Source organism: Hypanus sabinus, unplaced genomic scaffold, assembly GCF_030144855.1.
Source record: "Hypanus sabinus isolate sHypSab1 unplaced genomic scaffold, sHypSab1.hap1 scaffold_1628, whole genome shotgun sequence".
Classification (NCBI taxonomy): Eukaryota; Metazoa; Chordata; class Chondrichthyes; order Myliobatiformes; family Dasyatidae; genus Hypanus; species Hypanus sabinus.
Genome location: NW_026779709.1, coordinates 1 through 70938, shown reverse-complemented (window position 1 = coordinate 70938; position 70938 = coordinate 1). Strand labels below are relative to the sequence as shown.

The window sequence follows — 70938 nt, the reverse complement described above, 5'->3', positions numbered from 1 at the left end:
GCGTAGGGAGTTTCACTCTGTGTCTGACCCCGGGAGTGTGTGATGGGACAGTGTGGAGGGAGATTCACTCTGTGTCTGACCCTGGGAGTGTGTGATGGGACGGTGTGGAGGGAGATTCACTCTGTGTCTGACCCTGGGAGTGTGTGATGGGACAGTGTGGAGAGAGATTCACTCTGTGTCTGACCCCGGGAGTGTGTGATGGGACGGTGTGGAGGGAGATTCACTCTGTGTCTGACCCCGGGAGTGTGTGATGGGACGGTGCGGAGGGAGATTCACTCTGTGTCTGACCCTGGGAGTGGGTGGAGGGACGGTGCGTAGGCAGATTCACTCTGTGTCTGACCCCGGGAGTGTGTGATGGGACGGTGTGGAGGGAGATTCACTCTGTGTCTGACCCCGGGACTGTGTGATGGGAGGGTGAGGAGGGAGATTCACTCTGTGTCTGCCCCGGGAGAGTGTGAAGGGATGGTGTGGAGGGAGATTCGCTCTGTGTCTGACCCCGGGAGTGGGTGGAGGGACGGTGCGTAGGGAGATTCACTCTGTGTCTGACCCCGCGAGTGTGTGATGGGACGGTGAGGAGGGAGATTCACTCTGTATTTGACCCCCGGGAGTGTGTGATGGGACGGAGTGGAGAGAGATTCACTCTGTGTCTGACCCCGGGCGTGTGTGATGGGACGGTGTGGAGGGAGATTCGCTCTGTGTCTGACCCCGGGGGTAGGTGGAGGGACGGTGCGTAGGGAGTTTCACTCTGTGTCTGACCCCGGGAGTGTGTGATGGGACAGTGTGGAGAGAGATTCACTCTGTGTCTGACCCCGGGAGTGTGTGATGGGACGGTGTGGAGGGAGATTCACTCTGTGTCTGACCCCGGGAGTGTGTGATGGGACGGTGCGGAGGGAGATTCACTCTGTGTCTGACCCTGGGAGTGGGTGGAGGTACGGTGCGTAAGGAGATTCACTCTGTGTCTGACCCCGGGAGTGTGTGATGGGACGGTGTGGAGAGAGATTCACTCTGTGTCTGACCCCGGGAGTGTGTGATGGGACGGTGTGGAGGGAGATTCACTCTGTGTCTGCCCCGGGAGAGTGTGAAGGGACGGTGTGGAGGGAGATTCGCTCTGTGTCTGACCTCGGGAGTGGGTGGAGGGACGGTGCGTAGGGAGATTCACTCTGTGTCTGACCCCGGGAGTGTGTGATGGGACGGTGTGGAGAGAGATTCACTCTGTGTCTGACCCCGGGAGTGTGTGATGGGACGGTGTGGAGAGAGATTCACTCTGTGTCTGACCCCGGGAGTGTGTGATGGGAGGGTGTGGAGAGAGATTCACTCTGTGTCTGACCCCGGGAGTGTGTGATGGGACGGTGTGGAGAGAGAGTCACTCTGTGTCTGACCCCGGGAGTGTGTGATGGGACGGTGCGGAGGGAGATTCACTCTGTGTCTGACCCCGGGAATGGGTGGAGGGACGGTGCGTAGGGAGATTCACTCTGTGTCTGACCCCGGGAGTGTGTGATGGGACGGTGTGGAGAGAGATTCACTCTGTCTGACCCCGGGAGTGTGTGATGGGACGGTGTGGAGGGAGATTCACTCTGTGTCTGACACCGGGAGTGTGTGATGGGACAGTGAGGAGGGAGATTCACTCTGTGTCTGACCCCGGGAGTGTGTGATGGGACGGTGTGGAGGGAGATTCACTCTGTGTCTGACCCCGGGAGTGTGTGATGGGACGGTGTGCAGGGGGATTCACTGTTTCTGACCCGGGGAGTGTGTGATGGGACGGTGTGCAGGGAGATTCACTCTGTGTCTGACCCCGTGAGTGTGTGATGGGACGGTGAGGAGGGAGATTCACTCTGTATTTGACCCCCGGGAGTGTGTGATGGGACGGAGTGGAGAGAGATTCACTCTGTGTCTGACCCAGGGAGTGGGTGGAGGGACGGTGCGTAGGGAGATTCACTCTGTGTCTGACCCCGGGAGTGTGTGATGGGACGGTGTGGAGGAAGATTCACTCTGTGTCTGACCCCGCGAGTGTGTGATGGGATGGTGTGGAGGGAGATTCACTCTGTGTCTGACCCCGGGAGTGTGTGATGGGACGGTGTGGAGGAAGATTCACTCCGTGTCTGACCCCGGGAGTGTGTGATGGGACGGTGTGGAGGGAGATTCACTCTGTGTCTGACCCCGGGAGTGTGTGATGGGACGGTGAGGAGGGAGATTCACTCTGTGTCTGACCCCGGGAGTGACTGATGGGACGGTGCGGAGGGAGCTTCACTCTGTGTCTGACCCCGGGAATGTGTGATGGGACGGTGTGGAGGGAGATTCACTCTGTGTCTGACCCCGCGAGTGTGTGATGGGATGGTGAGGAGGGAGATTCACTCTGTATTTGACCCCCGGGAGTGTGTGATGGGACGGAGTGGAGAGAGATTCACTCTGTGTCTGACCCCGGGCGTGTGTGATGGGACGGTGTGGAGGGAGATTCGCTCTGTGTCTGACCCCGGGAGTGGGTGGAGGGACGGTGCGTAGGGAGTTTCACTCTGTGTCTGACCCCGGGAGTGTGTGATGGGACAGTGTGGAGGGAGATTCACTCTGTGTCTGACCCTGGGAGTGTGTGATGGGACGGTGTGGAGGGAGATTCACTCTGTGTCTGACCCTGGGAGTGTGTGATGGGACAGTGTGGAGAGAGATTCACTCTGTGTCTGACCCCGGGAGTGTGTGATGGGACGGTGTGGAGGGAGATTCACTCTGTGTCTGACCCCGGGAGTGTGTGATGGGACGGTGCGGAGGGAGATTCACTCTGTGTCTGACCCTGGGAGTGGGTGGAGGGACGGTGCGTAGGCAGATTCACTCTGTGTCTGACCCCGGGAGTGTGTGATGGGACGGTGTGGAGGGAGATTCACTCTGTGTCTGACCCCGGGACTGTGTGATGGGAGGGTGAGGAGGGAGATTCACTCTGTGTCTGCCCCGGGAGAGTGTGAAGGGATGGTGTGGAGGGAGATTCGCTCTGTGTCTGACCCCGGGAGTGGGTGGAGGGACGGTGCGTAGGGAGATTCACTCTGTGTCTGACCCCGGGAGTGTGTGATGGGACGGTGTGGAGGAAGATTCACTCTGTGTCTGACCCCGCGAGTGTGTGATGGGACGGTGAGGAGGGAGATTCACTCTGTATTTGACCCCCAGGAGTGTGTGATGGGACGGAGTGGAGAGAGATTCACTCTGTGTCTGACCCTGGGAGTGTGTGATGGGACGGTGTGGAGGAAGATTCACTCTGTGTCTGACCCCGGGAGTGTGTGATGGGACGGTGTGGAGGGAGATTCACTCTGTGTCTGACCCCGTGAGTGTGTGATGGGACGGTGAGGAGGGAGATTCACTCTGTGTCTGACCCCGGGAGTGTCTGATGGGACGGTGCGGAGGGAGCTTCACTCTGTGCCTGACCCCGGGAATGTGTGATGGGACGGTGTGGAGGGAGATTCACTCTGTGTCTGACCCCGCGAGTGTGTGATGGGACGGTGAGGAGGGAGATTCACTCTGTATTTGACCCCCGGGAGTGTGTGATGGGACGGAGTGGAGAGAGATTCACTCTGTGTCTGACCCCGGGCGTGTGTGATGGGACGGTGTGGAGGGAGATTCGCTCTGTGTCTGACCCCGGGGGTAGGTGGAGGGACGGTGCATAGGGAGTTTCACTCTGTGTCTGACCCCGGGAGTGTGTGATGGGACAGTGTGGAGAGAGATTCACTCTGTGTCTGACCTCGGGAGTGTGTGATGGGACGGTGTGGAGGGAGATTCACTCTGTGTCTGACCCTGGGAGTGGGTGGAGGGACGGTGCGTAAGGAGATTCACTCTGTGTCTGACCCCGGGAGTGTGTGATGGGACGGTGTGGAGAGAGATTCACTCAGTGTCTGACCCCGGGAGTGTGTGATGGGACGGTGTGGAGGGAGATTCACTCTGTGTCTGCCCCGGGAGAGTGTGAAGGGACGGTGTGGAGGGAGATACGCTCTGTGTCTGACCTCGGGAGTGGGTGGAGGGACGGTGCGTAGGGAGATTCACTCTGTGTCTGACCCCGGGAGTGTGTGATGGGACGGTGTGGAGAGAGATTCACTCTGTGTCTGACCCCGGGAGTGTGTGATGGGACGGTGTGGAGAGAGAGTCACTCTGTGTCTGACCCCGGGAGTGTGTGATGGGACGGTGCGGAGGGAGATTCACTCTGTGTCTGACCCCGGGAATGGGTGGAGGGACGGTGCGTAGGGAGATTCACTCTGTGTCTGACCCCGGGAGTGTGTGATGGGACGGTGTGGAGAGAGATTCACTCTGTCTGACCCCGGGAGTGTGTGATGGGACAGTGTGGAGGGAGATTCACTCTGTGTCTGACACCGGGAGTGTGTGATGGGACAGTGAGGAGGGAGATTCACTCTGTGTCTGACCCCGGGAGTGTGTGATGGGACGGTGTGGAGGGAGATTCACTCTGTGTCTGACCCCGGGAGTGTGTGATGGGACGGTGTGCAGGGGGATTCACTGTTTCTGACCCGGGGAGTGTGTGATGGGACGGAGTGGAGAGAGATTCACTCTGTGTCTGACCCCTGGAGTGGGTGGAGGGACGGTGCGTAGGGAGTTTCACTCTGTGTCTGACCCCGGGAGTGTGTGATGGGACAGTGTGGAGGGAGATTCACTCTGTGTCTGACCCTGGGAGTGTGTGATGGGACGGTGTGGAGGGAGATTCACTCTGTGTCTGACCCTGGGAGTGTGTGATGGGACAGTGTGGAGAGAGATTCACTCTGTGTCTGACCCCGGGAGTGTGTGATGGGACGGTGTGGAGGGAGATTCACTCTGTGTCTGACCCCGGGAGTGTGTGATGGGACGGTGCGGAGGGAGATTCACTCTGTGTCTGACCCTGGGAGTGGGTGGAGGGACGGTGCGTAGGCAGATTCACTCTGTGTCTGACCCCGGGAGTGTGTGATGGGACGGTGTGGAGGGAGATTCACTCTGTGTCTGACCCCGGGACTGTGTGATGGGAGGGTGAGGAGGGAGATTCACTCTGTGTCTGCCCCGGGAGAGTGTGAAGGGATGGTGTGGAGGGAGATTCGCTCTGTGTCTGACCCCGGGAGTGGGTGGAGGGACGGTGCGTAGGGAGATTCACTCTGTGTCTGACCCCGGGAGTGTGTGATGGGACGGTGTGGAGGAAGATTCACTCTGTGTCTGACCCCGCGAGTGTGTGATGGGACGGTGAGGAGGGAGATTCACTCTGTATTTGACCCCCAGGAGTGTGTGATGGGACGGAGTGGAGAGAGATTCACTCTGTGTCTGACCCTGGGAGTGTGTGATGGGACGGTGTGGAGGAAGATTCACTCTGTGTCTGACCCCGGGAGTGTGTGATGGGACGGTGTGGAGGGAGATTCACTCTGTGTCTGACCCCGTGAGTGTGTGATGGGACGGTGAGGAGGGAGATTCACTCTGTGTCTGACCCCGGGAGTGTCTGATGGGACGGTGCGGAGGGAGCTTCACTCTGTGCCTGACCCCGGGAATGTGTGATGGGACGGTGTGGAGGGAGATTCACTCTGTGTCTGACCCCGCGAGTGTGTGATGGGACGGTGAGGAGGGAGATTCACTCTGTATTTGACCCCCGGGAGTGTGTGATGGGACGGAGTGGAGAGAGATTCACTCTGTGTCTGACCCCGGGCGTGTGTGATGGGACGGTGTGGAGGGAGATTCGCTCTGTGTCTGACCCCGGGGGTAGGTGGAGGGACGGTGCATAGGGAGTTTCACTCTGTGTCTGACCCCGGGAGTGTCTGATGGGACAGTGTGGAGAGAGATTCACTCTGTGTCTGACCTCGGGAGTGTGTGATGGGACGGTGTGGAGGGAGATTCACTCTGTGTCTGACCCTGGGAGTGGGTGGAGGGACGGTGCGTAAGGAGATTCACTCTGTGTCTGACCCCGGGAGTGTGTGATGGGACGGTGTGGAGAGAGATTCACTCTGTGTCTGACCCCGGGCGTGTGTGATGGGACGGTGTGGAGGGAGATTCGCTCTGTGTCTGACCCCGGGAGTGGGTGGAGGGACGGTGCGTAGGGAGTTTCACTCTGTGTCTGACCCCGGGAGTGTGTGATGGGACAGTGTGGAGGGAGATTCACTCTGTGTCTGACCCTGGGAGTGTGTGATGGGACGGTGTGGAGGGAGATTCACTCTGTGTCTGACCCTGGGAGTGTGTGATGGGACAGTGTGGAGAGAGATTCACTCTGTGTCTGACCCCGGGAGTGTGTGATGGGACGGTGTGGAGGGAGATTCACTCTGTGTCTGACCCCGGGAGTGTGTGATGGGACGGTGCGGAGGGAGATTCACTCTGTGTCTGACCCTGGGAGTGGGTGGAGGGACGGTGCGTAGGCAGATTCACTCTGTGTCTGACCCCGGGAGTGTGTGATGGGACGGTGTGGAGGGAGATTCACTCTGTGTCTGACCCCGGGACTGTGTGATGGGAGGGTGAGGAGGGAGATTCACTCTGTGTCTGCCCCGGGAGAGTGTGAAGGGATGGTGTGGAGGGAGATTCGCTCTGTGTCTGACCCCGGGAGTGGGTGGAGGGACGGTGAGTAGGGAGATTCACTCTGTGTCTGACCCCGGGAGTGTGTGATGGGACGGTGTGGAGGAAGATTCACTCTGTGTCTGACCCCGCGAGTGTGTGATGGGACGGTGAGGAGGGAGATTCACTCTGTATTTGACCCCCAGGAGTGTGTGATGGGACGGAGTGGAGAGAGATTCACTCTGTGTCTGACCCTGGGAGTGTGTGATGGGACGGTGTGGAGGAAGATTCACTCTGTGTCTGACCCCGGGAGTGTGTGATGGGACGGTGTGGAGGGAGATTCACTCTGTGTCTGACCCCGTGAGTGTGTGATGGGACGGTGAGGAGGGAGATTCACTCTGTGTCTGACCCCGGGAGTGTCTGATGGGACGGTGCGGAGGGAGCTTCACTCTGTGCCTGACCCCGGGAATGTGTGATGGGACGGTGTGGAGGGAGATTCACTCTGTGTCTGACCCCGCGAGTGTGTGATGGGACGGTGAGGAGGGAGATTCACTCTGTATTTGACCCCCGGGAGTGTGTGATGGGACGGAGTGGAGAGAGATTCACTCTGTGTCTGACCCCGGGCGTGTGTGATGGGACGGTGTGGAGGGAGATTCGCTCTGTGTCTGACCCCGGGGGTAGGTGGAGGGACGGTGCATAGGGAGTTTCACTCTGTGTCTGACCCCGGGAGTGTGTGATGGGACGGTTTGGAGAGAGATTCACTCAGTGTCTGACCCCGGGAGTGTGTGATGGGACGGTGTGGAGGGAGATTCACTCTGTGTCTGCCCCGTGAGAGTGTGAAGGGACGGTGTGGAGGGAGATACGCTCTGTGTCTGACCTCGGGAGTGGGTGGAGGGACGGTGCGTAGGGAGATTCACTCTGTGTCTGACCCCGGGAGTGTGTGATGGGACGGTGTGGAGAGAGATTCACTCTGTGTCTGACCCCGGGAGTGTGTGATGGGACGGTGTGGAGAGAGAGTCACTCTGTGTCTGACCCCGGGAGTGTGTGATGGGACGGTGCGGAGGGAGATTCACTCTGTGTCTGACCCCGGGAATGGGTGGAGGGACGGTGCGTAGGGAGATTCACTCTGTGTCTGACCCCGGGAGTGTGTGATGGGACGGTGTGGAGAGAGATTCACTCTGTCTGACCCCGGGAGTGTGTGATGGGACAGTGTGGAGGGAGATTCACTCTGTGTCTGACACCGGGAGTGTGTGATGGGACGGTGTGGAGGGAGATTCACTCTGTGTCTGACCCCGGGAGTGTGTGATGGGACGGTGAGGAGGGAGATTCACTCTGTGTCTGACCCCGGGAGTGACTGATGGGACGGTGCGGAGGGAGCTTCACTCTGTGTCTGACCCCGGGAATGTGTGATGGGACGGTGTGGAGGGAGATTCACTCTGTGTCTGACCCCGCGAGTGTGTGATGGGACGGTGAGGAGGGAGATTCACTCTGTATTTGACCCCCGGGAGTGTGTGATGGGACGGAGTGGAGAGAGATTCACTCTGTGTCTGACCCCGGGCGTGTGTGATGGGACGGTGTGGAGGGAGATTCGCTCTGTGTCTGACCCCGGGAGTGGGTGGAGGGACGGTGCGTAGGGAGTTTCACTCTGTGTCTGACCCCGGGAGTGTGTGATGGGACAGTGTGGAGGGAGATTCACTCTGTGTCTGACCCTGGGAGTGTGTGATGGGACGGTGTGGAGGGAGATTCACTCTGTGTCTGACCCTGGGAGTGTGTGATGGGACAGTGTGGAGAGAGATTCACTCTGTGTCTGACCCCGGGAGTGTGTGATGGGACGGTGTGGAGGGAGATTCACTCTGTGTCTGACCCCGGGAGTGTGTGATGGGACGGTGCGGAGGGAGATTCACTCTGTGTCTGACCCTGGGAGTGGGTGGAGGGACGGTGCGTAGGCAGATTCACTCTGTGTCTGACCCCGGGAGTGTGTGATGGGACGGTGTGGAGGGAGATTCACTCTGTGTCTGACCCCGGGACTGTGTGATGGGAGGGTGAGGAGGGAGATTCACTCTGTGTCTGCCCCGGGAGAGTGTGAAGGGATGGTGTGGAGGGAGATTCGCTCTGTGTCTGACCCCGGGAGTGGGTGGAGGGACGGTGCGTAGGGAGATTCACTCTGTGTCTGACCCCGGGAGTGTGTGATGGGACGGTGTGGAGGAAGATTCACTCTGTGTCTGACCCCGCGAGTGTGTGATGGGACGGTGAGGAGGGAGATTCACTCTGTATTTGACCCCCAGGAGTGTGTGATGGGACGGAGTGGAGAGAGATTCACTCTGTGTCTGACCCTGGGAGTGTGTGATGGGACGGTGTGGAGGAAGATTCACTCTGTGTCTGACCCCGGGAGTGTGTGATGGGACGGTGTGGAGGGAGATTCACTCTGTGTCTGACCCCGTGAGTGTGTGATGGGACGGTGAGGAGGGAGATTCACTCTGTGTCTGACCCCGGGAGTGTCTGATGGGACGGTGCGGAGGGAGCTTCACTCTGTGCCTGACCCCGGGAATGTGTGATGGGACGGTGTGGAGGGAGATTCACTCTGTGTCTGACCCCGCGAGTGTGTGATGGGACGGTGAGGAGGGAGATTCACTCTGTATTTGACCCCCGGGAGTGTGTGATGGGACGGAGTGGAGAGAGATTCACTCTGTGTCTGACCCCGGGCGTGTGTGATGGGACGGTGTGGAGGGAGATTCGCTCTGTGTCTGACCCCGGGGGTAGGTGGAGGGACGGTGCGTAGGGAGTTTCACTCTGTGTCTGACCCCGGGAGTGTGTGATGGGACAGTGTGGAGAGAGATTCACTCTGTGTCTGACCTCGGGAGTGTGTGATGGGACGGTGTGGAGGGAGATTCACTCTGTGTCTGACCCTGGGAGTGGGTGGAGGGACGGTGCGTAAGGAGATTCACTCTGTGTCTGACCCCGGGAGTGTGTGATGGGACGGTGTGGAGGGAGATTCACTCTGTGTCTGACCCCGGGAGTGGGTGGAGGGACGGTGCGTAAGGAGATTCACTCTGTGTCTGACCCCGGGAGTGGGTGGAGGGACGGTGCGTAGGGAGATTCACTCTGTGTCTGACCCCGGGAGTGTGTGATGGGACGGTGTGGAGGAAGATTCACTCTGTGTCTGACCCCGCGAGTGTGTGATGGGATGGTGTGGAGGGAGATTCACTCTGTGTCTGACCCCGGGAGTGTGTGATGGGACGGTGTGGAGGAAGATTCACTCCGTGTCTGACCCCGGGAGTGTGTGATGGGACGGTGTGGAGGGAGATTCACTCTGTGTCTGACCCCGGGAGTGTGTGATGGGACGGTGAGGAGGGAGATTCACTCTGTGTCTGACCCCGGGAGTGACTGATGGGACGGTGCGGAGGGAGCTTCACTCTGTGTCTGACCCCGGGAATGTGTGATGGGACGGTGTGGAGGGAGATTCACTCTGTGTCTGACCCCGCGAGTGTGTGATGGGACGGTGAGGAGGGAGATTCACTCTGTATTTGACCCCCGGGAGTGTGTGATGGGACGGAGTGGAGAGAGATTCACTCTGTGTCTGACCCCGGGCGTGTGTGATGGGACGGTGTGGAGGGAGATTCGCTCTGTGTCTGACCCCGGGAGTGGGTGGAGGGACGGTGCGTAGGGAGTTTCACTCTGTGTCTGACCCCGGGAGTGTGTGATGGGACAGTGTGGAGGGAGATTCACTCTGTGTCTGACCCTGGGAGTGTGTGATGGGACGGTGTGGAGGGAGATTCACTCTGTGTCTGACCCTGGGAGTGTGTGATGGGACAGTGTGGAGAGAGATTCACTCTGTGTCTGACCCCGGGAGTGTGTGATGGGACGGTGTGGAGGGAGATTCACTCTGTGTCTGACCCCGGGAGTGTGTGATGGGACGGTGCGGAGGGAGATTCACTCTGTGTCTGACCCTGGGAGTGGGTGGAGGGACGGTGCGTAGGCAGATTCACTCTGTGTCTGACCCCGGGAGTGTGTGATGGGACGGTGTGGAGGGAGATTCACTCTGTGTCTGACCCCGGGACTGTGTGATGGGAGGGTGAGGAGGGAGATTCACTCTGTGTCTGCCCCGGGAGAGTGTGAAGGGATGGTGTGGAGGGAGATTCGCTCTGTGTCTGACCCCGGGAGTGGGTGGAGGGACGGTGCGTAGGGAGATTCACTCTGTGTCTGACCCCGGGAGTGTGTGATGGGACGGTGTGGAGGAAGATTCACTCTGTGTCTGACCCCGCGAGTGTGTGATGGGACGGTGAGGAGGGAGATTCACTCTGTATTTGACCCCCAGGAGTGTGTGATGGGACGGAGTGGAGAGAGATTCACTCTGTGTCTGACCCTGGGAGTGTGTGATGGGACGGTGTGGAGGAAGATTCACTCTGTGTCTGACCCCGGGAGTGTGTGATGGGACGGTGTGGAGGGAGATTCACTCTGTGTCTGACCCCGTGAGTGTGTGATGGGACGGTGAGGAGGGAGATTCACTCTGTGTCTGACCCCGGGAGTGTCTGATGGGACGGTGCGGAGGGAGCTTCACTCTGTGCCTGAACCCGGGAATGTGTGATGGGACGGTGTGGAGGGAGATTCACTCTGTGTCTGACCCCGCGAGTGTGTGATGGGACGGTGAGGAGGGAGATTCACTCTGTATTTGACCCCCGGGAGTGTGTGATGGGACGGAGTGGAGAGAGATTCACTCTGTGTCTGACCCCGGGCGTGTGTGATGGGACGGTGTGGAGGGAGATTCGCTCTGTGTCTGACCCCGGGGGTAGGTGGAGGGACGGTGCGTAGGGAGTTTCACTCTGTGTCTGACCCCGGGAGTGTGTGATGGGACAGTGTGGAGAGAGATTCACTCTGTGTCTGACCCCGGGAGTGTGTGATGGGACGGTGTGGAGGGAGATTCGCTCTGTGTCTGACCTCGGGAGTGTGTGATGGGACGGTGTGGAGGGAGATTCACTCTGTGTCTGACCCTGGGAGTGGGTGGAGGGACGGTGCGTAAGGAGATTCACTCTGTGTCTGACCCCGGGAGTGTCTGATGGGACGGTGTGGAGGGAGATTCGCTCTGTGTCTGACCTCGGGAGTGTGTGATGGGACGGTGTGGAGGGAGATTCACTCTGTGTCTGACCCTGGGAGTGGGTGGAGGGACGGTGCGTAAGGAGATTCACTCTGTGTCTGACCCCGGGAGTGTGTGATGGGACGGTGTGGAGGGAGATTCACTCTGTGTCTGACCCCGGGAGTGGGTGGAGGGACGGTGCGTAAGGAGATTCACTCTGTGTCTGACCCCGGGAGTGTGTGATGGGACGGTGTGGAGAGAGATTCACTCAGTGTCTGACCCCGGGAGTGTGTGATGGGACGGTGTGGAGGGAGATTCACTCTGTGTCTGCCCCGGGAGAGTGTGAAGGGACGGTGTGGAGGGAGATACGCTCTGTGTCTGACCTCGGGAGTGGGTGGAGGGACGGTGCGTAGGGAGATTCACTCTGTGTCTGACCCCGGGAGTGTGTGATGGGACGGTGTGGAGAGAGATTCACTCTGTGTCTGACCCCGGGAGTGTGTGATGGGACGGTGTGGAGAGAGAGTCACTCTGTGTCTGACCCCGGGAGTGTGTGATGGGACGGTGCGGAGGGATATTCACTCTGTGTCTGACCCCGGGAATGGGTGGAGGGACGGTGCGTAGTGAGATTCACTCTGTGTCTGACCCCGGGAGTGTGTGATGGGACGGTGTGGAGAGAGATTCACTCTGTCTGACCCCGGGAGTGTGTGATGGGACAGTGAGGAGGGAGATTCACTCTGTGTCTGACCCCGGGAGTGTGTGATGGGACGGTGTGGAGGGAGATTCACTCTGTGTCTGACCCCGGGAGTGTGTGATGGGACGGTGTGCAGGGGGATTCACTGTTTCTGACCCGGGGAGTGTGTGATGGGACGGTGTGCAGGGAGATTCACTCTGTGTCTGACCCCGTGAGTGTGTGATGGGACGGTGAGGAGGGAGATTCACTCTGTATTTGACCCCCGGGAGTGTGTGATGGGACGGAGTGGAGAGAGATTCACTCTGTGTCTGACCCCGGGAGTGTGTGATGGGACGGTGCGGAGGGAGATTCACTCTATGTCTGACCCTGGGAGTGGGTGGAGGGACGGTGCGTAGGGAGATTCACTCTGTGTCTGACCCCGGGAGTGTGTGATGGGACGGTGTGGAGAGAGATTCACTCTGTGTCTGACCCCGGGAGTGTGTGATGGGACGGTGTGGAGGGAGATTCCCTCTGTGTCTGCCCCGGGAGAGTGTGAAGGGACGGTGTGGAGGGAGATTCGCTCTGTGTCTGACCCCGGGAGTGGGTGATGGGACGGTGTGGAGAGAGATTCACTCTGTGTCTGACCCCGGGAGTGTGTGATGGGACGGTGTGGAGGGAGATTCACTCTGTGTCTGACACTGGGAGTGTGTGATGGGACAGTGAGGAGGGAGATTCACTCTGTGTCTGACCCCGGGAGTGTGTGATGGGACGGTGTGCAGGGGGATTCACTCTGTTTCTGACCCGGGGAGTGTGTGATGGGACGGTGTGCAGGGAGATTCACTCTGTGTCTGACCCCGTGAGTGTGTGATGGGACGGTGAGGAGGGAGATTCACTCTGTATTTGACCCCCGGGAGTGTGTGATGGGACGGAGTGGAGAGAGATTCACTCTGTGTCTGACCCCGGGCGTGTGTGATGGGACGGTGTGGAGGGAGATTCGCTCTGTGTCTGACCCCGGGAGTGGGTGGATGGACGGTGCGTAGGGAGATTCACTCTGTGTCTGACCCCGGGAGCGTGTGATGGGACAGTGTGGAGGGAGATTCACTCTGTGTCTGACCCCGGGAGTGGGTGGAGGGACGGTGCGTAGGGAGTTTCACTCTGTGTCTGACCCCGGGAGTGTGTGATGGGACAGTGTGGAGAGAGATTCACTCTGTGTCTGACCCCGGGAGTGTGTGATGGGACGGTGTGGAGGGAGATTCACTCTGTGTCTGACCCCGGGAGTGTGTGATGGGACGGTGCGGAGGGAGATTCACTCTGTGTCTGACCCTGGGAGTGGGTGGAGGGACGGTGCGTAGGGAGATTCACTCTGTGTCTGACCCCGGGAGTGTGTGATGGGATGGTGTGGAGAGAGATTCACTCTGTGTCTGACCCCGGGAGTGTGTGATGGGACGGTGTGGAGGGAGATTCCCTCTGTGTCTGCCCCGGGAGAGTGTGAAGGGACGGTGTGGAGGGAGATTCGCTCTGTGTCTGACCCCGGGAGTGGGTGATGGGACGGTGTGGAGAGAGATTCACTCTGTGTCTGACCCCGGGAGTGTGTGATGGGACGGTGTGGAGAGAGAGTCACTCTGTGTCTGACCCCGGGATTGTGTGATAGGACGGTGTGGAGGGAGATTCATTCTGTATTTGACCCCGGGAGTGTGTGATGGGACGGTCTGGAGAGAGAATCACTCTGTCTGACCCCGGGAGTGTGTGATGGGACGGTGTGGAGGGAGATTCACTCTGTGTCTGACCCCGGGAGTGTGTGATGGGACGGTGTGCAGGGAGATTCACTCTGCGTCTGACCCCGGGAGTGTGTGATGGGACGGTGTGGAGGGAGATTCACTCTGTGTCTGACCCCGGGACTGTGTGATGGGACGGTGTGGAGGGGGATTCACTCTGTCTCTGACCCCGGGAGTGTGTGATGGGAAGGTGTGGAGGGAGATTCACTCTGTGTCTGACCCCAGGAGTGTGTGATGGGACGGTGTGGAGAGAGATTCACTCTGTGTCTGACCCCGGGAGTGTGTGATGGGACCGTGCGGAGGGAGATTCACTCTGTGTCTGACCCCGGGAATGGGTGGAGGGACGGTGCGTAGGGAGATTCATTCTGTGTCTGACCCCGGGAGTGTGTGATGGGACGGTGTGGAGAGAGATTCACTCTGTGTCTGACCCCGGGAGTGTGTGATGGGACGGTGTGGAGGGAGATTCACTCTGTGTCTGACACCGGGAGTGTGTGATGGGACGGTGAGGAGGGAGATTCACTCTGTGTCTGACCCCGGGAGTGTGTGATGGGACTGTGAGGAGGGAGATTCACTCTGTGTCTGACTCCGGGAGTGTGTGATGGGACGGTGTGGAGGGAGATTCACTCTGTGTCTGACCCCGGGAGTGTGTGATGGGACGGTGCGGAGGGAGATTCACTCTGTGTCTGACCCCGGGAGTGTGATGGGACGGTGTGGAGGGAGATTCACTCTGTGTCTGACCCCGCGAGTGTGTGATGGGACGGTGTGGAGGTAGATTCACTCTGTGTCTGACCCCGGGAGTGGGTGGTGGGACGGTGCGTAGGTAGATTCACTCTGTGTCTGACCCCGGGAGTGTGTGATGGGACGGTGTGGAGGAAGATTCACTCTGTGTCTGACCCCGCGAGTGTGTGATGGGACGGTGAGGAGGGAGATTCACTCTGTATTTGACCCCCGGTAGTGTGTGATGGGACGGAGTGGAGAGAGATTCACTCTGTGTCTGACCCCGGGAGTGTGTGATGGGACGGTGTGGAGGGAGTTTCACTCTGTGTCTGACCCCGGGAGTGTGTGATGGGACAGTGTGGAGAGAGATTCACTCTGTGTCTGACCCCGGGAGTGTGTGATGGGACGGTGTGGAGGGAGATTCACTCTGTGACTGATCCCGGGAGTGTGTGATGGGACGGTGCGGAGTGAGATTCACTCTGTGTCTGACCCCGGGAATGGGTGGACGGACGGTGCGTAGGGAGATTCACTCTGTGTCTGACCCCGGGAGTGTGTGATGGGACGGTGTGGAGAGAGATTCACTCTGTGTCTGACCCCGGGAGTGTGTGATGGGACGGTGTGGAGGGAGATTCACTCTGTGTCTGACACCGGGAGTGTGTGATGGGACGGTGAGGAGGGAGATTCACTCTGTGTCTGACCCCGCGAGTGTGTGATGGGACGGTGTGGAGGGAGATTCACTCTGTGTCTGACCCCGGGAGTGTGTGATGGGACGGTGTGCAGGGGGATTCACTCTGTTTCTGACCCGGGGAGTGTGTGATGGGACGGTGTGCAGGGAGATTCACTCTGTGTCTGACCCCGTGAGTGTGTGATGGGACGGTGAGGAGGGAGATTCACTCTGTATTTGACCCCCGGGAGTGTGTGATGGGACGGAGTGGAGAGAGATTCACTCTGTGTCTGACCCCGGGCGTGTGTGATGGGACGGTGTGGAGGGAGATTCGCTCTGTGTCTGACCCCGGGAGTGGGTGGATGGATGGTGCGTAGGGAGATTCACTCTGTGTCTGACCCCGGGAGCGTGTGATGGGACAGTGTGGAGGGAGATTCACTCTGTGTCTGACCCCGGGAGTGGGTGGAGGGACGGTGCGTAGGGAGTTTCACTCTGTGTCTGACCCCGGGAGTGTGTGATGGGACAGTGTGGAGAGAGATTCACTCTGTGTCTGACCCCGGGAGTGTGTGATGGGACGGTGTGGAGGGAGATTCACACTGTGTCTGACCCCGGGAGTGTGTGATGGGACGGTGCGGAGGGAGATTCACTCTGTGTCTGACCCTGGGAGTGGGTGGAGGGACGGTGCGTAGGGAGATTCACTCTGTGTCTGACCCCGGGAGTGTGTGATGGGATGGTGTGGAGAGAGATTCACTCTGTGTCTGACCCCGGGAGTGTGTGATGGGACGGTGTGGAGGGAGATTCCCTCTGTGTCTGCCCCGGGAGAGTGTGAAGGGACGGTGTGGAGGGAGATTCGCTCTGTGTCTGACCCCGGGAGTGGGTGATGGGACGGTGTGGAGAGAGATTCACTCTGTGTCTGACCCCGGGAGTGTGTGATGGGACGGTGTGGAGAGAGAGTCACTCTGTGTCTGACCCCGGGATTGTGTGATAGGACGGTGTGGAGGGAGATTCATTCTGTATTTGACCCCGGGAGTGTGTGATGGGACGGTCTGGAGAGAGAATCACTCTGTCTGACCCCGGGAGTGTGTGATGGGACGGTGTGGAGGGAGATTGACTCTGTGTCTGACCCCGGGAGTGTGTGATGGGACGGTGTGCAGGGAGATTCACTCTGCGTCTGACCCCGGGAGTGTGTGATGGGACGGTGTGGAGGGAGATTCACTCTGTGTCTGACCCCGGGACTGTGTGATGGGACGGTGTGGAGGGGGATTCACTCTGTCTCTGACCCCGGGAGTGTGTGATGGGAAGGTGTGGAGGGAGATTCACTCTGTGTCTGACCCCAGGAGTGTGTGATGGGACGGTGTGGAGAGAGATTCACTCTGTGTCTGACCCCGGGAGTGTGTGATGGGACGGTGCGGAGGGAGATTCACTCTGTGTCTGACCCCGGGAATGGGTGGAGGGACGGTGCGTAGGGAGATTCATTCTGTGTCTGACCCCGGGAGTGTGTGATGGGACGGTGTGGAGAGAGATTCACTCTGTGTCTGACCCCGGGAGTGTGTGATGGGACGGTGTGGAGGGAGATTCACTCTGTGTCTGACACCGGGAGTGTGTAATGGGACGGTGAGGAGGGAGATTCACTCTGTGTCTGACCCCGGGAGTGTGTGATGGGACTGTGAGGAGGGAGATTCACTCTGTGTCTGACTCCGGGAGTGTGTGATGGGACGGTGTGGAGGGAGATTCACTCTGTGTCTGACCCCGGGAGTGTGTGATGGGACGGTGCGGAGGGAGATTCACTCTGTGTCTGACCCCGGGAGTGTGATGGGACGGTGTGGAGGGAGATTCACTCTGTGTCTGACCCCGCGAGTGTGTGATGGGACGGTGTGGAGGTAGATTCACTCTGTGTCTGACCCCGGGAGTGGGTGGTGGGACGGTGCGTAGGTAGATTCACTCTGTGTCTGACCCCGGGAGTGTGTGATGGGACGGTGTGGAGGAAGATTCACTCTGTGTCTGACCCCGCGAGTGTGTGATGGGACGGTGAGGAGGGAGATTCACTCTGTATTTGACCCCCGGGAGTGTGTGATGGGACGGAGTGGAGAGAGATTCACTCTGTGTCTGACCCCGGGAGTGTGTGATGGGACGGTGTGGAGGGAGTTTCACTCTGTGTCTGACCCCGGGAGTGTGTGATGGGACAGTGTGGAGAGAGATTCACTCTGTGTCTGACCCCGGGAGTGTGTGATGGGACGGTGTGGAGGGAGATTCACTCTGTGACTGATCCCGGGAGTGTGTGATGGGACGGTGCGGAGTGAGATTCACTCTGTGTCTGACCCCGGGAATGGGTGGACGGACGGTGCGTAGGGAGATTCACTCTGTGTCTGACCCCGGGAGTGTGTGATGGGACGGTGTGGAGAGAGATTCACTCTGTGTCTGACCCCGGGAGTGTGTGATGGGACGGTGTGGAGGGAGATTCACTCTGTCTCTGACACCGGGAGTGTGTGATGGGACGGTGAGGAGGGAGATTCACTCTGTGTCTGACCCCGCGAGTGTGTGATGGGACGGTGTGGAGGGAGATTCATTCTGTGTCTGACCCCGGGAGTGTGTGATGGGACGGTGTGGAGGGAGATTCACTCTGTGTCGGACCCCGCGAGTGTGTGATGGGACGGTGAGGAGGGAGATTCACTCTGTATTTGACCCCCGGGAGTGTGTGATGGGACGGAGTGGAGAGAGATTCACTCTGTGTCTGACCCCGGGAGTGTGTGATGGGACGGTGAGGAGGGAGATTCACTCTGTGTCTGACCCCGGGAGTGTCTGATGAGACGGAGAGGAGGGAGATTTACTCTGTGTCTGACCCCTTTTTTTTTATTACAAAATCCTTTATTACAAATTTCGGTGCTATACAATATATACAAAACAGTGGCAAACACAATTACTGCACTACAAATAGACAATAGACATTACACCAGAATGTTGCCATCTCTATCCACGATGGCATTTACACCCCGCGGAGCCCAACGGTCTCGAAACTCCTCCAAGGCCACTGTGGACTGCGCGTGTTCCTTTTCAATAGTTACCCGGGCACGAACATACCCCCTAAACTTTGCCAGGCAGTCTGCCCGGGGAGATCCTCCCGCCACCCGTTTCCAAGACCCTCGGATGGCGGATTTCGCCAGCCCCAGGAGCAAGTTGACTAGGACATCCTCATCCCTCCATGCCCCCTTCCTTACTGCATGACCATATATAAACAGGGTGGGACTAAAATGCAGCCAGAAGGCGAGAAGCAGCCCACGCAAATATGCAAAAAGAGGCTGCAGCCTTACACACTCCATGTACATGTGGTACACGGTCTCCTCCAGCCCGCAGAAGTGGCATGCGGGTGGGAAGTCCATGTACAAACTGAAAAACTTATTGCAGGGCACTGCCCTATGCAGTACCCTCCAGCCGAGATCCCCCAGGTGCATGGGAAGAACCCCGGCGTAAAGGGACTTCCAGTGGGGACCCTCTTCACCTCTGGGTGGAAGGACCGACCGCCATGGCGTGTCGGGACGGTGTACAAGGGCAAGGAAGTGGAGGATGTGGAGTAGCAGCCCATACAGATACCTCCTACTTGCATCCCTGAATGGGACTGTGGGTATCGATGAGAGACGGCTCAAGTTGTGCGGACACGGCTCCCGGAGAAGATTGCGGGGTCTGGGCCCGACCAGCAGCTCGGCCTGAGTCGGTCCACACAACTGAGCCGCACCGACAGCCACTGAGGTAGGGCAAGGGCCGGCCAGGACCCCGCCCTCCGCCGGAGGAGGGGATTCCCGGCCTGAGGTGACCATGTTCCAGACTCTCAGTAGGTCCTGATAGAAGCCGGGCAGACTCCGCAAAGCAGTACGGCTGACACCGGCCGGTGGTAGCCGCATGTCTTCATGAAGACAGCAGCCCCTCCGGAGGAAGAAAGTCGCCAACACGTGCCACCTGGGAGGGTGCTCGGCGTACAGGAATCTCTGCAGAGTCCTGAGGCGGAGAGCCGCCAGCTGCGTTCGGACGCACACCAGCGACTGTCCGCTCTCTCCCACTGGGAGACTGAAGACCGCTGCAGAGACCCAGTGTTTCCTGTTGCCCCAGAAGAAGTCCACTAATTTCCTCTGCAGTCTTGCAACAAACGGGGCAGGAGGGGCCAAGGTGACCATCCGATACCACAACATGGAGGCCACCAGCTGGTTTATGACCACCACCCTGCCTCGATAGGAAAGCACCCTGAGAAGGCCTGACCAGCGCCCCAGCCGGGCCATGACTTTCATCTCCAGGTCCTGCCAGTTCGCCAGCCAGGTCTCCCCAGAAGGACTCAGGTAGACTCCCAGATAGAGGAGACGCCGAGTACTCCACTCAAAAGCTCTCATCTCCTCCGGCAGGGAGTCCACCTGCCACTGACCCACTAAGAGTCCGGAACATTTCGCCCAGTTGATCCTGGCGGAGGATGCTGCCGAGAAAATGTCTTGGCACTCGCGCATCCTCCGCAGGTCATTGGCATCTGTCATCATGAGGAGTACATCATCGGCGTAGGCCGAGAGGACGACCTCCATGTCCGGTTCACGCAGAACCAGACCTGTCAGCCTTCGCCGTAGGAGGCTCAGGAATGGCTCGACACAGATCGCGTACAATTGACCGGACATGGGGCATCCCTGACGTACTCCTCTCCTGAAGGGAATGGGTGCTGCCAGTGATCCATTGACCTTAACAAGGCACTCTGCGGCAGAGTAGAGGAGCCGAACTCGGGCCACAAAGTGTGGTCCGAGCCCAAAGGCCTGCAGAGTGCCCACCAGGAAACTGTGGTCTACCCGGTCAAACGCCTTCTCCTGGTCAAGAGAAAGAAACGCTGCCGGGGTCCCAGTCTCCTGGTACAGGTGGATCAGGTCCCGTACTAGGTGGACATTGTCCTGGATGGAGCGGCCCGGGACTGTGTAAGATTGGTCAGGATGAATCACCTGTCTCAGTACTGAACCGAGACGGTTGGCCATTGCCCGGGCGAAGATCTTGTAGTCCGCGCACAAGAGGGAGACCGGGCGCCAGTTCTTTAGCAGGCGAAGGTCTCCCTTCTTGGGCAGCAGGACCACGACAGCTCTCCGCCATGAGAGGGGCAATTCCCCGGTGGCTAGGCTCTCCCCTAGAACAAGGCTGTAATCGACCCCCAGGACATCCCAAAAAGCCTGATAAAACTCCACACTCAGACCATCTAAGCCAGGGGATTTACCCCTCCGGAGTTGCCGAAGGGCAGCAGACAGCTCCTCCCCAGTCAGGGAGGCGTCCAGACGCGCTGCGTCATCAGGGCTGACCTTTGGCAAATCTTCCCAGACCTCACTGCACACCCCCGCATTTGACGGATCCGGTGAGAATAAGGACCGATAGAAATTGCGGACTTCTTCGATAATTACGTCAGGATCCGTGATGGAGGAGCCATCAGCAGCCAGTAGCTCCACCAGCTGCTTTTGAACTCCCCGCCACTTCTCCAACGAGTAGAAGAAGGGTGAGCCGCGGTCCAAATCTTGCAGCTTTTGGATCCTCGACCTCACATACGCACCTCGGGACTGCTGAAGCTGCAGATTCCTGAGTGCGTCCTTCTTCTCCTGGCCTTGCCCACATCCCACCACAGCCGTAGGGAGCAGAACTCTCCGTCTCCCTCTCCAGGTGGCCCAGAACGCTCGGAATGAATCCCGGAATCGGCTGTTCTCCAGCAGCCGGTTGTTAAGGTGCCAATACCCAGACCCCACCCGAGGGTGCAGAGGAGTATATTCCATCCACACAAGGTGATGATCCGAGCACGACACCGGCCGCATGGAGGACGCCGACACGCGGGAGCCATAAGCCCGAGAGATATACAGGCGGTCTATCCGGGAACCCCCCTCTCTCGATCTTCTGGAGAAGGCGCTAGAGTCGGGGTGAAGATTCCGCCAGCTGTCCACCAAGTCAAAGGAGCCGACTAGTTCCTTTAACTTTTTCGCTGATGCCGGGTCGCGTTGGAGGCCCGAGCGGTCCTCCACCTCGAGGGTACAGTTGAAGTCTCCCCCGAGGACGACGCAGTCCCCCGGGTCGATGGAACTCAGCAAGGTGGACAGCTGACAGAATAGGCGCGTCTGCATCACCCCGCGCCTCGGAGCGTACACGTTGATAAAATGTAACGGTACACCATCCAGGCGCACAGCCAGGTGGAGCAGACGTCCGGGCACAACATCCTGGACTCCTACGATTTCTGGCCGGAAGGTTGGGGCCAACAGGATCGCCACCCCACTAGAGTTGGAGCTAAGGTGACTCATGTAGACCCCGCCCTGCCACTCCAGGAGCCAAGCGGTCTCGTCCCCCGGGGTGGTATGGGTTTCCTGCAGGAAACTCACCGCGTATCTCCCGTCCCTGAGGACTGAGAGATTGTTATATCTGCGGAGAGAGCCCCTGCTACCATTTACATTGAGACTAGCTATGGTAAGCTTCATGTCGGAAGCACACTAGGCCTCAGCACCAGTCCCCTTCCCACTGAGAGCGATGGCGCCCTCAGCCGCACTCTCCCGAAGAAAACCGAGAATATCCTTGGCTTTCCGAGCCCGACTGCTACCATCGCTACCCTGTGACCCACCATCTCCCGAAGGAGCGAGGCTGCTTTTCATCCTGATGTCCCGCACCAGGTCATCCAGGAAGGATTTCAGCTGCCGCCTGTCATTCCCTGACACAGCATTCCTCTTCCCCTTCCCCTTCCGTCTGAGGATGACCCTCAGGGACTTCACCAGCCTCGGCATGCTAGGCCAGCGAAGCGAGGCTAGTTTAGGCCGATGCTTTGCACCAACGGAGGAGTGAATAAACTCTCTGATCTCCTCCACAGGTATCAATGGGGACTTCTCTGGAGGGGTGAGGATGTCCATTGTCTCGCTGTCAAATGAATCCCCCTCACTGCAGACAGATCCCCCACCGTCCTCCTCAGGTGGTGTATAAGGTGGCTGCCCCTGTAACCTACACTGCACAGTGGGTACCTCCCCTATACCTTCCCGCTCCACCGTCCCATCAGTCTTACCCACAGTTGCGACGATGGAGGGAAAATCCCAAGGGACTCCCTGCAGGCCATTAGTTGATGGGGTCGGCATGCAGGTTACATCACCCTCCCCAGGAGACAGGCATGAAGGGGACCCCAGCAGCTCTGGCCCAATGGATTCACTGGCAGCCTGATGCTGACTGTGAGAGAGCCTGGTCTCCTCTCCACCTGTACTACTTAATACATTTGCCTCCAGGGAGGCGCTGACTGCTAAGTCCTGGGTGGAGGGCTCCGGGTCTGTTTTAGGCGTGCAAACAGGCCCAGCACTAGCTTCACGCACAACCACACCACCCACCCCAGGACTGGTGTCTACATCTGGGGATTCAGGGTTAGACACAACTCCCACCTGGATCCCCACCCCTTTCTGGGACTCCCCCTCATCTGCATCCTCTGCCCTCTTGGGGGAACAATCCCATCTCCTCTTCAAGCCGGAGGAGCACACAGGTGCGGAATTCACCGACAGCGCGGTACTCTCCGCTCCTATCGCCCCGTCCAACCGTACGCTTCCCCGAGTCTCCCCCTCCACCTCAGGGCAAATGGGCGTGAGCTCTGCGGTCTCGGGGGCCGACTTCTTCACGTGTTTCGACTTCTTCCTCGCTTTCTTGCCCCGCCCGGACTCCACCCCGTCCCTCGCCTGAACCTCCCCACACGTAGCCCCAGGATCACCTGCCTGAACCACAGGGGTAGGAGCAGACGTAGGAATAGGGGCAGGGTTAGAGACAGGGTCAGGGGCAGGAGCAGGGGTCGGCACAGGTGTTGGAGCAGGGATGGGATCAGGGACAGAGGTAGCTGGGGCACAAGTTCCTGAAGTGGACTCCCTGGGTTTTCGGGTGCTAGGACAGTCCCTCCGAAAGTGCCCCACCTCCCCGCACGCAAGGCACCGTGGGCGCTCAGAGCTCCAATACACCTGATAATCTACCCCCCCGTGCCGGACAGTAAACCGGCCCTCAACTTCATCCTCCCGTTCCAGTGTCATGAATACCTGTCGCCGGAAAGAGATTACGGTCTGGAGGGTGCGCCTCCTGAATTTGTGCCTGATGGCAGTTATCTCTGACCGTACTTGCCCCAAGCGGGCCAATGCGGGAAGCAGGTCCTCGTTGGGGATGAAAGGCTGTACGTGGCCGAGGACGATGCGTTGTGTGGGAGCTGTCACTAGCTCCATCTGTAAAAAGATGCCCTCCACCGTGATCCCTCTACTGAGGGCCCGATGTACCAATTCATCATTCCTCAGGTAAAACACCGCCTTCCCGAACTCCATCTCAGCGGCCAAAACACCATCTCTCCCCAACAAGTCCTGCATGGCCTCCGCGCACTTTTCCAGGGTAGTTCCAGTTCGCAAAATACATTGCACCGTCCGAAACAGGGCGTTGTCCGAGGCCGGAGAGGCAGCCGCCTTTGCATAACTCCCCGCAGGCCTGCGACTCCCTGCAGACTGGTCCGGCATGTTACTTGTGTGTCCGAACCGAGAATGATACGGTGGTGCTGATTATAAAGTCTCGGAGTGAGTGGAGTAACTGGCGGGAAAAGTTTGTACTCGACGGTACCTTGCTGGCCCAATGCCAGAAATTCCAACGCCAGGAAAGGCTCCGTGAGTCCTGTAGAAACTTCCAGGCCGTGAGAGGTCGAGACGTCCCAAACGACGGTTCGGCTCCAACACCGAACGAGAATCCCGACGATAGAGATGGAAGGAGGTTGCCCCGATGTCAGTGGGGACAAACAACGTCGTTTGCCTCCGGTTTTGGGAGCGAAACTGCTTCACGGCGAGTTGCCAGCCGCCACAGCAGAGTGCTACGCAGTTCGAAGCCGTCAACGAACCCCGTCCAAACTGGCAGAAAAACTCCAAACGAAGCTTCCACTCTAAACCAGCCCCTCACTTAGAAGTTCAAGGGACGTTGGAAACCAATTTCCAAGCCATTCAAGACCTTCATAAAGTAGTTTTTCCCCGATTTCTCCCAGCGCAATCAGAACAGCTCCACTCTGTGTCTGACCCCGGGAGTGTGTGATGGGACGGTGTGGAGGGAGATTCACTCTGTGTCTGACCCTGGGAGGGTGTGATGGGACGGTGTGGAGGGAGATTCACTCTGTGTCTGACCCCGGGAGTGTGTGATGGGACGGTGAGGAGGGAGATTCACTCTGTGTCTGACCCCGGGAGTGTGTGATGGGACGGTGAGGAGGGAGATTCACTCTGTGTCTGACCCCGGGAGTGTGTGATGGGACGATGTGGATGCATATTCACTCTGTGTCTGACCCTGGGAGTGTGTGATGGGACGGTGTGGAGGGAGATTCACTCTGTGTCTGACCCCGGGAGTGTGTGATGGGACGGTATGGAGGGAGATTCACTCTGTGTCTGACCCCGGGAGTGTGTGATGGGACGGTGTGGAGGGAGATTCACTCTGTGTCTGACCCCGGGAGTGTGTGATGGGACGGTATGGAGGGAGATTCACTCTGTGTCTGACCCCGGGAGTGTGTGATGGGACGGTGTGGAGGGAGATTCACTCTGTGTCTGACCCCGGGTGTTTGTGATGGGACGATGTGGATGCATATTCACTCTGTGTCTGACCCTGGGAGTGTGTGATGGGACGGTGTGGAGGGAGATTCACTCTGCTTCTGACCCCGGGAGTGTGTGATGGAATGGTGTGGAGGGAGATTCACTCTGTGTCTGACCCCGGGAGTGTGTGATGTGACGGTGTGGAGGGAGATTCACTCTGTGTCTGACCCCGGGAGTGTGTGATGGGACGGTGTGGATGGAGATTCACTGTGTCTGACCCCGGGAGTGTCTGATGGGACGGTGTGGAGGGAGATTCACTGTGTCTGACCCCGGGCGTGTCTGATGGGACGGTGTGGAGGGAGATTCACTCTGTGTCTGACCCCGGGAATGTGTGATGGGACGGTGTGGAGGGAGATTCACTCTGTGTCTGACCCCGGGAGTGTGTGATGGGACGGTGTGGAGGGAGATTCACTCTGTGTCTGACCCCGGGAGTGTGTGATGGGAAGGTGTGGAGGGAGATTCACTCTATGTCTGACCCCTGGAGTGTGTGATGGGACGGTGTGGAGGGAGATTCACTCTGTGTCTGACCCCGGGTGTTTGTGATGGGACGGTGTGGATGCATATTCACTCTGTGTCTGACCCTGGGAGTGTGTGATGGGACGGTGTGGAGGGAGATTCACTCTGCTTCTGACCCCGGGAGTGTGTGATGGAATGGTGTGGAGGGAGATTCACTCTGTGTCTGACCCCGGGAGTGTGTGATGTGACGGTGTGGAGGGAGATTCACTCTGTGTCTGACCCCGGGAGTGTGTGATGGGACGGTGTGGATGGAGATTCACTGTGTCTGACCCCGGGAGTGTCTGATGGGACGGTGTGGAGGGAGATTCACTGTGTCTGACCCCGGGCGTGTCTGATGGGACGGTGTGGAGGGAGATTCACTCTGTGTCTGACCCCGGGAGTGTGTGATGGGACGGTGTGGAGGGAGATTCACTCTGTGTCTGACCCCGGGAGTGTGTGATGGGACGGTGTGGAGGGAGATTCACTCTGTGTCTGACCCCGGGAGTGTGTGATGGGACGGTGTGGAGAGAGATTCACTCTGTGTCTGACCCCGGGAGTGTGTGATGGGAAGGTGTGGAGGGAGATTCACTCTATGTCTGACCCCGGGAGTGTGTGATGGGACGGTGTGGAGGGAGATTCACTCTGTGTCTGACCCCGGGAGTGTGTGTTGGGACGGTGTGGAGGGAGATTCACTCTGTGTCTGACCCCGGGAGTGTGTGATGGGACGGTGTGGAGGGAGATTCACTCTGTGTCTGACCCCGGGAGTGTGTGATGGGACTGTGCGGAGGGAGATTCACTCTGTGTCTGACCCCAGGTGTGTGTGTTGGGACGGTGCGGAGGAAGATTCACTCTGTGTCTGACCCCGGGAATGTGTGACGGGAAGGAGGGGAGGGAGATTCACTCTGTGTCTGACCCCGGGAGAGTGTGATGGGACGGTGAGGAGGGAGATTCACTCTGTGTCTGACACAGGGAGTTTGTGATGTGCCAGTGTGGAGGGAGATTCACTCTGTGTCTGACCCCTGGAGTGTGTGATGGGACGGTGAGGAGGGAGATTCACTCTGTGTCTGACCCCGGGAGTGTGTGATGGGACGGTGTGGAGGGAGATTCACTCTGTATCTGACCCCGGGAGTGTGTGATGGGACGGTGTGGAGGGAGATTCACTCTGCGTCTGACCACGGGAGTGTGTGATGGGACGGTGTGGAGGGAGATTCACTCTGTGTCTGACCCCGGGAGTGTGTGATGGGACGGTGTGGAGAGAGATTCACTCTGTGTCTGACCCCGGGAGTGTGTGATGGGAAGGTGTGGAGGGAGATTCACTCTGTGTCTGACCCCTGGAGTGTGTGATGGGACGGTGTGGAGGGAGATTCACTCTGAGTCTGACCCCAGGAGTATGATGGGACGGTGTGGAGGGAGAATCACTCTGTGTCTGACTCCAGGAGTGTGTGATGGGACGGTGTGGAGGGAGATTCACTCTGTGTCTGACCCCGGGAGTGTGTGACGGGACGGTGTGGAGGGAGATTCACTCTGTGTCCGACCCCGTGAGTGTGTGATGGGACGGTGTGGAGGGAGATTCACTCTGTGTCTGACCCCGGGAGTGTGTGATGGGACGGTGTGGAGAGAGATTCACTCTGTGTCTGACCCCGAGAGTGTGTGATGGGACGGTGTGGAGGGAGATTCACTTTGTGTCTGACCCCGGGAGAGTGTGATGGTATGGTGTGGAGGGAGATTCACTCTGTGTCTGACCCCGGGAGTGTGTGATGGGACGGTGTGGAGGGAGATTCACTCTGTGTCTGACCCCGGGAGTGTGCGATGGGACGGTGTGGAGGGAGATACACTCTGTGTCTGACCCCGGGATTGTTTGATGGGACGGTTTTGGAGGGAGATTCACTCTGTGTCTGACCCCGGGAGTGTGTGATGGGACGGTGTGGAGGGAGATTCACTCTGTGTCTGACCCCGGGAGTGTGTGATGGGAAGGTGTGGAGGGAGATTCACTCTATGTCTGACCCCTGGGGTGTGTGATGGGACGGTGTGGAGGGAGATTCACTCTGTGTCTGACCCCGGGTGTTTGTGATGGGACGGTGTGGATGCATATTCACTCTGTGTCTGACCCTGGGAGTGTGTGATGGGACGGTGTGGAGGGAGATTCACTCTGCTTCTGACCCCGGGAGTGTGTGATGGAATGGTGTGGAGGGAGATTCACTCTGTGTCTGACCCCGGGAGAGTGTGATGGGACGGTGAGGAGGGAGATTCACTCTGTGTCTGACACAGGGAGTTTGTGATGTGCCAGTGTGGAGGGAGATTCACTGTGTCTGACCCCGGGAGTGTGTGATGGGACGGTGTGGATGGAGATTCACTGTGTCTGACCCCGGGAGTGTCTGATGGGAAGGTGTGGAGGGAGATTCACTGTGTCTGACCCCGGGCGTGTCTGATGGGACGGTGTGGAGGGAGATTCACTCTGTGTCTGACCCCGGGAGTGTGTGATGGGACGGTGTGGAGGGAGATTCACTCTGTGTCTGACCCCGGGAGTGTGTGATGGGACGGTGTGGAGGGAGATTCACTCTGTGTCTGACCCCGGGAGTGTGTGATGGGACGGTGTGGAGAGAGATTCACTCTGTGTCTGACCCCGGGAGTGTGTGATGGGAAGGTGTGGAGGGAGATTCACTCTATGTCTGACCCCGGGAGTGTGTGATGGGACGGTGTGGAGGGAGATTCACTCTGTGTCTGACCCCGGGAGTGTGTGTTGGGACGGTGTGGAGGGAGATTCACTCTGTGTCTGACCCCGGGAGTGTGTGATGGGACGGTGTGGAGGGAGATTCACTCTGTGTCTGACCCCGGGAGTGTGTGATGGGACTGTGCGGAGGGAGATTCACTCTGTGTCTGACCCCAGGTGTGTGTGTTGGGACGGTGCGGAGGAAGATTCACTCTGTGTCTGACCCCGGGAGTGTGTGACGGGAAGGAGGGGAGGGAGATTCACTCTGTGTCTGACCCCGGGAGAGTGTGATGGGACGGTGAGGAGGGAGATTCACTCTGTGTCTGACACAGGGAGTTTGTGATGTGCCAGTGTGGAGGGAGATTCACTCTGTGTCTGACCCCTGGAGTGTGTGATGGGACGGTGTGGAGGGAGATTCACTCTGAGTCTGACCCCAGGAGTATGATGGGACGGTGTGGAGGGAGAATCACTCTGTGTCTGACTGCAGGAGTGTGTGATGGGACGGTGTGGAGGGAGATTCACTCTGTGTCTGACCCCGGGAGTGTGTGACGGGACGGTGTGGAGGGAGATTCACTCTGTGTCCGACCCCGTGAGTGTGTGATGGGACGGTGTGGAGGGAGATTCACTCTGTGTCTGACCCCGGGAGTGTGTGATGGGACGGTGTGGAGAGAGATTCACTCTGTGTCTGACCCCGAGAGTGTGTGATGGGACGGTGTGGAGGGAGATTCACTTTGTGTCTGACCCCGGGAGAGTGTGATGGTATGGTGTGGAGGGAGATTCACTCTGTGTCTGACCCCGGGAGTGTGTGATGGGACGGTGTGGAGGGAGATTCACTCTGTGTCTGACCCCGGGAGTGTGTGATGGGACGGTGTGGAGGGAGATACACTCTGTGTCTGACCCCGGGATTGTTTGATGGGACGGTTTTGGAGGGAGATTCACTCTGTGTCTGACCCCGGGAGTGTGTGATGGGACGGTGTGGAGGGAGATTCACTCTGTGTCTGACCCCGGGAGTGTGTGATGGGAAGGTGTGGAGGGAGATTCACTCTATGTCTGACCCCTGGGGTGTGTGATGGGACGGTGTGGAGGGAGATTCACTCTGTGTCTGACCCCGGGTGTTTGTGATGGGACGGTGTGGATGCATATTCACTCTGTGTCTGACCCTGGGAGTGTGTGATGGGACGGTGTGGAGGGAGATTCACTCTGCTTCTGACCCCGGGAGTGTGTGATGGAATGGTGTGGAGGGAGATTCACTCTGTGTCTGACCCCGGGAGTGTGTGATGTGACGGTGTGGAGGGAGATTCACTCTTGTGTCTGACCCCGGGAGTGTGTGATGGGACGGTGTGGATGGAGATTCACTGTGTCTGACCCCGGGAGTGTCTGATGGGACGGTGTGGAGGGAGATTCACTGTGTCTGACCCCGGGCGTGTCTGATGGGACGGTGTGGAGGGAGATTCACTCTGTGTCTGACCCCGGGAGTGTGTGATGGGACGGTGTGGAGGGAGATTCACTCTGTGTCTGACCCCGGGAGTGTGTGATGGGACGGTGTGGAGGGAGATTCACTCTGTGTCTGACCCCGGGAGTGTGTGATGGGACGGTGTGGAGAGAGATTCACTCTGTGTCTGACCCCGGGAGTGTGTGATGGGAAGGTGTGGAGGGAGATTCACTCTATGTCTGACCCCGGGAGTGTGTGATGGGACGGTGTGGAGGGAGATTCACTCTGTGTCTGACCCCGGGAGTGTGTGTTGGGACGGTGTGGAGGGAGATTCACTCTGTGTCTGACCCCGGGAGTGTGTGATGGGACGGTGTGGAGGGAGATTCACTCTGTGTCTGACCCCGGGAGTGTGTGATGGGACTGTGCGGAGGGAGATTCACTCTGTGTCTGACCCCAGGTGTGTGTGTTGGGACGGTGCGGAGGAAGATTCACTCTGTGTCTGACCCCGGGAGTGTGTGACGGGAAGGAGGGGAGGGAGATTCACTCTGTGTCTGACCCCGGGAGAGTGTGATGGGACGGTGAGGAGGGAGATTCACTCTGTGTCTGACACAGGGAGTTTGTGATGTGCCAGTGTGGAGGGAGATTCACTCTGTGTCTGACCCCTGGAGTGTGTGATGGGACGGTGAGGAGGGAGATTCACTCTGTGTCTGACCCCGGGAGTGTGTGATGGGACGGTGTGGAGGGAGATTCACTGTGTATCTGACCCCGGGAGTGTGTGATGGGACGGTGTGGTGGGAGATTCACTCTGCGTCTGACCCCGGGAGTGTGTGATGGGACGGTGTGGAGGGAGATTCACTCTGTGTCTGACCCCGGGAGTGTGTGATGGGACGGTGTGGAGAGAGATTCACTCTGTGTCTGACCCCGGGAGTGTGTGATGGGAAGGTGTGGAGGGAGATTCACTCTGTGTCTGACCCCTGGAGTGTGTGATGGGACGGTGTGGAGGGAGATTCACTCTGAGTCTGACCCCAGGAGTATGATGGGACGGTGTGGAGGGAGAATCACTCTGTGTCTGACTCCAGGAGTGTGTGATGGGACGGTGTGGAGGGAGATTCACTCTGTGTCTGACCCCGGGAGTGTGTGACGGGACGGTGTGGAGGGAGATTCACTCTGTGTCCGACCCCGTGAGTGTGTGATGGGACGGTGTGGAGGGAGATTCACTCTGTGTCTGACCCCGGGAGTGTGTGATGGGACGGTGTGGAGAGAGATTCACTCTGTGTCTGACCCCGAGAGTGTGTGATGGGACGGTGTGGATGGAGATTCACTCAGTGTCTGACCCCGGGAGTGTGTGGAGGGAGTTGCACTCTGTGTCTGACCCCGGGAGTGTGTGATGGGACGGTGTGGAGGGAGATTCACTCTGTGTCTGACCCCAGGTGTGTGTGTTGGGACGGTGCGGAGGAAGATTCACTCTGTGTCTGACCCCTGGAGTGTGTGATGGGACGGTGAGGAGGGAGATTCACTCTGTGTCTGACACCGGGAGTTTGTGATGTGCCAGTGTGGAGGGAGATTCACTCTGTGTCTGACCCCTGGAGTGTGTGATGGGACGGTGAGGAGGGAGATTCACCCTGTGTCTGACCCCGGGTGTTTGTGATGGGACTGTGTGGAGGGAGATTCACTCTGTGTCTGACCGAGGGAGATTCACTCTGTGTCTGACCCCGGGAGTGTGTGGAGGGAGTTGCACTCTGTGTCTGACCCCGGGAGTGTGTGATGGGACGGTGTGGAGGGAGATTCACTCTGTGTCTGACCCCAGGTGTGTGTGTTGGGACGGTGCGGAGGAAGATTCACTCTGTGTCTGACCCCTGGAGTGTGTGATGGGACGGTGAGGAGGGAGATTCACTCTGTGTCTGACACCGGGAGTTTGTGATGTGCCAGTGTGGAGGGAGATTCACTCTGTGTCTGACCCCTGGAGTGTGTGATGGGACGGTGAGGAGGGAGATTCACCCTGTGTCTGACCCCGGGAGTGTGTGATGGGACGGTGTGGAGGGAGATTCACTCTGTGTCTGAACCCGGGAGTGTGTGATGGGACGGTGTGAAGAGAGATTCACTCTGTGTCTGACCCCGGGAGTGTGTGATGGGACGGTGAGGAGGGAGATTCACTCTGTGTCTGACCCCGGGAGTGTGCGATGGGACGGTGAGGAGGGAGATTCACTCTGTGTCTGACTCCAGGAGTGTGTGATGGGACGGTGTGGTGGGAGATTCACTCTGTGTCTGACCCCGGGAGTGTGTGATGGGACGGTGTGGAGGGAGATTCACTCTGTGTCTGACACCTGGAGCGTGTGACGGGACAGTGAGGAGGGAGATTCACTCTGTGTCTGACCCCGAGAGTGTGTGATGGGACGGTGTGGAGGGAGATTCACTCTGTGTCTGACCCCGGGAGTGTGTGGAGGGAGTTGCACTCTGTGTCTGACCCCGGGAGTGTGTGATGGGACGGTGTGGAGGGAGATTCACTCTGTGTCTGACCCCGGGAGTGTGTGATAGGACGGTGTGGAGGGAGTTTCACTCTGTGTCTGACCCCGGGAGTGTGTGATGGGACGGTGAGGAGGGAGATTCACTCTGTGTCTGACCCCGGGAGTGTGTGATGGGACGGTGTGGAGGGAGATTCACTCTGTGTCTGACCCCGGGTGTTTGTGATGGGACAATGTGGATGCATATTCACTCTGTGTCTGACCCTGGGAGTGTGTGATGGGACGGTGTGGAGGGAGATTCACTCTGCTTCTGACCCCGGGAGTGTGTGATGGGACGGTGTGGAGGGAGATTCACTCTGTGTCTGACCCCGGGAGTGTGTGATGGGACGGTGTGGATGGAGATTCACTGTGTCTGACCCCGGGAGTGTCTGATGGGACGGTGTGGAGGGAGATTCACTGTGTCTGACCCCGGGCGTTTCTGATGGGACGGTGTGGAGGGAGATTCACTCTGTGTCTGACCCCGGGAATGTGTGATGGGACGGTGTGGAGGGAGATTCACTCTGTGTCTGACCCCGGGAGTGTGTGATGGGACGGTGTGGAGGGAGATTCACTCTGTGTCTGACCCCGGGAGTGTGTGATGGGAAGGTGTGGAGGGAGATTCACTCTATGTCTGACCCCTGGAGTGTGTGATGGGACGGTGTGGAGGGAGATTCACTCTGTGTCTGACCCCGGGAGTGTGTGATGGGACGGTGTGGGGGGAGATTCACTCTGAGTCTGACCCCGGGAGTGTGTGATGGGACGGTGTGGAGGGAGATTCACTCTGTGTCTGACCCCGGGAGTGTGTGATGGGACGGTGTGGAGGGAGATTCAGTCTGTGTCTGACCCCGGGAGTGTGTGATGTGACGGTGTGGAGGGAGATTCACTCTGTGTCTGACCCCGGGAGACTGTGATGGGACGGTGTGGATGGAGATTCACTGTGTCTGACCCCGGGAGTGTCTGATGGGACGGTGTGGAGGGAGATTCACTGTGTCTGACCCCGGGCGTGTCTGATGGGACGGTGTGGAGGGAGATTCACTCTGTGTCTGACCCCGGGAGTGTGTGATGGGACGGTGTGGAGGGAGATTCACTCTGTGTCTGACCCCGGGAGTGTGTGATGGGACGGTGTGGAGAGGGATTCACTCTGTGTCTGACCCCGGGAGTGTGTGATGGGAAGGTGTGGAGGGAGATTCACTCTATGTCTGACCCCTGGAGTGTGTGATGCGACGGTGTGAAGGGAGATTCACTCTGTGTCTGACCCCGGGAGTGTGTGATGGGACGGTGTGGAGGGAGATTCACACTGTGTCTGACCCCGGGAGTGTGTGTTGGGACGGTGCGGAGGAAGATTCACTCTGTGTCTGACCCCGGGAGTGTGTGACGGGACGGAGGGGAGGGAGATTCACTCTGTGTCTGACCCCGGGAGAGTGTGATGGGACGGTGAGGAGGGAGATTCACTCTGTGTCTGACACCGGGAGTTTGTGATGTGCCGGTGTGGAGGGAGATTCACTCTGTGTCTGACCCCGGGAGTGTGTGGAGGGAGTTGCACTCTGTGTCTGACCCCGGGAGTGAGTGATGGGACGGTGTGGAGGGAGATTCACTCTGTGTCTGACCCCGGGAGTGTGTGATGGGACGGTGTGGAGGGAGTTTCACTCTGTGTCTGACCCCGGGAGTGTGTGAGGGTACGGTGTGGAGGGAGATTCACTCTGTGTCTGACCCCGGGAGTGTGTGATTGGACGGTGTGGAGGGAGATTCACTCTGTGTCTGACCCCGGGAGTGTGTGATGGGACGGTGTGGAGGGAGATTCACTCTGTGTCTGACCCCGGGAGTGTGTGATGGGACGGTGTGGTGGGAGATTCATTCTGTGTCTGACCCCGGGAGTGTGTGATGGGACGGTGTGGAGGGAGATTCACTCTGTGTCTGACCCCGGGAGTGTGTGATGGGACGGTGTTGAGGGAGATTCACCCCTGTGCCCACTCTCTACAGGTTGAGGACGTTTTCACTGTCAGCATCTCCCATCTGTGCAGTGACCAGAACAGAGGGTACACCAGGTTTCGAAGGGACGGGAGGTACGCCTACACGCTCCCCATCTTCCTGAATGCCAAGTACAAGGTGTGGGGCCTGACGGCGGTCGTGATCGAATCCCTGCTCTCCCTCCTCTTCCCGGGGTCGTACCGGGCACTCTATCGGACTGTGCACAATCCCAGTGTCAGCGGGGAAAGAGGGGAGCGGGATGTGTTAATAAAGTAGCACGTTCAATGCTGGAACATCGCCCTGCATCTCTTCATTTGCACCGACCGCTTTAACGCTACAAACGCCTCCATCGCAGGGTTGAAATCAGAGTTTTCCTTCTTCCAGATGACCAGCCCCATCTGCCCGGAGCGAGTGGTTTTAAGAGGCCGGTAACCCGCTGTTGCCCCTTCTCCTGCCGTTGGGAACGGTTCCGCCGGGTCTGGTAGTTGAGCCACACACGGAGGCCGAGAGCTGGGCTTGCTTGTCGGAGGCTGTTTGAGAGGCACGCCGTCGGGAGCATTGAGTGGGTAGCGGGGGCTCGTCCCCGTTACCTCCCCCTGGCTCGAACAACCGTCAGGAGCCAGTACTCCCTCATAACCACGCGAGTCCCAGCAGAATGAGTGGACCGCATCCTCGTCGTAGGTTTGGAGTGTAGCCTGCCTCGCCGGCTGGAGTCCCGGCTTTTCTGCTTGGGCTCTTGTGAGGGTCACCCTTGCTAAAGAGGTCAAAGGGTAGAGGGCAGGCTAAGAGTGGATCACTGGTCAATCCGGTCCTTGCCAGAGAGGTCAAAGGGTAGAGGGCAGGCTAAGAGTGGATCACTGGTCAATCCGGTCCTTGCCAAAGAGGTCAAAGGTAGAGGGCAGGCTAAGAGTGGATCACTGGTCGACCCTGCTTGCCAAAGGGGTCAAAGGGTAGAGGGCAGGCTAAGAGTGGATCACTGGTCAATCCGGTCCTTGCCAAAGAGGTCAAAGGGTAGAGGGCAGGCTAAGAGTGGATCACTGGTCGATCCAGTCCTTGCCAAAGAGGTCAAAGGGTAGAGGGCAGGCTAAGAGTGGATCACTGGTCGACCCTGCTTGCCAAAGAGGTCAAAGGGTAGAGGGCAGGCTAAGAGTGGATCACTGGTCGACCCTGCTTGCCAAAGAGGTCAAAGGGTAGAGGGCAGGCTAAGAGTGGATCACTGGTCGACCCTGCTTGCCAAAGAGGTCAAAGGGTAGAGGGCAGGCTAAGAGTGGATCACTGGTCGACCCTGTCCTTGGCAAAGAGGTCAAAGGGTAGAGGGCAGGCTAAGAGTGGATCACTGGTCAACCCGGTCCTTGGCAAAGAGGTCAAAGGGTAGAGGTCAGGCTAAGAGTGGATCACTGGTCAATCCTGTCCTTGCCAAAGAGGTCAAAGGGTAGAGGGCAGGCTAAGAGTGGATCACTGGTCGACCCTGTCCTTGCCAGAGGTCAAAGGGTAGAGGGCAGGCTAAGAGTGGATCACTGGTCAATCCGGTCCTTGGCAAAGAGGTCAAAGGGTAGAGGGCAGGCTAAGAGTGGATCACTGGTCAATCCTGTCCTTGCCAAAGAGGTCAAAGGGTAGAGGGCAGGCTAAGAGTGGATCACTGGTCGACCCTGTCCTTGCCAGAGGTCAAAGGGTAGAGGGCAGGCTAAGAGTGGATCACTGGTCGACCCGGTCCTTGCCAAATTTCTCTCCAGAAGTGGTTGTCCAGGCATTATCGATACCCTTTGGAGAGATCGTCTGCCTGGCGTCGGTGGTGGCGTAACTGGGGCTTGTGATCTGCACCGGCCGCTCGTCCGACCGTCCGCCTGCTCCCGTGGCTTCTCGTGATCCTGATCGGGGGGCTAACAGGAGCTACACCTCGCCCGAGGGTGACCCGCAGGCTGGCTGAGGGATTGAGAGCCTCACACCTCCTTTGGCAGAGACTAAACCCCACCCCCACACCCATCAGGGGTGATTGGTGTGTTAGAGCATCTATGGTGGAGCAGGCTCAATGGGCCAAATGGCCTGACTGTGCTGCTGTAATCGTCCTCAGCTCAGGGCGAGCAACCCTGGCCAGTCGAACGGAAACAGCCGTGGGGAACCGTTCCGTGTGCGGAGGTTGTCCCGAGTCTCCCACGGGGCCTGGCGGTCTGCCCATGGCGAGCGCCGAGAGAGGGACGGGGGGGGGAGGGAGGGAGAGAGACAGACACGGGGGCAGGAGACAGACAGACACGGGGGCGGGAGAGAGAGAGAGAGAGAGAGACAGACACGGGGGCGGGAGAGAGAGAGAGAGAGACACGGGGGCAGGAGAGAGAGAGACACGGGGGCGGGAGAGAGAGAGACACGGGGGCGGGAGAGAGAGAGAGAGAGACACGGGGGCGGGAGAGAGAGAGAGACAGACACGGGGGCAGGAGAGAGAGAGAGACACACGGGGGCGGGAGAGAGAGAGAGAGAGAGAGACAGACACGGGGGCGGGAGAGAGCGAGAGAGACAGACACGGGGGCAGGAGAGAGAGAGAGAGACACGGGGGCGGGAGAGAGAGAGAGAGACACGGGGCGGGAGAGAGAGAGAGAGACAGAGACAGACACGGGGGCGGGGAGAGAGAGAGACAGACACGGGGCAGGAGAGAGAGAGAGACACACGGGGGCGGGAGAGAGAGAGAGAGAGAGAGACAGACACGGGGGCGGGAGAGAGAGAGAGAGACAGACACGGGGGCAGGAGAGAGAGAGAGAGACACGGGGGCGGGAGAGAGAGAGAGAGACACGGGGGCGGGAGAGAGAGAGAGAGAGAGACAGACACGGGGGCGGGGGAGAGAGAGAGAGACAGACACGGGGGCAGGAGAGGGAGAGAGAGAGAGACAGACACGGGAGGGAGAGAGACAGACACGGGGACGGGAGAGAGAGAGAGAGACAGACACGGGGGCGGGAGAGAGAGAGAGAGACAGACACGGGGGCGGGAGAGGGAGAGAGACAGACACGGGGCAGGAGAGAGAGAGAGAGACACGGGGGCGGGAGAGAGAGAGAGAGACAGACACGGGGGCGGGAGAGAGAGAGAGAGAGAGACAGACACGGGGGCGGGGGAGAGAGAGAGAGACAGACACGGGGGCGGGAGAGAGAGAGAGAGAGACACGGGGGCGGGAGAGGGAGAGAGACAGACAGACACAGGGGCGGGAGAGAGAGAGAGAGAGAGACAGACACGGGGACGGGAGAGAGAGAGAGAGACAGACACGGGGGCGGGAGAGAGAGAGAGAGAGACACGGGGGCGGGAGAGGGAGAGAGACAGACAGACACAGGGGCGGGAGAGAGAGAGAGACAGACAGACACGGGGGCGGGAGAGAGAGACACGGGGGCGGGAGAGAGAGAGAGAGAGAGACACGGGGGCGGGAGAGAGAGAGAGACAGACACAGGGGCGGGAGAGAGAGAGAGAGACAGACACGGGGGCGGGAGAGGGAGAGAGACAGACACGGGGGCGGGAGAGAGAGAGAGAGACAGACACGGGGGCGGGAGAGAGAGAGAGACAGACACGGGGACGGGAGAGGGAGAGAGAGAGACACGGGGACGGGAGAGAGAGAGAGAGAAAGACACGGGGGCGGGAGAGAGAGACAGACATGGGGGCAGGAGAGGGAGAGAGACAGACACGGGGGCGGGAGAGAGAGAGAGAGACACGGGGGCGGGAGAGAGAGAGAGAGAGAGACACGGGGGCGGGAGAGAGAGAGAGAGAGATAGACACGGCGGGAGAGAGAGAGAGAGAGACAGACACGGGGGCGGGAGAGGGAGAGAGACAGACACGGGGGCGGGAGAGAGAGAGAGAGAGACAGACACGGGGGCGGGAGAGAGAGAGAGAGACAGACACGGGGGCGGGAGAGGGAGAGAGACAGACACGGGGGCGGGAGAGAGAGAGAGAGACAGACACAGGGGCGGGAGAGAGAGAGAGAGACGGGGGCGGGAGAGAGAGAGAGACAGACACGGGGGCGGGAGAGACAGACACGGGGGCGGGAGAGAGAGAGAGAGAGACGGGGGGCGGGAGAGAGAGAGAGAGACAGACACGGGGCGGGAGAGAGAGAGAGAGAGAGACAGACACGGGGGCGGAGAGAGAGAGAGAGACAGACACGGGGGCGGGAGAGAGAGAGAGAGACAGACACGGGGGCGGGAGAGAGAGAGAGAGACAGACACGGGGGCGGGAGAGAGAGAGACAGACACGGGGGCGGGAGAGAGAGAGACAGACACGGGGGCGGGAGAGAGAGAGAGAGAGAGACACGGGGGCGGGAGAGGGAGAGAGACAGACACAGGGACGGGAGAGAGAGAGAGAGAGACAGACACGGAGGCGGGAGAGAGAGAGAGAGACAGACACGGGGGCGGGAGAGAGAGAGAGAGAGAGAGAGACACGGGGGCGGGAGAGGGAGAGAGACAGACAGACACAGGGGCGGGAGAGAGAGAGACAGACAGACACGGGGGCGGGAGAGAGAGACACGGGGGCGGGAGAGAGAGAGAGAGAGACACGGGGGCGGGAGAGAGAGAGAGACAGACACGGGGGCGGGAGAGAGAGAGAGAGACAGACACGGGGGCGGGAGAGAGAGAGAGAGACAGACACGGGGGCGGGAGAGAGAGAGAGAGACAGACACGGGGGCGGGAGAGAGAGAGAGAGACAGACACGGGGGCGGGAGAGAGAGAGAGAGACAGACACGGGGGCGGGAGAGAGAGAGACAGACACGGGGGCGGGAGAGAGAGACAGACATGGGGGCAGGAGAGGGAGAGAGACAGACACGGGGGCGGGAGAGAGAGAGAGAGAGAGACAGACACGGGGGCGGGAGAGAGAGAGAGAGACAGACACGGGGGCAGGAGAGAGAGAGAGAGAGAGACAGACACGGGGGCGGGAGAGAGAGAGAGAGAGACAGACACGGAGGCGGGAGAGAGAGAGAGAGACAGACACGGGGGCGGGAGAGAGAGAGAGAGACAGACACGGGGGCGGGAGAGAGAGAGACAGACACGGGGGCGGGAGAGAGAGAGACAGACACGGGGGCGGGAGAGAGAGAGAGAGAGAGACACGGGGGCGGGAGAGGGAGAGAGACAGACACAGGGACGGGAGAGAGAGAGAGAGAGACAGACACGGAGGCGGGAGAGAGAGAGAGAGACAGACACGGGGGCGGGAGAGAGAGAGAGAGAGAGAGAGACAGACACAGGGACGGGAGAGAGAGAGAGACAGACAGACACAGGGGCGGGAGAGAGAGAGAGAGACAGACACGGAGGCGGGAGAGAGAGAGAGAGACAGACACGGGGGCGGGAGAGAGAGAGAGAGACACGGGGGCGGGAGAGAGAGACAGACATGGGGGCAGGAGAGGGAGAGAGACAGACACGGGGGCGGGAGAGAGAGAGAGAGAGAGACAGACACGGGGGCGGGAGAGAGAGAGAGACAGACACGGGGGCGGGAGAGAGAGAGAGAGACAGACACGGGGGCGGGAGAGAGAGAGAGAGACAGACACGGGGGCGGGAGAGAGAGAGAGAGACAGACACGGGGGCGGGAGAGAGAGAGACAGACACGGGGGCGGGAGAGAGAGACAGACATGGGGGCAGGAGAGGGAGAGAGACAGACACGGGGGCGGGAGAGAGAGAGAGAGAGAGACAGACACGGGGGCGGGAGAGAGAGAGAGAGACAGACACGGGGGCGGGAGAGAGAGAGAGAGAGAGACAGACACGGGGGCGGGAGAGAGAGAGAGAGAGACAGACACGGAGGCGGGAGAGAGAGAGAGAGACAGACACGGGGGCGGGAGAGAGAGAGAGAGAGAGAGACAGACACGGGGGCGGGGAGAGAGAGAGAGAGACAGACACGGGGGCGGGAGAGAGAGAGAGAGAGAGAGACACGGGGGTGGGAGAGAGAGACGGGGCGGGAGAGAGAGAGAGAGAGACAGACACGGGGGTGGGAGAGAGAGAGAGAGAGAGACAGACACGGGGGCGGGAGAGAGAGAGAGAGACAGACACGGGGGCGGGAGAGAGAGAGAGAGAGAGAGACACGGGGGTGGGAGAGAGAGAGAGAGAGAGACGGGGGCGGGAGAGAGAGAGAGGGGTGGGAGAGGGAGGGAGGGAGAGAGAGACAGACAGGACAGGAGAGAGAGAGAGAGATCGAGATCAGGGTGGGGAAGGTGGATGGAAGATCACTAACCACTTGAAGTCAGTGTTTCACTGGAATTATTTTTATTAAGTTGCTGTCGTTTCACTGGAATTATTTTTATTAAGTTGCTGTCAGTTTTACAGCCAGGTTGTCTAAAAAAAAATAACCCCTCTCGTCAGTGGGCCTGGACCCTGATGTGATACCCCTCCTGCCAGTGGGCCTGGACCCTGATGCGTGGGTGGAGAGTGTCGGTCAGGGGGAAGGTGTTGGGCCTGCGTTCAACTGGTTTCTCTGCTGGTCTGAGGGAGTGGAGGGGGCAGCAGTCTGCCCGTTCACCCCTTCCCCCTCGTGCAGGGGCTGGATCCAAGCTCGCCAGCCCCTCCCTCCCTCCACTCCGCACTGCTGAAGGGGAATCAGGCTCCAGGCCAAAGACCGGGAATGAAGATCGGTCCCAACTGAGGGATCTCGGAATGTGTAACCTACAGAATAAATATAGAGGGAGGGAGGAGGGAACTGGAGGCAGAGGGAGGGGAAACGGGGGGGGGGTAGTGTTAAGCAGAGGGAGGGAAGGAGGGGGAGAGAGAGAGAGAGAGAGAGAGAGAGCAGGGGAACAAGACTAAATCCAGCCCCCCTCTCTGTAACCCGGGGGTGGATGGATCAGTGTATTCCCTGCCTCGGCTCCTCTCTAATGCCCACCGTCGTTCTGTGTGAGGGAGAGGGACGAGAGAATGTACTGAGATAGAGGAGGGTAGCCTGCGAACGGGACGACGGGCCCACAGTTAATGACACTGAATTGTTAGTGTGTGTGTGTCGATCTGCGGACTGCCCCCTTACCCTTCATCAGGGACGGCTGGAGGTGATGGGCTGCCCCCCCACTCCCTTGGGAGATGCTGGAGAGTCTCCCTCCCTCTCTCTCTCTCACTCCCCCATCCCCCTTCCCCGGCCTCAGGACCACAGGGTGTTGGCAATGTTGGTGTCGATGCTGTACAGCCAGAGGACGAGGGGTCCCGCCACCAACAGGAAGCCCCAGGAGATGCCCTCCAGCCAGGACAGCGGGCAGATCTTGCAGCCCCCACCGCTGCCCGCTGGCGCCTCCTGGCCGTGGCGCGCGGCCAGTTTCAACGTCTCGTCCAGCAAGATGACCGGGAGGCTGAGCTTCAGCACCACCACCCACTGGAGAGGCTGCAGCGGGCGGATCTGGAAGATGAGCTGTGGGACAGGAGAGAGGGAGAGAGAGTGTGAGGGAGAGTGAGTGAGGGAGAGAGAGTGAGTGAGGGAGAGAGGAGAGAGGGAGAGAGAGAGAGTGTGAGGGAGAGAGAGTGAGTGAGTGAGCTTCAGCACCACCACCCACTGGAGAGGCTGCAGCGGGCGGATCTGGAAGATGAGCTGTGGGACAGGAGAGAGGGAGAGAGAGTGAGGGAGAGAGAGAGAGTGTGAGGGAGGGAGAGTGAGAGAGTGAGCTTCAGCACCACCACCCACTGGAGAGGCTGCAGCGGGCGGATCTGGAAGATGAGCTGTGGGACAGGAGAGAGGGAGAGAGAGTGTGAGGGAGAGTGAGTGAGGGAGAGAGAGTGAGTGAGGGAGAGAGGAGAGAGGGAGAGAGAGAGAGTGTGAGGGAGAGAGAGAGAGTGTGAGGGAGAGAGGAGAGAGGGAGAGAGAGTGAGTGAGGGAGAGAGGAGAGAGGGAGAGAGAGTGAGTGAGGGAGAGAGAGTGAGTGAGGGAGAGAGAGTGAGTGAGGGAGAGGGAGGGAGAGTGTGAGGGAGAGAGGGAGAGAGTGTGAGGGAGAGAGAGAGAGAGTGTGAGGGAGGGAGAGTGAGAGAGTGAGGGAGAGAGAGTGAGTGAGGGAGAGGGAGGGAGAGTGTGAGGGAGAGAGAGTGAGTGAGAGAGCTTCAGCACCACCACCCACTGGAGAGGCTGCAGCGGGCGGATCTGGAAGATGAGCTGTGGGACAGGAGAGAGGGAGAGAGAGTGAGTGAGGGAGAGAGGAGAGAGGGAGAGAGAGTGAGTGAGGGAGAGAGGAGAGAGGGAGAGAGAGTGAGTGAGGGAGAGAGGAGAGAGGGAGAGAGAGTGAGTGAGGGAGAGACAGTGAGTGAGGGAGAGAGGAGAGAGGGAGAGAGAGTGAGTGAGGGAGAGAGAGTGAGTGAGGGAGAGAGTGAGTGAGGGAGAGAGAGTGAGTGAGTGAGCTTCAGCACCACCACCCACTGGAGAGGCTGCAGCGGGCGGATCTGGAAGATGAGCTGTGGGACAGGAGAGAGGGAGAGAGAGTGAGTGAGGGAGAGAGGAGAGAGGGAGAGAGAGTGAGTGAGGGAGAGAGGAGAGAGGGAGAGAGGGAGAGAGAGAGAGTGTGAGGGAGAGAGGAGAGAGGGAGAGAGAGTGAGTGAGGGAGAGAGGAGAGAGGGAGAGAGAGTGAGTGAGGGAGAGGGAGGGAGAGTGTGAGGGAGAGAGAGTGTGAGGGAGAGAGTGTGAGGTAGAGAGGGAGAGAGTGTGAGGGAGAGAGGGAGAGAGTGTGAGGGAGAGAGAGAGAGAGTGTGAGGGAGGGAGAGTGAGAGAGTGAGGGAGAGAGAGTGAGTGAGGGAGAGGGAGGGAGAGTGTGAGGGAGAGAGAGTGAGTGAGTGAGCTTCAGCACCACCACCCACTGGAGAGGCTGCAGCGGGCGGATCTGGAAGATGAGCTGTGGGACAGGAGAGAGGGAGAGAGAGTGAGTGAGGGAGAGAGGGAGAGAGAGTGAGTGAGGGAGAGAGTGAGTGAGGGAGAGAGGGAGAGAGAGAGAGTGTGAGGGAGGGAGAGTGAGTGAGTGAGGGAGAGAGAGTGAGTGAGGGAGAGGGAGGGAGAGTGTGAGGGAGAGAGAGTGAGTGAGGGAGAGAGTGTGAGGGAGAGAGGGAGAGAGTGTGAGGGAGGGAGAGAGGAGAGAGGGAGAGAGAGTGAGTGAGGGAGAGAGTGAGAGAGGGAGAGAGAGTGTGAGGGAGGGAGAGTGAGTGAGTGAGGGCGAGAGAGTGAGTGAGGGAGAGTGAGGGAGGGAGAGAGAGTGAGTGAGGGAGAGAGGGAGAGAGTGTGAGGGAGGGAGAGTGAGTGAGGGAGAGAGTGAGTGAGGGAGAGTGAGTGAGGGAGGGAGGGAGAGTGAGTGAGGGAGAGAGAGTGAGGGAGAGAGTGAGTGAGGGAGGGAGAGAGTGTGAGGGAGGGAGAGAGAGTGTGAGGGAGGGAGAGTGAGTGAGGGAGAGAGGGAGAGTGTGAGGGAGGGAGAGTGAGTGAGGGAGAGAGGGAGGGAGAGTGAGTGAGGGAGAGAGAGTGAGGGAGAGAGTGAGGGAGAGAGTGAGGGAGAGAGAGTGAGTGAGTGAGGGAGGGAGAGTGAGTGAGGGAGGGAGAGTGAGTGAGGGAGGGAGAGTGAGTGAGTGAGGGAGAGAGAGAGAGAGTGAGGGAGGGTGTGAGGGAGAGTGAGGGAGGGAGGGAGAGTGAGTGAGGGAGAGTGAGTGAGTGAGGGAGAGTGGGAGTGAGTGAGGGAGAGAGAGTGAGTGAGGGAGAGAGAGAGAGTGCGAGGGAGAGAGAGTGAGGGAGAGTGAGTGAGGGAGAGTGAGTGAGGGAGAGAGAGTGAGGGAGAGAGAGTGAGTGAGGGAGAGAGAGAGAGTGAGGGAGAGAGAGAGTGAGGGAGAGAGTGTGAGGGAGAGTGTGTGAGAGAGAGTGAGGGAGAGTGTGAGGGAGAGTGTGTGTGAGTGAGGGAGAGAGGAGAGAGGGAGAGAGAGTGAGGGAGAGTGAGTGAGTGAGGGAGGGAGAGTGAGTGAGTGAGGGAGGGAGAGAGAGAGTGAGGGAGAGTGTGTGAGTGAGGGAGAGAGGAGAGAGGGAGAGAGAGTGAGGGAGGAGGAGTGAGTGAGGGAGGGAGAGTGAGTGAGGGAGGGAGGGAGAGTGAGTGAGGGAGGGAGGGAGAGTGAGTGAGGGAGGGAGGGAGAGTGAGGGAGAGAGAGTGTGAGGGAGAGAGAGTGAGTGAGTGAGGGAGGGAGAGTGAGTGAGGGAGGGAGAGTGAGTGAGTGAGGGAGAGTGAGTGAGGGAGGGAGAGTGAGTGAGGGAGAGAGTGAGTGAGGGAGAGAGAGTGAGTGAGTGAGCTTCAGCACCACCACCCACTGGAGAGGCTGCAGCAGGCGGATCTGGAAGATGAGCTGTGGGAGAGGAGAGTGAACGAGGGAGAGGGGAGAGGGAATGAGGGAGAGAGGAAAGAGTCAGCAGGGAGAAAGGGAATGGAGGAGGGGGGAAAGAGGAATGGGGAGGAGGAGGGGAAGGGACAGAGTGGTCTGAGGCTTTGTCTCATTCTGATTGGTGTGGACATTTTCTCCTCGAGTTTTTTGAGGGGTAGGGAGAATGCGTGTCGGGTTAGTACTTTGCTGTGAGAATCCTGGGAATCGTCCCGTCTCCCAGATGGACACACCTGCGCCTGGTGCACCGAGATGGGGATCTGACCTGCAGCTTATTAGAGAAGGTGAACAGGAGCTGGGTAGGAGCTACAGGGAGTTGGTCACCCCGAGTGAGGTAGGAGGGTGACTGTCAGGGAAGAGCTCCGAATGTAGACAGTGCACCATGGCCACCCCCCTAAGTAATCGTTGTCTCCTTTTGGATGCTGTTGGGGGGTGCGGGGTGACCTGACAGAGGATCGGGTCTCTGGCACTGAGCCTGGTTCCGTGGCGCAGAAGAGAGATGAAGGATGCGGGAGTCACAGGGGATTCCACAGTGAGGGGAACAGACAGGAGGTTCTGTCAGCCTGATAGAGGTACCCGCATGGTGCGTTGCCTCCCGGGTGCCGAGGTACAGGCAGACAGACAGACTTTATTGATCCCGAGGGAAATTGGGTTTCGTTACAGTCGCCCCAACCAAGAATAGTGAAGAAATATAGCAATATAAAACCATGAATAATTAAATAATTGTTTTGATCACGCCAAGTGGAAATAAGCCCAGGACCAGTCTATTGGCTCAGGGTGTCTGACACTCCGAGGGAGGAGTTGTAAAGTTTGAGGGCCACAGGTTGGAATGATTTCCTGTGACGCATTAGGGTACATGATGTCTCGGATCGGGTGCAGAGTATTCTGAAGGGAGAGGCTGAACAGCCAGAGGAGTTGGTACACGTCGGTACCAGTGACATAGGTAGAGAAAGGGAGGGGTCCTGAAGACAGAATCCAGGGAGTTGGGGAGGAAGCTGAAAATCAGGACCTCCAGGGTCGTAATCTCAGGATTGCTGCCCGTGCCACGTGATAACGAGCACAATAATAGCACGACTGGGCATATTAATGCGTGGTTGACAGACCGGTGTAAGGGGCAGGGTGTTAGGTTCCTAGATCACTGGGGCCTCTTCTGGGGGAGGTGTGACCTGTGCAAACACGAAGGGTTACACGGAGTGATAGGGCTGAGGAAGGGGAGAACAGAAATAAATGAAAGATAGCCTGCAACAGAGATGATAGAAAGGTCAGGCAGGATCACAGCCAGTGGGATGATTTACAGAGCAACAGAGGCGTGATGCAGTTAAAACGGAAAGCAACAAATACCGCTCTGGAAATGTTACGTCTGAATGCACGCAGCATAAGAAACAAAACGGACAATCTTGAAATTCAGCTACAGATTGTATGAGATGAGAAGTATGACGTTGTGGCCTTCTCTGAAACTTGGCTAAAGGATGGGAGGTAAATGTCCAAAAGGGCATACGGTGTATCGGAAAGATGGGTCGGTAGGCAGAAGGGGTGGTGTGGATCTGTGCGTAAAAAATATTAAATCATTGGAAAGGGATGACATAGGATCAGAAGGTGGAGAGTCTATATGGGCGGAGTTAAGAAATGGCAAGGGTAAAAGGACCCTAAGGGCAGTTGTACACAGGCCTCCAAACAGCAGCCGGGATGTGGATTACAGATTACAGCAGGAGATAGGAAAGGCAACGTCATGATAATTGCTGGGGATTTTAACATGGAAGTGGATTGGGAAAACCTCGAGAGAGAATTTGTAGGATGTCTGAGGGAGGGCTTTTTAGGGCAGCTTGTCGTTGAGCCCACGAGGGGATCGGCTGTGCTGGACTGGGTGTTTGTGCAATGATCCGGAGGTGACGAGAGAGATTAAGGTTAAGGAACCCTTAGGGAGCCGTGATCACTGTATGATCCAGTTCACTTTGAAATTTCAGAAGGAGTAAATAAAATCCAATGTGTCGGTATTCCAGTGGGAGAAAGGAAATGACAACGGCACGAGAGGGGAACTGGCCAAAGTTGACTGGAAAGGGACACCAGCAGGAAGGACAGGAGAGCAGCAATGGCTGGAGCTTCTGTGAAAAATGAGGGAGGTGCAAGACAGGTATATTCCAAATAGTCAGAGCCAAAGTAAAAGCAAAAGGGAGGGCATACAAAGACGCCAAAGCTAGTGGGAAGGTAGAGGATTGGGGAGCTTTTACAAACTTGACAGACAGACAGACTTTATTGATCCCGAGGGAAATTGGGTTTCGTTACAGTCGCACCAACCAAGAATAGTGTAGAAATATAGCGATATAAAACCACAAATAATTAAATAATAATGTTAATCGTGCCAAGTGGAAATAAGTCCAGGACCAGCCTATTGGCTCAGGGTGTCTTACACTCCAAGGGAGGAGTTGTAAAGTTTGATGGCCACAGAAGGAAACTAAGAAGGTCAGTTGGAAGGAAAAGATGAATTATGAAAGGAAGCTGGCGATAAAAGCTTTTTTAAGTACATAAAGGGTAAAGAGAGTTGAGGGTAGATATGGGACCAATAGAAGATGACGCTGGAGATACTGTAATGAGAGATGCAGGGATGGCAGAGGAACTGAATGCGTATCTTGCATCAGTCTTCACAGTGGAAGACGTCTGCACCATACCGGAGTGTCAGGGAAGTGAAGTTTGTGCAGTGAAAGTTACGACTGAGGAGGTGCTCAGGAAGCTTCATGGTCTGAGGGTGGAATAATCTCCTGGACCTGATGGGATGCCCCCTCGGGTTCTGAAGGAAGTAAATGGAGAGATTGCGGAGGCATTAACGATGATCTTTCAAGAATCGATGGATTGTACCGGATGACTGGAAAATTGCAAATGTTACTACACTATTTAAGGGTTAGGGTGGGAGGCAGCAGAAAGGGAACTATAGACAACTGTTACAAGCTGGGTAGTCAAAGGAGATGCAGTAGATGTGGTGTACTTCAGAAGGCCTTTGACAGGGTGCCGAACATGAGGCTGCTTAGCAAGATAAGAGCCGATGGAATTACAGGGGAGTTCCTAGCGTGGGTGGAGCATTGGCTGATCGGCAGAAAACAGAGAGTGAGAATGAAGGGATCCTATTCTGGCTGGAGTTCCACAGGGCTTGGTGTTTGCACCACTGCTTTTCACAATGTATGCCAATGATTTGGACTATTAGATTAATGGATTTGTGGCTAAATTTGACAATGATACAAAGATAGGTGGAGGAGCGGGTAGTGTTGAGGAAACAGTGAGTCTGCAGAGAGACTTAGGGGGATGGGCAAAGAAGCGGCAAATGAAATACAATGTTGGAAAGCCTATGGTCATGCACTTTGGTGGAAGAAATAAACGGGCAGACTATTATTTAGATGGGGAGAGAATTGAAAATGCAGAGATGCAAAGGGACTTGGGGGTCCTTGTGCAGGATACCCTAAAGATTAACCTCCAGGCTGTGCAGAAGGCAAATGCAATGTTGATATTCATTTCTAGAGGAATAGACTATAAGAGCAGGGATGTGATGTTGAGGCTCCATAAGGCACTCGTGAGACCACACTTGGAGTATTGTGTGCAGTTTTGGGCTCCTTATTTCAGAAAGGATATACTGACATTGGAGAGGGTTCAGAGAAGATTCACGAGAATGATTCCAGGAATGAAAGGGTTACCGTATGAGGAACGTCTGGGCTGCATTCCCTGGAGTTCAGGAGAATGAGGGAGGGATCTCATAGAAACATTCTGAATGTTAAAAGGCCTGAACAGATTAGATATGGCAAAGTTATTTCCCATGGTAGGGGAGTCTAGGACAAGAGGGCACGACGTCAGGATTGAATGGCGCCCGTTTGGAACAGAGATGCTGGGAAATTACTTCAGTCAGGGGGTGGTAAATCTGTGGAATTTGTTGCCACGGGAGGCTGTGGAGGCCGGGTCACTGGGTGTGTTTAAGGCAGAGACAGACAGGTTCTGATTAGCCAGGGCGTCAAAGGGTCTGGGGTGAAGGCAGAGGAGTGGGAGTGACTGGAGGAATTGGATCAGCCCATGATTGAATGCCAGAGCAGACTCGATGGGCCGAATGGCCTGTTTCTGCTCCTATATCTTATGGTCTAAGGGGAGGAAGGAGGGGAAAGGGGGTGGAGGGAGAAGTGAGGAGATGAGGGAGAGAGAGAGAATCAGTGAGCAGGGAAATTGGGAGAGATACGGGGGGAAGGAGAGAGACACGTCGGGGAGAGCAGGTGAGGGCGAGAGGTCACACTCACCGGGAGGGGGTCAACGTAGAGAATGAGGAAATGTAGAGCCATGGAGAGACAGATGGCACCCAGCAGCCAAACGTTCACCCAGGGAGGCATCTTCAGCAGCGACTGGTTCTCCGAAAGGCTGTACGGAGGAGCGTGGGGGTAGAGAGATAGAGGGGAGGATGGTCAGAGAGCAAGGGGGGGGGGGATGAGAGAGAGGAGTGTAGGAGGAAGGCGCAAGGGGGGAGGGAGAGTTGGACAGAGGGTGGGAAGAGACAAAAACACAGTCAGAGCATAGAACAGCACAGGCCCTTCGGCCCACCATCTCTGTGCTGGAACACCATGCTGAATTAAACTAAATCCCATCTGCCTCCTTTCCCTGGACATCTGTGTGTCTGTCGAACAGTCTCTCAAACCCCTCCAGAACCAGGTTTATTATGACCGGCATGTGTCATGAAGTTTGTTAACCGCAGCAGCAGTTCAATGCAAACCATAATCTAGAAGATGACAAAATAATAATAAATCAATCAATCAATTACGGTATACATATGTTGAATAGATTAAAAATTGCACAAAAGACAGAAATACTGTATATTAAAAAGTGAGGTAGTGTCCAAGTGTTCAGTGTCCATTTCGGAATCGGATGGCAGAGGGGAGGAAGCTGTTCCCGAATCGCTGAGTGTGTGCCTTCAGGCTCCTGTACCCCCTCCCTGATGGTAACAGAGAGAAAAGGACATGCCCTGGGTGCTGGGGGTCCTTAATAATGGATGCTGCCTTTCTGAGACATTGCTCTCTGAAGGTGTCCTGCGTACTTTGAAGACTAGTACCCAACTAAATTTACAACCTTCTTTCGGTCTTGTGCAGTAGCCCCTCCATACCAGACAGTGATGCAGCCTGTCAGAACGCTCTCCACGGTACAACTATAGAAGTTTTGAGTGTGTTTGTTGACGTGCCAAAACTCTTCAAACTCCTAATAAAGTATAGTCGCTGTCTTGCCTTCTTTATAACTACATCGATATGTTGGGACCAGGTTAGATCCTCAGAGATCTTGACACCCAGGAACTTGAAGCTGCTCACTCCCTCCACTTCTGATCCCTCGGTGAGGATCGGTACATGTTCCCTCGTCTTACCCAGCCTCCATCGTATCTTCCTTCAGAGAAAACCCTTCAATAATCTCTCCCCCCGAGTTCCACATAACAATTACAGCACGGAAACAGGCTGCTCATTCCCTCCACTTCTGATCCCTCAGTGAGGATCGGTACGTGTTCCTTCGTCTTACCCAGCCTCCATCGTATCTTCCTTCACCATCGACCCCCGTCAGCACATTGCAGACACCCACCAGTCTCTGTGTAAAACAAAACTGCCACTCACCTCTCCTCTGAATTTCCCCTCTCACCTTAATTGCATGCCCTCTGGTATTACCCCGGAGAAGTAATGCAAACTTTGAAAACCAACTTCATTATCCACAACGCCACGTATCTTAGGATCATCTGCATATTTACTAATCCAATTTACCATCTCATCATCCAGATCATTACTGTACATGTCAAACATTGGACCCAGTAGAGATCCCTGAGGCACACCACTCGTCACCAGCCTCCAAACTGACAAACAGTTATCCACCACTACTCTCTGGCATCTCCCATCCAGCCACTGTTGAACCCATTTCACTACTTCAATATTAATACCTAATGATTGAACCTTCCTAACTAACCTTCCGTGTGGAACCTTGTCAAAGGCTTTACTGAAGTCCATATAGACAACATCCACTGCTTTACGCTCATCAACTTTCCTCGTAACCTCTTCAAAAAATTCAATAACATTTGTCAAACATGATCTTCCATGCACAAATCCATGCTGACTGTTCCTAATCAGACCCTGTCTATCCAGATGATTATATATACCATCTCTAAGAATACTTTCCATTAATTTACCCACCACTGACGTCAAACTGACAGGCCGATAATTTCTAGGTTTACTCTTAGAAACCTTTTTAAACAATGGAACCACATGAGCAATACGCCAATCCTCTGGCACCATCCCCGTTTCTAATGACATTTGAAATATTTCTGTCAGAGCCCCTGCTATTTCTACACTAACTTCCCTCAAGGTCCTAAGGAATATCCTGTCAGGATCTGGAGATTTATCCACATTTATATTCCTTAAAAGCGCCAGTACTTCCTCCTCTTTAATCATCATAGTTTCCATAACTTCCCAACTTGTTTCCCTTACCTTACACAATTCATTATCCTTCTCCTTAGTGAATACCGAAGAAAAGAAATTATTCAAAATCTCCCCCATCTCTTTTGGCTCCACACATAGCTGTCCACTCTGATTCTCTAAGGGACCAATTTTATTCCTCACTATCCTTTTGCTGTTAATATAACTGTGGAAACCCTTTGGATTTATTTTCACCTTACTTGCCAAAGCAACCTCGTATCTTCTTTTAGCTTTTCTAATTTCTTTCTTAAGATTCTTCTTACATTCTTTATATTTCTCTAGCACCTCATTTACACCATGATGCCTGTATTTATTGTAGATATCTCTCTTTTTCCTAACCAAGTTTCCAATTTCCCTTGAAAACCACGGCTCTCTCAAACTTTTAACCTTTCCTTTCAAACTAACAGGAGCATAAAGATTCTGTACCCTCAAAATTTCACCCTTAAATGACCTCCATTTCTCTATTACATGCTTCCCATTAAACAAATTGTCCCAATCCACTCCTTCTAAATCCTTTCGCATCTCCTCAAAGTTGGCCTTTCTCCAATCAAAAATATCAACCCTGGTTTCAGTCCTATCCTTCTCCATAATTATATTGAAACTAATAGCATTGTGATCACTGGACCCAAAGTGCTCCCCAACACGTACCTCCGTCACCTGACCTATTTCATTCCCTAACAGGAGATCCAACACTGCTCCTTCTCTAGTCGGTACCTCTATGTATTGCTGCAAAAAACTATCCTGCACACATTTTACAAACTCCAAACCATCCAGCCCTTTTACAGAATGGGCTTCCCAGTCTATGTGTGGAAAATTAAAATCTCCCACAATCACAACCCTGTGCTTACTAAAAATATCTGCTATCTCCTTGCAAATTTGCTCCTCCAATTCTTGCTCCCCATTAGGTGGTCTATAATACACCCCTGAAGTGTTACTACACCTTTCCCATTCCTCAATTCCATCCAAATAGCTCCCTAGACGAGCCCTCTAATCTATCCTGCCAGAGCACCGCTGTAATATTTTCTCTGACAAGCAACGCAACACCTCCCCCTCTGGTCCCTCCAATTCTATCACACCTGAAGCAACGAAATCCAGGAATATTTAGTTGTCAATCACACCCCTCCTGCAACCATGTTTCACTAATAGCTACAATATCATATTTCCAGGTATCAATCCATGCTCTAAGCTCATCCACCTTTCTTACAATGCTCCTAGTATTAAAATAGATGCATTTAAGAAATTCTCCACCTCTTCCTCTCTGTTTATCTCTAACAGTACAAAGAACTTTACTGTCTTCTTTTTCTTCTTTCTCACATACATCAGTTCCTACACTCTGGTTCCCCTCCCCCCTCGTATCTAGTTTAAATCCACTGGAGCCTCTCTGGCAAACCTACCTGCAAGAATATTTGTCCCCCTCCAGTTCAGATGTAAACCGTCCCGCTGGAACAGGTCCCACCTTCCCTGGAAAACTGCCCAATTATCTATAAATCTGAAGCCCTCCCTCCTCCACCATGTCTTCAGCCACGTGTTGATCTGCACTATCTTACTATTTCTAAACCCGCCTGCACGTGGCACTGGTAGCAATCCTGAGATTGCTATCCTGGAGGTCCTGTCCTTTAACTTGGCACCTAGCTCCCTGGACTCGCCTTTCAGGACCTCCTCACTCTTCCTACCCACGCCATTGGTCCCTACATGGACCACGACATCCGGCTGGGCACCCTCCCTCTTGAGAATACTGAGAACTCGATCCGAGATATCATGGACCCTGGCACCAGGGAGGCAACAGACCATCCGGGATTCTCGTCCTCTCCTACGGAACCCCCTATCTGTCCCCCAGCTATCGAATCCCCTATCACTACTGCTCTCCTCTTTTCCCTCCTTCCCTTCTGAGCTGAGGGTCCAGTCTCGGTGCCAGAGATGCAACCACTGCAGCTTGTCCCTGGTAGGTCGTCCCCACCAACAGTATCCAAAACGGTATACTTATTGTTGATGGGAACGGCCACAGGAGTTCTCTACTCTTCCTGTCTATTCCCCTTCCCTCTCCTGACAGTCACCCAACTATCTGTCTCCTGGCTCCTCGGGGTGACTATCTCCCTGAAACTCCCGTCTCTTTCTGCTTCTGCCTCCCGAATGATCCGAAGTTCATCCAGATCCAGCTCCCTAAGACGGTTTGTCAGGAGCTGCAGCTGGATGCACCTTTTGCAGGTGTAGTCATCAGGGACAACAGTGCTCGCCCTGACTTCCCACATGCTGCAAACGGATCACTCGACTGCCCTAACGGCTGCCTCCATTACCTACTCCTAACCTAATTAGACTAAATAAAGGAGCTTACCCGGCCTTACCTCACCTGGAGTGAAGCTTGTACTCAGCCTCTGCTCACTTCTTAAATTCCCCCGCTGATCTCAGAGACTCTCACACGCTTGCGCAGTCGTGCCCCGTTCAGACCTCGCCTCTGCCTGATTCAGCCAAAGCCGTCCCACTCTACCTCAGGCCCAACCGACGATGGCCACTGTATATGGCGGTCTTTCTTCTTAAAACTTTGGCGCGCTACCTCACGCGCCTGCACAGTCTCGCCACTTTGCTGCGATCAGTTAAAAAAAAACAGCTTCTCTCCGAGCTTCTTTTACCTCTTCCCTCTCCGCCTCTTGCTTCGATTTCCCATTTCCCTATCCGTGTCGCTGTCCGAGTGTCGTTAATGTACCTGCTTCAACCACTTCCTCCAGCAGCTCCTTCCACAGACGGACCACCCGTATCCCTCTAAACCTTTCCTATCCGTGTCCCTGTCCGAGTGTCCTTAATGTACCTGCCTCGACCACTTCCTCCGGCAGCTCCTTCCACAGACGGACCACCCGTATCCCTCTAAACCTTTCCTATCCGTGTCCCTGTCCGAGTGTCGTTAATGTACCTGCCTCGACCACTTCCTCCGGCAGCTCCTTCCACAGACGGACCACCCGTATCCCTCTAAACCTTTCCTATCCGTGTCCCTGTCCGAGTGTCGTTAATGTACCTGCCTCAACCACTTCCTCCGGCAGCTCCTTCCACAGACGGACCACCCGTATCCCTCTAAACCTTTCCTATCCGTGTCCCTGTCCGAGTGTCGTTAATGTACCTGCCTCAACCACTTCCTCCGGCAGCTCCTTCCACAGACGGACCACCCGTATCCCCTTGGAAAAAGTTTCCCCTTGGGCCTCCTATTAAATCTCTTTTGCCTCTCACCTTAAACCTGGGCCCTCTGGTTCTTGGTTCCCTGACCCTGGGGAAAAGTCTGTGTTCATTCACCCTATATGTGCCCCTCGTGGTTTTACACACCTCTGTCGGGTCACCCCTACGCTCCAGGGAATAAAGTCCCAACCTGCCAGATCTCTCTCTGTAACAGTCCCTCGAGTCCTGGTGACATCCTCATAACTCTCCCTCTGCACTCTTCCCAGCTCGAAGTTAACTACATGAAATTAACTACAATCCGCTTAACATCATTTAGAGTCATTGAATTCGACAGCAGAAACAGGCCCTTCTGTCCATCTAGTCTGTGTTGAACTCATCCTCTGCCTTCCATACCCCTCGTAACCACCTACTTATCCAAACTTCACTTAAATCTTCCAAACCCCTCGTAACCACCTACTGATCCAAACTTCTCCTAACTCCCCCATACCCCTCGTAACCGTGTACTTATCCAAACTTCTCCTAACTCCCCCATACCCCTCGTAACCGTGTACTTATCCAAACTTCTCCTAACTCCCCCATACCCCTCGTAACCGTGTACTTATCCAAACTTCTCCTAACTCCCCCATACCCCTCGTAACCGTGTACTTATCCAAACTTCTCCTAACTCCCCCATACCCCTCGTAACCGTGTACTTATCCAAACTTCTCCTAACTCCCCCATACCCCTCGTAACCACCTACTTATCCAAACTTCTCCTAACTCCCCCAAACCCCTCGTAACCGTGTACTTATCCAAACTTCTCCTAACTCCCCCATACCCCTCGTAACCGTGTACTTATCCAAACTTCTCCTAACTCCCCCATACCCCTCGTAACCACCTACTTATCCAAACTTCTCCTAACTCCCCCATACCCCTCGTAACCGTGTACTTATCCAAACTTCTCCTAACTCCCCCATACCCCTCGTAACCGTGTACTTATCCAAACTTCTCCTAACTCCCCCATACCCCTCGTAACCACCTACTTATCCAAACTTCTCCTAACTCCCCCATACCCCTCGTAACCGTGTACTTATCCAAACTTCTCCTAACTCCCCCATACCCCTCGTAACCACCTACTTATCCAAACTTCTCCTAACTCCCCCATACCCCTCGTAACCACCTACTTATCCAAACTTCTCCTAACTCCCCCATACCCCTCGTAACCACCTACTTATCCAAACTTCTCCTAACTCCCCCAAACCCCTCGTAACCACCTACTTATCCAAACTTCTCCTAACTCCCCCAAACCCCTCGTAACCACCTACTTATCCAAACTTCTCCTAACTCCCCCATACCCCTCGTAACCACCTACTTATCCAAACTTCTCCTAACTCCCCCATACCCCTCGTAACCACCTACTTATCCAAACTTCTCCTAACTCCCCCAAACCCCTCGTAACCGTGTACTTATCCAAACTTCTCCTAACTCCCCCATACCCCTCGTAACCACCTACTTATCCAAACTTCTCCTAACTCCCCCAAACCCCTCGTAACCGTGTACTTATCCAAACTTCTCCTAACTCCCCCAAACCCCTCGTAACCACCTACTTATCCAAACTTCTCCTAACTCCCCCATACCCCTCGTAACCGTGTACTTATCCAAACTTCTCCTAACTCCCCCAAACCCCTCGTAACCGTGTACTTATCCAAACTTCTCCTAACTCCCCCATACCCCTCGTAACCGTGTACTTATCCAAACTTCTCCTAACTCCCCCATACCCCTCGTAACCACCTACTTATCCAAACTTCTCCTAACTCCCCCATACCCCTCGTAACCGTGTACTTATCCAAACTTCTCCTAACTCCCCCATACCCCTCGTAACCACCTACTTATCCAAACTTCTCCTAACTCCCCCATACCCCTCGTAACCGTGTACTTATCCAAACTTCTCCTAACTCCCCCAAACCCCTCGTAACCACCTACTTATCCAAACTTCTCCTAACTCCCCCATACCCCTCGTAACCACCTACTTATCCAAACTTCTCCTAACTCCCTCATACCCCTCGTAACCGTGTACTTATCCAAACTTCTCCTAACTCCCCCAAACCCCTCGTAACCGTGTACTTATCCAAACTTCCCCTAACTCCCCCATACCCCTCGTAACCGTGTACTTATCCAAACTTCTCCTAATTCCCCCAAACCCCTCGTAACCGTGTACTTATCCAAACTTCTCCTAACTCCCCCATACCCCTCGTAACCACCTACTTATCCAAACTTCTCCTAACTCCCCCATACCCCTCGTAACCGTGTACTTATCCAAACTTCTCCTAACTCCCCCAAACCCCTCGTAACCGTGTACTTATCCAAACTTCTCCTAACTCCCCCATACCCCTCGTAACCGTGTACTTATCCAAACTTCTCCTAACTCCCCCATACCCCTCGTAACCACCTACTTATCCAAACTTCTCCTAACTCCCCCATACCCCTCGTAACCGTGTACTTATCCAAACTTCTCCTAACTCCCCCATACCCCTCGTAACCACCTACTTATCCAAACTTCTCCTAACTCCCCCATACCCCTCGTAACCGTGTACTTATCCAAACTTCTCCTAACTCCCCCATACCCCTCGTAACCGTGTACTTATCCAAACTTCTCCTAACTCCCCCATACCCCTCGTAACCGTGTACTTATCCAAACTTCTCCTAACTCCCCCAAACCCCTCGTAACCGTGTACTTATCCAAACTTCTCCTAACTCCCCCATACCCCTCGTAACCACCTACTTATCCAAACTTCTCCTAACTCCCCCATACCCCTCGTAACCGTGTACTTATCCAAACTTCTCCTAACTCCCCCATACCCCTCGTAACCGTGTACTTATCCAAACTTCTCCTAACTCCCCCATACCCCTCGTAACCACCTACTTATCCAAACTTCTCCTAACTCCCCCATACCCCTCGTAACCGTGTACTTATCCAAACTTCTCCTAACTCCCCCATACCCCCCGTAACCGTGTACTTATCCAAACTTCTCCTAACTCCCCCATACCCCTCGTAACCACCTACTTATCCAAACTTCTCCTAACTCCCCCATACCCCTCGTAACCGTGTACTTATCCAAACTTCTCCTAACTCCCCCATACCCCTCGTAACCGTGTACTTATCCAAACTTCTCCTAACTCCCCCATACCCCTCGTAACCGTGTACTTATCCAAACTTCTCCTAACTCCCCCAAACCCCTCGTAACCACCTACTTATCCAAACTTCTCCTAACTCCCCCATACCCCTCGTAACCGTGTACTTATCCAAACTTCTCCTAACTCCCCCATACCCCTCGTAACCACCTACTTATCCAAACTTCTCCTAACTCCCCCAAACCCCTCGTAACCGTGTACTTATCCAAACTTCTCCTAACTCCCCCATACCCCTCGTAACCACCTACTTATCCAAACTTCTCCTAACTCCCCCATACCCCTCGTAACCACCTACTTATCCAAACTTCTCCTAACTCCCCCATACCCCTCGTAACCACCTACTTATCCAAACTTCACTTAAATGCGGCAATCGATTCCAGTGTGTTTATAGGTGTGAGTGGAGTGGAGCCGCAGCAACAACCTGGCACTGAGCGTCAGTAAGAGGAAAGAGCTGACTGTGGACTTCAGGAAGGATAAGACGAGGGAACACGTACCGATCCTCACCGAGGGATCAGAAGTGGAGGGAGTGAGCAGCTTCAAGTTCCTGGGTGTCAAGATCTCTGAGGATCTAACCTGGTCCCAACATATCGATACAACTACAAGACAGCGACTATACTCCATAAGGAGTTTGAAGAGATTTGGTATGTCAACAAACACACGCAAAAACCTCTATAATTGTACCGTGGAGTGCTTTCTGACAGGCTGCATGACTGTCTGGTATGGGGGGTGGGGGGTGGGGGCTACTGCACAGGACCGAAAGAAGCTGCAGAGGGTTGTAAATCTAGTCAGCTCCATCTTGGGTACTAGCCTACAAAGTACCCAGGACATCTTCAGGGAGCGGTGTCTCAGAAAGGAAGCGTCCATTATTAAGGACCCCCAGCACCCAGGGCATGCCCTTTTCTCTCTGTTACCATCAGGGAGGGGGTACAGGAGCCTGAAGGCACACACTCAGCGATTCAGGGACAGCTTCTTCCCCTCTGCCGTATGATTCCTAAATGGACATTGAATCTTTGGGCACTACCTCACTGTTTTCTTAAATATACCTTATCTCTGCTTTTGCACTTTTTTTTAAGCCATTCAGTTAGTTAAGTCAGACAACCTCTCCTCCTCCACTCTCACCCTGAACACCAGCGTGCCTCAAGGCTGTGTGCTGAGCCCTCTTCTGTACTCCCTTTTCACCTACGACTGCATTCCCGTACGTGGTTCGAACTCCATAATCAAGTTCGCAGGCGACACCACGGTCGGCCCGATCAGAGGGGATGACGAGACGGCCTACAGGGACGAGGTCCTGGCCCTTAACACCCAGGAGACCAAGGGGATGGATCACTGTGGACTTCAGGCGTGCTGGGAGCCACACTCACATCCCCATCCACATCTGGGGCTTCAAATTCCTTGGTGCCCACATTTATTAGGATCTCACCTGGCCCCTGAACTCCTCCGTCCTGATCAAAGAGGCGCAACATCACCTCTATTCCCTGAGGGGCGTCAAGAAAGCGCACCTCTGTCTCAGGATACTGACAGACTTTTACCGCTGTACCATTGAGAGCAGACTCACCAACTGACGAGGGGTCTCGGCCCGAAACGTCCCTGCCGATGCTGCCTGGCCTGCTGCGTTCCACCAGCGTTTTGTGTGCGTTGTTCTTTGAATTTCCGGCATCTGCAGATTTCCCTGTGTTTGCACCTCAGCGCGGTGTGGCAATCGTCCCATATCAGACCAGCGGTAGGTGAAAACTGCCCTGCAGACTATCGGAGCCCAATCGCCCACCGTTGAGAACATCTACCATAAGCGCTCCCTGGGCAGGGCGAGAAGCATCATCAAGGATGCATCTCACCCTAACCATGGACGTTTACTCCCCTCCCATCCGGTAGGCGCTACAGGAGCCTCCGCTCCCGCACCAGCAGGCACAGGAAGAACTTCTACCCTGAGGCTGAGACCCTGCTGAACCTCACATCACAGCGCTGAGCGGTATTGCACCCATATTGGACTGCCTCAGTACTTTTATATCTGTGTGCTGTAGACCTTACTTTTTATTTGCAGGTATTTTGTAAATAACACTATCCTTTGGTTAGATGCTAACTGCATTTCATTGGCTTTGTATCTGAACTCGGTACGATGACAATGAAGTTGAATCCAAACTGATCTAATATATGTAATTGATTTAATATTTAATATTAATAATTAATTTGACAATTTAATTAATATTATTTTATTTTATTTATTATTATTTTCTCTCTCTCTCTGCTAGATTATGCATTGCATTCAACTGCTGCGGCTCAGTTAACAAATTTCACGTCACACGCCGGTGATAACAAACCAGATTCTGAGTGGTGAGACTGAAAGTCGTGGGGGGGGTGGAGAGAGAGAGAGAGAGAGCAGGTGATGGAGGGTAAAGGCACAGTCCTATCGGCCTGGTTTCAGAGAGGTACAGAAACCGAGAGAGAGCGGAGTGAGAAGGCAGATTAAACCCCTCCCTGCCCCGTACCCACCTGTCCGGCTGATTTCAGAGACACAGAAACCCAGAGAGAGCCCGGGTGAGAGGGCAGATTAAACCCCTCCCTGCCCCGTACCCACCTGTCGGGCTGATTTCAGAGACAGAAACCGAGAGAGAGCCCGGGTGAGAAGGCAGATTAAACCCCTCCCTGCCCCGTACCCGCCTGTCGGGCTGATTTCAGAGACAGAAACCGAGAGAGAGCCCGGGTGAGAGGGCAGATTAAACCCCTCCCTGCCCCGTACCCACCTGTCGGGCTGATTTCAGAGACAGAAACCGAGAGAGAACCCGGGTGAGAGGGCAGATTAAACCCCTCCCTGCCCCGTACCCACCTGTCGGGCTGATTTCAGAGACACAGAAACCCAGAGAGAGCCCGGGTGAGAAGGCAGATTAAACCCCTCCCTGCCCCGTACCCACCTGTCGGGCTGATTTCAGAGACAGAAACCGAGAGAGAGCCCGGGTGAGAAGGCAGATTAAACCCCTCCCTGCCCCGTACCCGCCTATCGGCCTGGTTTCAGAGAGGTACAGAAACCGAGAGAGAGCGGAGTGAGAAGGCAGATTAAACCCCTCCCTGCCCCGTACCCACCTGTCCGGCTGATTTCAGAGACACAGAAACCCAGAGAGAGCCCGGGTGAGAGGGCAGATTAAACCCCTCCCTGCCCCGTACCCACCTGTCGGGCTGATTTCAGAGACAGAAACCGAGAGAGAGCCCGGGTGAGAAGGCAGATTAAACCCCTCCCTGCCCCGTACCCGCCTGTCGGGCTGATTTCAGAGACAGAAACCGAGAGAGAGCCCGGGTGAGAGGGCAGATTAAACCCCTCCCTGCCCCGTACCCACCTGTCGGGCTGATTTCAGAGACAGAAACCGAGAGAGAACCCGGGTGAGAGGGCAGATTAAACCCCTCCCTGCCCCGTACCCACCTGTCGGGCTGATTTCAGAGACACAGAAACCCAGAGAGAGCCCGGGTGAGAAGGCAGATTAAACCCCTCCCTGCCCCGTACCCACCTGTCGGGCTGATTTCAGAGACAGAAACCGAGAGAGAGCCCGGGTGAGAGGGCAGATTAAACCCCTCCCTGCCCCGTACCCACCTGTCGGGCTGATTTCAGAGACAGAAACCGAGAGAGAGCCCGGGTGAGAGGGCAGATTAAACCCCTCCCTGCCCCGTACCCACCTGTCGGGCTGATTTCAGAGACAGAAACCGAGAGAGAACCCGGGTGAGAGGGCAGATTAAACCCCTCCCTGCCCCGTACCCACCTGTCGGGCTGATTTCAGAGACACCGAAACCGAGAGAGAACCCGGGTGAGAGGGCAGATTAAACCCCTCCCTGCCCCGTACCCACCTGTCGGGCTGATTTCAGAGACACCGAAACCGAGAGAGAACCCGGGTGAGAGGGCAGATTAAACCCCTCCCTGCCCCGTACCCACCTGTCGGGCTGATTTCAGAGACACAGAAACCCAGAGAGAGAACCCGGGTGAGAAGGCAGATTAAACCCCTCCCTGCCCCGTACCCACCTGTCGGGCTGATTTCAGAGACAGAAACCGAGAGAGAGCCCGGGTGAGAAGGCAGATTAAACCCCTCCCTGCCCCATACCCACCTGTCGGGCTGATTTCAGAGACACAGAAACCCAGAGGGAGAGAGAGCCCGGGTGAGAGGGCAGATTAAACCCCTCCCTGCCCCGTACCCACCTGTCGGGCTGATTTCAGAGACACAGAAACCCAGAGGGAGAGACAGCCCGGGTGAGAGGGCAGATTAAACCCCTCCCTGCCCCGTACCCACCTGTCGGGCTGATTTCAGAGACACAGAAACCCAGAGGGAGAGAGAGCCCGGGTGAGAGGGCAGATTAAACCCCTCCCTGCCCCGTACCCACCTGTCGGGCTGATTTCAGAGACACAGAAACCCAGAGGGAGAGAGAGCCCGGGTGAGAGGGCAGATTAAACCCCTCCCTGCCCCGTACCCACCTGTCGGGCTGATTTCAGAGACACAGAAACCCAGAGGGAGAGAGAGCCCGGGTGAGAGGGCAGATTAAACCCCTCCCTGCCCCGTACCCACCTGTCGGGCTGATTTCAGAGACACAGAAACCCAGAGAGAGAGAGCCCGGGTGAGAAGGCAGATTAAACCCCTCCCTGCCCTGTACCCTTCTGTCGGGCTGATTTCAGAGACACAGAAACCCAGAGGGAGAGAGAGCCCGGGTGAGAGGGCAGATTAAACCCCTCCCTGCCCCGTACCCACCTGTCGGGCTGATTTCAGAGACACAGAAACCCAGAGGGAGAGAGAGCCCGGGTGAGAGGGCAGATTAAACCCCTCCCTGCCCTGTACCCACCTGTCGGGCTGATTTCAGAGACACAGAAACCGAGAGAGAGCCCAGGTGAGAGGGCAGATTAAACCCCTCCCTGCCCCGTACCCACCTGTCGGGCTGATTTCAGAGACACAGAAACCCAGAGGGAGAGAGAGCCCGGGTGAGAGGGCAGATTAAACCCCTCCCTGCCCCGTACCCACCTGTCGGGCTGATTTCAGAGACACAGAAACCCAGAGGGAGAGAGAGCCCGGGTGAGAAGGCAGATTAAACCCCTCCCTGCCCCGTACCCACCTGTCGGGCTGATTTCAGAGACACAGAAACCGAGAGAGAGCCCGGGTGAGAGGGCAGATTAAACCCCTCCCTGCCCCGTACCCACCTGTCGGGCTGATTTCAGAGACACAGAAACCCAGAGGGAGAGAGAGCCCGGGTGAGAGGGCAGATTAAACCCCTCCCTGCCCCGTACCCACCTGTCGGGCTGATTTCAGAGACACAGAAACCCAGAGGGAGAGAGAGAGCCCGGGTGAGAGGGCAGATTAAACCCCTCCCTGCCCTGTACCCACCTGTCGGGCTGATTTCAGAGACACAGAAACCCAGAGGGAGAGAGAGCCCGGGTGAGAGGGCAGATTAAACCCCTCCCTGCCCCGTACCCACCTGTCGGGCTGATTTCAGAGACACAGAAACCCAGAGAGAGAGAGCCCGGGTGAGAAGGCAGATTAAACCCCTCCCTGCCCCGTACCCACCTGTCGGGCTGATTTCAGAGACACAGAAACCCAGAGGGAGAGAGAGAGCCCGGGTGAGAGGGCAGATTAAACCCCTCCCTGCCCCGTACCCACCTGTCGGGCTGATTTCAGAGACACAGAAACCCAGAGGGAGAGAGAGCCCGGGTGAGAGGGCAGATTAAACCCCTCCCTGCCCCGTACCCACCTGTCGGGCTGATTTCAGAGACACAGAAACCCAGAGTGAGAGAGAGCCCGGGTGAGAGGGCAGATTAAACCCCTCCCTGCCCCGTACCCACCTGTCGGGCTGATTTCAGAGACACAGAAACCCAGAGGGAGAGAGAGCCCGGGTGAGAGGGCAGATTAAACCCCTCCCTGCCCCATACCCACCTGTCGGGCTGATTTCAGAGACACAGAAACCCAGAGGGAGAGAGAGCCCGGGTGAGAGGGCAGATTAAACCCCTCCCTGCCCTGTACCCACCTGTCGGGCTGATTTCAGAGACACAGAAACCCAGAGTGAGAGAGAGCCCGGGTGAGAGGGCAGATTAAACCCCTCCCTGCCCCGTACCCACCTGTCGGGCTGATTTCAGAGACACAGAAACCCAGAGGGAGAGAGAGCCCGGGTGAGAGGGCAGATTAAACCCCTCCCTGCCCTGTACCCACCTGTCGGGCTGATTTCAGAGACACAGAAACCCAGAGGGAGAGAGAGCCCGGGTGAGAGGGCAGATTAAACCCCTCCCTGCCCCGTACCCACCTGTCGGGCTGATTTCAGAGACACAGAAACCCAGAGGGAGAGAGAGAGCCCGGGTGAGAGGGCAGATTAAACCCCTCCCTGCCCCGTACCCACCTGTTCAGGGCGTTAAGCATCTCGATGGTGACAAGAACGGAAAGAGCCATGGTCATCGGGTAGGGCGATTCGAAGACACGGCAATCCACACCCAGGAAGTCAGGGTTCTTCTCACCGCACTGCAGGTAGTGACTCTGGGGGGGGGGGGGGGGCACAGAGAGGGACTGTGAGTGAGAGAGAGGGGTAAGGGCGTACAGGGAGTAAAAAGGCAGAGTGAGAGGGGAGAAAGGGTCGTGAGGGAGAGCGAGACGGGCTGGGCGTAAGGGGTGGGGTGAGGCAGAGGAAATGGGGAGGACAGATGCTCCGAGAGGGAAGTTTGTGACGTGTTGAGGAAAGGATCTCACCAGCTGGTAGAAGTTGACCCTGGGTCCATCCTCGGCTGCCATGAACCACCAGACTGCGGCCCCGACCGTCGCTGCTCCCACGTACACTGCGGAGAACGGGGAGAGAGTTAACGGGGGGAGGCAGGAGGGAGGGACGACGGGGTACGGGAGGGAGGGACGATGGGTCCAACCTCGGCTGCCATGAACCACCAGACTGCGGCCCCGACCGTCGCTGCTCCCACGTACACTGCGGAGAACGGGGAGAGCGTTAACGGGGGGAGGCGGGAGGGAGGGACGATGGGGTACGGGAGGGAGGGACGACGGGGTACGGGAGGGAGGGATGATGGGTCCATCCTCGGCTGCCAGGAACCACCAGACTGCGGCCCCGACCGTCGCTGCTCCCACGTACACTGCGGAGAACGGGGAGAGCGTTAACGGGAGGAGGCGGGAGGGAGGGACGATGGGGTACGGGAGGGAGGGACGACGGGGTACGGGAGGGAGGGATGATGGGTCCATCCTCGGCTGCCAGGAACCACCAGACTGCGGCCCCGACCGTCGCTGCTCCCACGTACATTGCGGAGAACGGGGAGAGCGTTAACGGGGGGAGGCGGGAGGGAAGGACGACGGGGTACGGGAGGGAGGGACGATGGGTCCATCCTCGGCTGCCATGAACCACCAGACTGCGGCCCCGACCGTCGTTGCTCCCACGTACACTGCGGAGAACGGGGAGAGCGTTAACGGGGGGAGGCGGGAGGGAGGGATGACGGGGTACGGGAGGGAGGGACGACGGGGTACGGGAGGGAGGGACGACGGGGTACGGGAGGGAGGGACGACGGGGTACGGGAGGGAGGGACGACGGGGTACTGGAGGGAGGGACGACGGGGTACGGGAGGGAGGGACGATGGGTCCATCCTCGGCTGCCATGAACCACCAGACTGCGGCCCCGACCGTCGCTGCTCCCACGTACACTGCGGAGAACGGGGATAGCGTTAAGGGGGGGAGGCAGGAGGGAGGGACGACGGGGTACGGGAGGGAGGGACGATGGGGTACGGGAGGGAGGGACGACGGGGTACGGGAGGGAGGGATGATGGGTCCATCCTCGGCTGCCAGGAACCACCAGATTGCAGCCCCGACCGTCGCTGCTCCCACGTACACTGCGGAGAACGGGGAGAGTGTTATCGGGGGGAGGCGGGAGGGAGGGATGACAGGGTACAGGGCTGGATGATGGGGTGCGGGGCAGAACGGCGGGATAGGGGATGAGAGGAATGATGCAGGATGCAGGACAGGGATGGGGTACGGGGGAAGAGGGACGATGGGGTACAGGATGGGACAGGACGAGAGGGACGATGGGGTACAGCATGGGACAGGACGAGAGGAACGATGCAGGACGGGGATGGGGTACGGGGAAGAGGAACGATGCAGGACGGGGATGGGGTACGGGGAAGAGGAACGATGCAGGACGGGGATGGGGTACGGGGAAGAGGAACGATGCAGGACGGGGATGGGGTACGGGGAAGAGGGACGATAGGGTACAGCATGGGACAGGACGAGAGGGACGATGGGGTACAGCATGGGACAGGACGAGAGGGACGATGGGGTACAGCATGGGACAGGACGAGAGGAACGATGCAGGACGGGGATGGGGTACGGGGAAGAGGAACGATGCAGGACGGGGATGGGGTACGGGGAAGAGGAACGATGCAGGACGGGGATGGGGTACGGGGAAGAGGAACGATGCAGGACGGGGATGGGGTACGGGGAAGAGGAACGATGCAGGACGGGGATGGGGTACGGGGAAGAGGAACGATGCAGGACGGGGATGGGGTACGGGGAAGAGGAATGATGCAGGACGGGGATGGGGTACGGGGAAGAGGAACGATGCAGGACGGGGATGGGGTACGGGGAAGAGGGACGACGGGGTACAGCAGGACAAGGGGGTCTGCCCGTACACACTCACCACCGATCACTGTGTATCGGAAGAAGAGCCAGCTGCTGATGAGGGGCTCGCGAGTGGTCCGGGGGGGCCGGCTCATGATGTCCAGGTCGGGGGGGTTGAAGCCCAGGGCCGTGGCAGGCAGTCCGTCCGTCACCAGGTTCACCCACAACAGCTGCACTGGGATCAGAGCCTCGGGAATCCCTATGGCGGCCGTCAGGAAAATGCTGCAGGAGTGAACCATTTACTGCGGCTTGAGGACGGCCCTGACATTACCCCCTCTCCGACCCGTCCCCCTCCTCTCCGACCCGTCAAATTCCCTCTCCAACCCATTCTCCCCCCTCTGACCCGTCCCCCTCCTCTCCAACCTGTCCCCCCCCGACCCGTCCCCCTCCTCTCCGACACGTCCCCATCCTCTCCGACCCATCCCCCTCCTCTCCGACCCGTCAAATTCCCTCTCCGACCAGTCCCCCCCCCCCGACCCGTCAAATTCCCTCTCCGACCCGTCCCCCTCCTCTCCGGCCCGTCCCCCTCCTCTCCGGCCCGTCCCCATCCTCTCCGGCCCGTCCCCATCCTCTCCGGCCCGTCCCCATCCTCTCCGGCCCGTCCCCCTCCTCTCCGACCCGTCAAATTCCCTCTCCGACCCGTCAAATTCCCACTCCGACCCGGCAAATTCCCTCTCCAGCCCGTCCCCATCCTCTCCGGCCCGTCCCCCTCCTCTCCGGCCCATCCCCCTCCTCTCCGGCCCATCCCTCACTCCTCACCAGACGACCTCACCCACGTTGGAGGAGATGAGGTAGCGGATGAACTGCTTCATGTTGTTGTAGATGGCCCGCCCTTCCTCCACAGCGGCCACGATGGTGGCAAAGTTGTCGTCGGCCAGCACCATGTCGGCCGCACTCTTGGCCACAGCGGTCCCAGAGCCCATGGCAATACCGATCTCAGCCTTCTTCAGGGCCGGGGCGTCGTTCACCCCGTCACCGGTCTGCGGAGAGAGAGAGCATGGGGGTCAGACGCTGCCCCTCTCCGTCTCAGTCCAGTCAGGAAGGAGAGCTCAGAAGGTGCCTTCCCCACCCTCCCAGGAGCTCGAAGGCCACCGACTGTGGGAGGGTATCCCTCTCTCCCTCTCTCGATGGGACGTGTGGGAGGGATTCCCTCTGTCCCTCTCCCTCTCTCGATGGGGACGTGTGGGAGGGATTCCCTCTGTCCCTCTCCCTCTCTCGATGGGACGTGTGGGAGGGATTCCCTCTCCCTCTCTCGAAGGGACGTGTGGGAGGGATTCCCTCTGTCTCTCTCCCTCTCTCGATGGGACGTTTGGGAGGGATTCCCTCTGTCCCTCTCCCTCTCTCGATGGGACGTGTGGGAGGGATTCCCTCTCTCTCCCTCTCTCGAAGGGACGTGTGGGAGGGATTCCCTCTGTCTCTCTCCCTCTCTCGATGGGACGTTTGGGAGGGATTCCCTCTGTCCCTCTCCCTCTCTCGATGGGGACGTGTGGGAGGGATTCCCTCTGTCCCTCTCCCTCTCTCGATGGGACGTGTGGGAGGGATTCCCTCTGTCTCTCTCCCTCTCTCGATGGGACGTGTGGGATTCCCTCTGTCCCTCTCCCTCTCTTGATGGGGACGTGTGGGAGGGATTCCCTCTGTCTCTCTCCCTCTCTCGATGGGACGTGTGGGAGGGATTCCCTCTCTCTCCCTCTCTCGATGGGACGTGTGGGAGGGATTCCCTCTCTGTCCCTCTCTCGATGGGACGTGTGGGAGGGATTCCCTCTGTCTCTCTCCCTCTCTCGATGGGGACGTGTAGGAGGGATTCCCTCTCTGTCCCTCTCTCGATGGGACGTGTGGGAGGGATTCCCTCTGTCTCTCTCCCTCTCTCGATGGGACGTGTGGGAGGGATTCCCTCTGTCTCTCTCCCTCTCTCGATGGGACGTGTGGGAGGAATTCCCTCTGTCTCTCTCCCTCTCTCGATGGGGACGTGTGGGAGGGATTCCCTCTCTCTCCCTCTCTCGATGGGGACGTGTGGGAGGGATTCCCTCTGTCTCTCTCCCTCTCTCGATGGGGACATGTGGGAGGGATTCCCTCTGACCCTCTCCCTCTCTCGATGGGGACGTGTGGGAGGGATTCCCTCTGTCTCTCTCCCTCTCTTGATGGGACGTGTGGGAGGGATTCCCTCTGTCTCTCTCCCTCTCTCGATGGGACGTGTGGGAGGGATTCCCTCTGTCTCTCTCCCTCTCTCGATGGGGACGTGTGGGAGGGATTCCCTCTGTCTCTCTCCCTCTCTCGATGGGACGTGTGGGAGGGATTCCCTCTCTCTCCCTCTCTCGATGGGACGTGTGGGAGGAATTCCCTCTGTCTCTCTCCCTCTCTCGATGGGGACGTGTAGGAGGGATTCCCTCTCTGTCCCTCTCTCGATGGGACGTGTGGGAGGGATTCCCTCTGTCTCTCTCCCTCTCTCGATGGGACGTGTGGGAGGGATTCCCTCTGTCTCTCTCCCTCTCTCGATGGGACGTGTGGGAGGAATTCCCTCTGTCTCTCTCCCTCTCTCGATGGGGACGTGTGGGAGGGATTCCCTCTCCCTCCCTCTCTCGATGGGGACGTGTGGGAGGGATTCCCTCTGTCTCTCTCCCACTCTCGATGGGGACATGTGGGAGGGATTCCCTCTGACCCTCTCCCTCTCTCGATGGGGACGTGTGGGAGGGATTCCCTCTGTCTCTCTCCCACTCTCGATGGGACGTGTGGGAGGGATTCCCTCTGTCTCTCTCCCTCTCTCGATGGGGACGTGTGGGAGGGATTCCCTCTGTCTCTCTCCCTCTCTCGATGGGACGTGTGGGAGGGAATCCCTCTGTCTCTCTCCCTCTCTCGATGGGACGTGTGGGAGGGATTCCCTCTGTCTCTCTCCCTCTCTCGATGGGGACGTGTGGGAGGGATTCCCTCTGTCTCTCTCCCTCTCTCGATGGGACGTGTGGGAGGGATTCCCTCTGTCCTCTCTCCCTCTCTTGATGGGGACGTGTGGGAGGGATTCCCTCTGTCCCTCTCCCTCTCTCGATGGGGACGTGTGGGAGGGATTCCCTCTGTCTCTCTCCATCTCTCGATGGGACGTGTGGGAGGGATTCCCCTCTCTCTCCCTCTCTCGATGGGACGTGTGGGAGGGATTCCCTCTGTCTCTCTCCCTCTCTCGATGGGGACGTGTGGGAGGGATTCCCTCTCTCTCCCTCTCTCGATGGGGACGTGTGGGAGGGATTCCCTCTGTCTCTCTCCCTCTCTCGATGGGGACGTGTGGGAGGGATTCCCTCTCTCTCCCCCTCTCTTGATGGGACGTGTGGGATTCCCTCTGTCTCTCTCCCTCTCTCGATGGGACGTGTGGGAGGGATTCCCTCTCTCTCCCTCTCTCGATGGGACGTGTGGGAGGCATTCCCTCTGTCTCTCTCCCTCTCTCGATGGGACGTGTGGGAGGGATTCCCTCTGTCCCTCTCCCTCTCTTGATGGGACGTGTGGGAGGGATTCCCTCTCTCTCCCTCTCTCGTTGGGGACGTGTGGGAGGGATTCCCTCTGTTTCTGTCCCTCTCTCGATGGGGACGTGTGGGAGGGATTCCCTCTGTCTCTCTCCCTCTCTCGATGGACGTGTGTGAGGGATTCCCTCTGTCTCTCTCCCTCTCTCAATGGGACGTGTGGGAGGGATTCCCTCTCTCTCCCTCTCTCGATGGGACGTGTGGGAGGGATTCCCTCTGTCTCTCTCCCTCTCTCTATGGGACGTGTAGGAGGGATTCCCTCTGTCTCTCGATGGGACGTGTGGGAGGGATTCCCTCTGTCTCTCTCCCTCTCTCGATGGGACGTGTGGGAGGGATTCCCTCTCTCTCCCCCTCTCTCGATGGGACTTGTGGGAGGATTCCCTCTGTCTCTCTCCCTCTCTCAATGGGACGTGTGGGAGGGATTCCCTCTCTCTCCCCCTCTCTCGATGGGACTTGTGGGAGGGATTCCCTCTGTCTCTCTCCCTCTCTCAATGGGACGTGTGGGAGGGATTCCCTCTCTCTCCCTCTCTCGATGGGACGTGTGGGAGGGATTCCCTCTGTCTCTCTCCCTCTCTCTATGGGACGTGTAGGAGGGATTCCCTCTGTCTCTCGATGGGACGTGTGGGAGGGATTCCCTCTGTCTCTCTCCTCTCTCGATGGGACGTGTAGGAGAGATTCCCTCTGTCTCTCTCCCTCTCTCGATGGACGTGTGGGAGGATTCCTCTGTCTCTCTCCCTCTCTCGATGGGACGTGTAGGAGAGATTCCCTCTGTCTCTCTCCCTCTCTCGATGGGATGTGTGGGAGGGATTCCCTCTGTCTCTCTCCCTCTCTCGATGGGACATGTGGGAGGGATTCCCTCTGACCCTCTCCCTCTCTCGATGGGACGTGTGGGAGGGATTCCCTCTGTCTCTCTCCCTCTCTCGATGGGACGTGTGGGAGGGATTCCCTCTGTCTCTCTCCCTCTCTCGATGGGACGTGTGGGAGGGATTCCCTCTGTGCCTCTCCCTCCGCACCCCTCACTCACCATGGCAGTGACCTCGTCCAGCGACTGCAGCAGCTCGATGATCCTCGATTTGTGTGAGGGCTCTACGCGGCGAAGCAGCGCGCCGTGCCCACGGCTGTCGCTGCGCGGTGGGGCTCAGCTCGTCGAACTCGCGCCCGGTGAAGGCCAGCCCGGCCGACGGCTCCTCCTGCCCCAGGATGCCCACTCGCCGACAGATGGCCACTGCCGTGCCCTTGTTGTCGCCCGTGATCATGATGACACGTATCCCGGCACGTTGGCAGCGGTGGACAGAGCTGGCGACCTCCTGGCGAGGTGGGTCCAGCATGCCCACACAGCCCACCAACGTCAGCTCCGTCTGCGGGCGATGGAGAAGAGAGTTAATTCCACCATCCCTCCATCCTCAACATACCCAATTGTTCACAGTGCGTGTCCCACCCTCGTTCGCCAAGGTCCCCCCGTCCCTCGACACTCCCCCCCCCCCACCGTTCACGGTGCGTGTCCCACCCTCGTACGCCGAGGTCCCCCCGTCCCTCGACACTCCCCACCGTTCACGGTGCGTGTCCTACCCTCGTACGCCGAGGTCCCCCTGTCCCTCGACACTCCCCACCGTTCACGGTGCGTGTCCTACCCTCGTACGCCGAGGGTCC

The 70938-nt window shown here is 57.2% G+C and overlaps 1 protein-coding gene across 1 annotated transcript; it reads right to left on the bottom strand.

Moving 5' to 3' along the window:
- Positions 1-40302: 40302 nt before the first annotated feature.
- On the bottom strand, positions 40303-70690 carry LOC132387199 (sarcoplasmic/endoplasmic reticulum calcium ATPase 2-like; the record flags this gene model as incomplete). The annotated part of the gene is given in 9 exon segments (XM_059959540.1): positions 40303-41411; positions 48652-48769; positions 63528-63661; positions 63872-63957; positions 65808-66010; positions 66548-66768; positions 70313-70383; positions 70386-70412; positions 70415-70690. Coding segments are annotated over 9 exon segments (1400 nt in total), but the record flags the coding sequence as incomplete, so codon positions are not given.
- Between the last annotated feature and the right edge of the window lie 248 nt (positions 70691-70938).